This window comes from Equus quagga, chromosome 11, assembly GCF_021613505.1.
Source record: "Equus quagga isolate Etosha38 chromosome 11, UCLA_HA_Equagga_1.0, whole genome shotgun sequence".
NCBI lineage: Eukaryota > Metazoa > Chordata > Mammalia > Perissodactyla > Equidae > Equus > Equus quagga.
In genome coordinates this window covers 78,801,688-78,871,963 of record NC_060277.1, presented here as the reverse complement: position 1 = coordinate 78,871,963, position 70,276 = coordinate 78,801,688, and the positions used below count along the sequence as shown (strand labels likewise).

Below are 70,276 nucleotides of genomic sequence, written 5' to 3'. Positions count from 1 at the left end.
CTCCCGTGCACAACTAGCTGGCCTGGGGGAGCTGAGAGCCCCGCTCAGTACTGTGGAGGGATTCAAGGGCTTTAGAGGGAAGATGGGTGAGGTGCCACAGTTCTGCTGGGGACTGGGTTCAGGGCCTGCACTGCGAGACTTCTGTGCTTACTCTTGGCGGGGGGTGGGGTGTGGGGTGGTGCAGTCACACTGTACGGTGATCGAATGTTTGTCTATCTGCCCTTTGGGTCATCAGCTCCTCCCAGGGCGGAGCCTAGGTACTGGCCTCAGGAGGTGCTTGCTAGCTGTTGTCAAACCAAAGACTGACAAAGGAGTACAAAAGGGAAAAGGGTCCTTAGGTGGGAGGACAGTCACCAAGCCAGTGCCCTCTCCCCATCCTGCCTGGCTGGCCCTGCTCTCTCCCGGTGCACAAACTCACACTGCTGCACTCCCACACCCAGACTGGGCTTTCTCCCCTTTAATGTAATTTGTGACTTGGGACCAACAGCTGGGTGGGTCCCTGCAGCCTCTCTTGGCTAGGCTGGGCTGTTCTATTGCCTGCCTGCTGGCACAGCTCTCCTTCCTCTCTGCTCGCTGGCTGGCGGCCTCTGCAAGGCAACAAGAAGGCACCGGGTGGAGCAGTGGCACTGCTGGCCCTGCCCGTGACGGAGGAGCAGCTGCAGGTGGGGAGGGGATTTGGCCATTAGTCCCGAAAACACCTTTCTTCATCTCAAAGTTCATGTGCGGAGGGTTGGGAACGTGAGGCCCTGGGCCAAAGCAGCCCCTGGTGCCTGCCATTCTTGCCCTCACCTTTGTTTGGCATGGGGTCTCATCAGGAGCCTTCCGCTTCTCCCCCGTTTTCATGGGAGAAGACTCTGTGACCAGCTTCTGTCCCCCTTTCACAGGGGATGGCTTTGCAGTGGGCTTGCTGCCTACAGGAGAGAGCTCAGGATCAGAACTAAGAAGAGGGTAAGGGGAGCTGATAATGGTCCCTGAATTCAGGGCAGCAAAGAGAAGGACCAGGCCCGTCCTCTGCTGTGAGCATGGGTGAGATGGGAGGGAAGAACTGCAAGCTAAGCCCCTGAGCTCAGAGGTGGCTTGTCCTCGGATCAGTTGGCTCTCCCAGGTGCTGTCATTTACTGAGCAGATGGAGGGTGCCCAGCAGAAGGGCTTCTGGCCCATGGCTGGACACACAGTAGGAATGCAGTGAGCGTCAGCTGCGGTGGACAGAACCACATATCTCAGAGCTGGAGAGGGAGACTGGGCCCCTGTCCTTCCCTCTCTGCCCTCACACCACCCTCTCCATCACCCCAGCCCCTCCTTTCTCCTTACCGCCTTTGCTGTTGGGGCTACTCAGCTTCCCTCCCGCCTTCTTGGCACTAGTGGAGGGCTGCTTGGGGGAGGCTCTGGGGGCCTTGCACGACACAGCAGGCCCCGAGGTGCCCTCATTCTCTCCGTTGCTGCCCCCTGTGGTGGAGCTCCCCTCATCTCCGGCCACTACAGTGAAGTCCGCCTTCTCCTTGGACAGCTGGTACAGTTCCTGAGGGGGAGGGAGAAGGGCGGGTGGTATCATTCCAGCCCTTGGCCTCAGAGGTGCTCTGTGTGGTGTGTTTCAGCACGTGGCTGGGGAACAAAGGGGAGAAACACAAACAGCAGGGAAAAGCAGCTGGCTTCCTTGGTGCTTTTCTAAACTTTGGCCCTGTTTCTTGAGTAATTAGTGCAAATCACTGTTCTCCGTGCTCCAGTTCTTATCAGCAACACAGAGACTACAGCCTGGGGCCAGGCCCTCAGCAGTGCCCAGGCTGCTCCGTGGGCCTGATAAAGGCAGGGCTCTCGACTTGGCACTGTGGGCGGAGGCCTAGTGCTGCTGCCCCTGGCCCTCCAACAGTTTGGTCTCCCTTCCTGCCTTGCCCTGTCTCGGTGGAATGGGAGAAAGAAGACACAGGAGGTGAGAAGAGGCCAGACGCTCAAGGTTCCAAGGCTGGGACCGTGGGGTAGAGGATACACATGCCACCTAAGAGCCAGCACCTTGAGCTGGGGGAGGTTAGTGGCAGATTTCCAGTCCTTATCTTCACGGATTCGGGTGCAGCGAGGGAATCGGATGGAGATCCCATCGGCGGTGTGAGCCTCAGATTTGGAGAACTCGGCCCCTGTGATCTCCCACACGGCAGCTTTCTGTCAGGAGTAAGTCAGGCCACTCACTGGTTGAGAAGAAAAAAACACCTTCCAACCAGCTAGAGGCAATACAGAGCACTTAAAACCACAAAAGCACTGGCTCACAGGTGGAGACGGGTTCTAGTCCCACTGTTGCTGCTGAGGCTGTGTGACTTTAGGGAAGTCCTGTCTCTTCTCTGGGCCTCGCTTTCTCTGTCAGTGCAAGAAGGGACTAGGCCTTCTTGGTCACTTCTAGAGCAGGCTCTCTGTGACTAGGGGATGGGTAATCTCTGCCTCTCGCTATTGAGGATGATTTCTCAGTGTTGACTGGCCACCCCCGCACCTGTCATCACTTGGCTGAACAGTCCAGAACCCCATCCCTGGGTGGACTGTCAGTTAGGCTGAGAAGGCATCTCTGTATCACTAGAGAATGTGCACGCTCATTCTGTGGGCTGGAGGACCCAGGCCACAGGGCTGATACCTTTGGGTCTGGGACAATGAAGTCAGGATAGTAGATCTTATTGATTTTCAGCCAGCTGGGTATCTTGCTGGGATCCTGGAGGAGAGAAGATGTTATCCTGGACTGTTCCCAAGCCAAAACAAGACTTACACCCCCTCTTGGTCACGGGCTTGTGGGAAGAGGTGACTTATCACAAAAGGCTGACCCTCACCCGATGGGAGCCTCCCTGCCCAGACAGGGTGTGGCCTAGAGGGCACGCAGGCCAGTTTCCACAAGGTGGGGACTTAGAGACTTTGAAGGCCTAACACTGCTCCCATGGCCAAGCAGCGGCTCGCCTTTCTGTGGAGACAGACAAACGATACCTGCAGTCCCCAGTGCAGCCCCTCAGTAGCGATGGCCGGTCCAGAGGCCGGGGCCAGCTGGGACCCTTCCTCACCTTGCTGATCTTCACCATGTCCAGTTCCTTCTGCAGGCGGGCAAGCGTTGCATCATCATGGCCTCCTGAACACTTGGTGACTGTGCACCACTTCTGGCTGCTTGGGTCGTAGCAGCCCATGAGGAAGATGGACATCATGCCACCTAGGAGGGGGGAAGGGCTAAGTTGTGGGTGGAGGGAGCCATCTCTGCCAGCCCCACAGGCCCAGGGAGAGGCAACCTGCTGGAGAGGGAAGGGCCGGGGCCTTGGCATCAGAGCGCCAGGTCACCTCTGGGATGTACCTCTTCCTAGCTATACAAGTTTCACATGTAAGAGCCCCAGTTTCCTCCTCAGTAAACTAGGCATAATCAAACATAACTTGCTGGGCTCTGGTGAGAAGTAAAAGGAACTGGAATTGAATAGTGCCCGGCATGTAGCAGACTGCCCGACAGTTCTGGTTCCTCAGACCCCAGCTTCCCCTCCAGTCAGGAAATTCTGAGGTTCCCTGAGGAGAAAGCTGCCAGACCCCGGAGAAATACTTGGAGGTGAACTTCTTGGTGCCAGGCTAGAAGAGGGTATTCTTGCCTGACCTCTCCCTGCCCGAGTCTGTATCTCTCAGATGTCCCTGCCTGAGGTGACATGGGCCAGGTTGGGGCCCCTGAACCCAGAACTCTGGAAGTCATGACTGGCCATGCTGGCAGATCAAGCCAATAAAAAGGCCAGCCTGTACCTTGAGTGGAGCCTCTCAAAGAAAGACCATTCCAGGGGCCAGAGGCCTCCCTGACCTTTGCTCCCTTGCCCATAGAAGGCCCCAAGGACCACCAGGTCAGCTGTGTCAGCCATGGCCCCCTCGTTCAAATAGTCTTTCTTCACTTTCAGCCAATGCCGCTTTCCAGGCTCATATGTACCCTAAGGGGAAACAAGAGAGACGACGAACTAGAATGGAGACTCCATGAGGGTGGGAGTTACCTCTTAGCTGACACGCCAGTTCTGTTGCAGTGCCCCGCCCGCTCTGGGGAAGAGCCCTTGGACCCCAGGCACTAAGGGGCTAGACACGGACCCATCCTCTGGATCCAGAACAGACCTGTCCGAACCCCAGACAGGCACCCCTCAGCACCCACCCCAACCACCTTAGGCCGCCACTGCCATCTCCTGGCCAGGGCTGGAAAGGCTTGGGGAGAGCTTAGAGCTGGCAGGCGAAAGCCAAAGATGTGACTGTTTACCTTCACGTCCTTCAGCACCAGCCCTTCCAACCCCTCTCGGATCACCCGGTTTATCATGTCGGCCAAGTCTGCAGCTTTCTGAGGGGTAACAGGAGAGATGTCGAGGTTGGTGTGAGACTAGAGAGTGTGCTGTGGGAGTGAGGTATGGGTTGTTTCTTTTGGCACACTAGTTAAGTACTCACTTGAATATAAGGAACAAAAGGCTTGCAAAACAGGGACCCTCCCAACCAGAGAGCCACTGTGGCTTTGAGACACAGGGAGCCACCCAGGAAGCTGTTTCACACCCCGCCCTCCTAGGTGGAGGTAGTGGGCCACCTACGCACATCAGCAGACTCATTCTCCCAGTCACACCTGGCCCAAGGGGTTGTCTGCCCTGCTTTCAGACCACCAGGATGCTGCCCAGGCGGGTGGGGTCTTTGCTCACCGTGACTCTCTTCATTTCTGAGAACATGATCCGGTTGGGAATTTCAACCATGTTATCATGAAGAAACTTCCGCCGCTCACACAGAGGCCTGGGGGACAGGACAGGAGAGCTGAGGTCAGGCCAGGATGCCCCCCTCATTAGAAGTTCTGAGGAGGGAAGAGACCCAATGATAAACTGCTGCTTCCTGAGGGTCTGCCGTGGTTTAAAGGCCTCGTGTCCTGCCAAGGGCTCCAAGGGCTGCACTGTGACCAAGGATGGACAACTGTGAGCTGTGGCGTAGAGCTACTTCATTGTTGTACTTCCTGTTTCTACTTCACCGAGCCCAGGAGAACTGGCCTCTGGCCCAAACAGACTGTATAAACTCTGGTCCCACTTGAAAAATGACTCTGAGTCTCTTGTTCATCCCCTGCACCCCTGCCTCACCCCAGGCCCAAGGTTGGCTGGTTCTTGGGTCAGCGGGCTGACAGGCTTCAGGACCTGAAGCCCAGATCCCAACTCCAACCCACAGCCATTCTTTCTCTCTTCTACTTCCTAACCCTTGCACACTCGAGGAGGAGGGCTGCTGTGGGAGGCGTGGGGGCAGAGACACATTTCTAAGCACGGAGGGGCCAATACTGGTTCCTCGGGCCTCTGAATTTGGATGCAGCTGAGTCAAGACGCTAGTTCTCCCTAAAACAGTCCCACCCACAGTGCCCCTCCAATCATGAGTTTCCTGTTGTCGGCCTCTTCCGAAAGCAAAAGCTCTCAGCTGAAAACCATCTGCCCGCCTCCTTGCGGGGACTGTTGGAGAAATCAACTGAAACCTTACTTTGCTCACAGTCTATTTCTCGTCAACAGTCCATTTTGCTGTAGCAGAGAAACTCCCCCGGGGGTTTGGGTTCTCTCTGAGGCCGAGGCTCTCAGGGATGGGATCTAGTCCACACGTCAGCTCCTCTTAACACAGAACAGAGACTTAACTGCGTAGCAAGTACGCTACGTCTCAGCTCCCTCCGCCGCTGCCCAGCTCCCTGGCACCAAGAGGCATATGCTCCAGCCCCTTCCCCCCTCCTTTCCAATGTAAACCCCCCACCTTCCCAACCAAGAACCGAAAAGGGATTCCTCACCTGTCCATCAAGCTGACCTCATTGAAGTAAATACAATCAAAAACAAACAGGCAGACATTAGCATCCTGGAAGGCAGCTTTCTGGAAGGGAAAATGAGGCAGTAGGTAGATGAGGGACAAAAATAAGAGGGCACGAAAAATGGGGAGTACCAGTCCACCTCTGGAGACCCTCTGAAGCACCTGAAAGAAAAGTCCTATTTGTGCTTTGAAGCCCCTGGGCCGTAAGGGCACTTAGCAGATGGTCCTGAATGAAACCGACCCAATTATAAGTTAGTTCCCAAGACTAGCTCCTTTTTATGCAAGAAAACAAAAACAAAACACATCTAAACTCAGGACTAAGTTCAGAAACAGTTCAGAAATGAAAAATAAGCCCAACCCAAAGTAAGTGATACATTCCTCCCCATTCAGGCCGCTAGCACATACACACACATGCACACGACACGCACAGTCATCCTTGCACATTTGGCCCTGAGTCAGTACCTTGTGCACTCCCAGAGTCCCAAAGGGCAGTGGTTTGCCTGTCTTGTTGTCAATCAGGAGCACCTCAGAGTCCAAGATCATGCTGTGGCCTCCAGGGAACGCCTGGGGGATGTAGTCCTTAAAGTGGGCCACCTGGAGACAGAAGGGCCACTCAGGTGAGGAAGGACCTAAAGCAGGGCCACCGACAGCAAAACCCAGGCCCCAGAAAGAACAGAGAACACCAATGTGTGGAAGCCCAGATCATGTGCAAAACATAGACCTTGTCAACTACCTAGACAAGAGGAACAGGGTAAGTTTCAGGACCTCTGTCCAGACCCAGGTAGCGGGTGGCTCATGCTGTGTCACTTTCTATGCGCTGCAGAGAAGGAGAGTTTGGAGGAAAAAGGAAGAAAGAGGCAGAGAATCTGTAGGGGAGGAGGTGGAGCAGACAAACATGGAAGGGAGGGAGGAAAGGCAGGCAGGCAGAGATCTGTGGGGGAGCACAGACTGGTGGGATAAAATGTGGAAAGGAAAAAATGAACCCCCTCAGGAGCAGCAAGGAAACATGAGTCTTCTCTGAGTGGGAGCTCTGAACCCACAGCCATCTTCAGAATGAGTAAGAAAGGAGGTTTGGAACTGGATTTTTTCCTGATAAAGGCAGAGCCCTCGTCTGCAAGTTCCAGACAAGGAGAGGTCCCACTGTAACCCATGGCAGCCCCGGCCAAGTGATGCCAGCAGTGAGGTCCAGAGAGCATGACTGGGGTCCAAGCCCTGGGCAGGCACACAGCCCACCATCACCTGTGATGCTTGCAGTGGGACAGGAAAGGGCTGCACATCCATCCCACTCGACCGAACCAAAAGCACCAGGGAGACCAGGATGAACGAACCTCTGGGAAGGGAGGGCAGCAAAAGGGCTCTAATTCTGGAAAGCTGTGCTCAAACTTCTTCCTGGTAACAGGAGAGCTTCCCCAGCAGTTTTACTGTGCCCCACAGAGCAAGCGAGCCTGCACTAGTGCTCCAGGGGGTGGCCCTGCTTAGCTCTCCTCTGGAACCCTGGAAATAAAGGGCCTGACTGCACCATGCTCCAGCAGTAAGGCAAGGCTGAGGTAAGGATGGGAGCCATATACTACCTGCCCGGCCCCACTGGGGCCATCAGAGATGGAGTCTGAGCTGGGACAGAAGCAGCTGCAAGCACAGGAAGTCCATTGCCTCACAAGCTACCCAGGCCAGATGTTCCAGCTGCTGTTCCCTGAAGACCCCCCCAAAGGCTCGCAGAGGCCCTGGAGCTGAGAAGGGCTGCGGAGGGAGGTTCTTGATGTTGCCTGATGAAGGGCAGGAGTCTGGGTTCCCAGATGTCTCCAAGGGATTTTGTTTACGTCAGAACGTAAGCTTCCAGAGGGCCAGAATTTTTGTCCATTTTGTTTACTGCTGTCCATCCACTACCCAGAACAGTGCCTAGTACAGACTATGCACTTGATAAATATTTGCTGAACAAATTCATGAGGGACAGCCCAACGGTTCTTTGCACAGGAGCTGTAATTTAGCTCAGGGAGGTACACACAGGACATGGAAACACAAAAGACAAGTGCTGGAGAACACTCATCAGCTGAGCTCACTGTCCTGCTGCCGCCACGGGCCAGGGAAGCATCACTGCCCTTGGGGCTCCGTGCTGACTATCCCGAGTCTGGGCTCTTGGGCTGTCCCTACTGGGCAGCTCCTCATTATTAGAAGGCTCCAAAAATGAATAAATGAATTCATTCAACAAATACAGAACAAACCCTATTGTGTACCAGGGCTGGAATGGCTATGGAACTCTGGCCCTGAGATTCTTAGAGGCAGGAAAGGAAAGACAGTCCCAGTAGAAAGGCAAGGCCACATACCTTGTGAGGCAGGACAGGCTTGAGACTGCGGCTGAAGTAGCTGAAGTGGTCCCCGTTCTTATGCACCTGGACTCGCTCCCCATCGTACTTGATCTCAGAGAACATGCCATTAGGACACTTCTTCATCGCATACTCGATGGACTTGCAGGCCTCCGCCTTGGGGTGGGGAAAGAAAAGCCAGAGACTTACAGGGTGCTCTTCCAACGAGGGGCTCTCAGCAGAGACAGCCCCAGGACCCAGGGCCCAGGGCCCAGGGACTGATTGCCAGAGCACACCCTCAGGGCAGGCCAGTGCAAAGGTGATGGGAACGGACAAGGCCGGCCAGTATCACATGCTGACTATAATGCATCAGTGGAGTCGACGTAAGAACTTGCATTTTGAGAAATATAAGTGCAATTCATTGTAGAGCAAATAAGATTTCACAGAAACAGCATTTCATTTTTGGGTCCATAATTTAGGGTCTTGCAGGGCCTCTGTCTCATTATTAAACATATCACTTATCTCAGCACAGGAGGTGTGCAGAGGTAAGACTGGAGAGTGCAGGTGACAGTAAGGCTGCAGAGGGCAGTGATCAAGGCTCCCTAGGACAGGACACGACACAGGAGTGCCGACTCACATACCTGTGCCATCCTGACTCACACAGCAATGGCTACCATTTTGGGGGTATTTATGTGTCAGATTATATCCTTCAGTTCTTTTCCTCCTCGATGTGATAGCTTATGTGATAGATATTGTTGTTTTCATTTTATGGATGAGAAAGCTCAAGTTCAAAGAGATTAAGTACTTACTTACAGTTACATAGCTAGTAAATGGAGGAATGAGGTTTGAATCCAGGCCCAACTCCAAAGCCTGTGTGGTTAGCCACTACACTACATGACTGCCACTCTTCAAATGACAGGCTGTGGAAGAGACTCCAGAAGGAATTCTTAGAAAAGTCAGAAAGGTCACGACTGCAGGTGACCAGGGTCCTGTCCTGGGCACGGAGAGCTCACTATTTTGGTGCTGGCTGTCCTACATTCCCAGGAGGGAGAGAACACTTCCCTACCCCAAACACAGAACCCTAAACCAAGGCTTTGATGTAGCACACAAGACAATTTCATAGAATGCACTGCACACCACTGGAACAGCCCAAAGGGTCTCACAGGAGGCACGCCAACATACGTGGAGAGTCTTGTTGTACAGGAAAACCAATGACAGGAAGGAAGTCCCATTTCTCAGGAAAGGGGATTCATGAGCAGAGGCCCAAGATGATCTCTGTCAGGGCTGGTCTTCATTCCTTAAGATTCCTCTTTCCAGAAGAAAAGGAAGCCCAAGTCACCCTGTCGTAGGAAGCCTGGCTCTGCCACTCTCACAGCTATTTTGGGGCTGATCACAGAACCTCAGGAGTTACAGAATATACCCACCTGTCTTCAGGAAAGATGAAACCACTAAACCACTGTAGGTAGATGCTTCCGAGGGTTTCATACGTCATTCACACAAGGAAACTAAAGACCCAGAGAGGCTAAGTAACTTACCCAAGATTCTAGAGCATGCTGGTGGCAGAGCTGGGCCTGGAGTTCAGGTATTCCACTAGATCATGCCGTCTTCTCCTTTGCCTTCACTTCCCCACTGAGAATACCCCTCTGCCTCGCCACTCTTCCTTCCCTAAACTCCGCGAGGCAACTTTCAAGGGCTGGCACCCTCATACCCTTCTAGATCTTACACGGAACAGCATACTTGGCGAGGAAGAGAGCAGGGCCAGAGCAGCATCCTTACCAGCATGGGCTGCACTGGGGTCATGAGCGAGGCCTGGACACTCAGAGCCCGTCTCTGGCCGGGCTCCTTCTCCACCTCCTGCTCGTTGCGGAGGACCCGCTCCACCACGTCTTGCAGGTTGCGTGAGGCTTTGAAGGCTTCATAGGCATTGGGGTCAAGGGCATCTAACCTGCCAAGGGGGACAGGAGCAAGGAAACAAAAACCAGTGCCTTTGACCTTATTGATTAGGATAGCAGTCTGTCTTCTAGAGAAGAGGGAGCCTAACATATGGGGGAGTGGTTATGTTTTATTGTCTAAAGACTTTCAAAGAAAAAAAAGCTCTCAGAAAACTCAGCTCTTTGGTGATGCTGTGCCTACAGGATGCTGCCTTAGCAAAGAGGGGGCTGGAGTGGACAAGAAACTCACATTACACTTATTGAACATATTCCATACTTTCAATTGTAACAACGCTGTGAGAAAGGTACTGTTACCTCCACTTTACTTATGAGAAAATGGAGGCTGAGCTAGGTCAAGTGATGGATCCTAGAGGAAGGAAGAAGGTAGAATCAGGATTCAAATCCAGATTGGGACTCTGAAGTCCTGACAGCAGCAGGCAACAAAGGGAACTGGCAGCTTAGGCTGTCAGAGGGCCTGGTACTTACACGTGTTTTGCACCTGAGTTCATCTTCAGATCATGTTTGATCAACCTGATGATGCACTTAAGGTCATTGGCTGTACACCTAGGAGGATAAGGCACATTCGACTTGGTGTCTGAAGAGCTCTGGACCCCTAAACCTTCCTTACCTGGCGATTCCACCTCCCCAGGCCCATCCCCACTGGGCAGCTCCCCTACCTGGAGGCGATGTCCTGCAGGGCCTGTTGCTGCTCATCCTCCTTGGTGAGCTTGGAGAGCTGCAGGAGGAATTCGTCCACCTCCTGGATAGTAAGGAGGCTCTTGGCAGCTGGGGGGAAAGACTCGCTCTGCTCAAAGAAGACTCTGATTGTCTCTGACACGTCACCCTGTCTCCAAAAACCAAAATGCCACTGCTGCAACCCGACTGGCCAAGTGTATACCCCAAGCTCCCAGGACTGAAGGTGAATCAGAGATTTCAATCATCATTCCTGTCCTCAACTCACACATATTGACCTCACTTCTTAGAGAATCTGCCCCACCCACAGCTCCTGGAAAGGGGACCTCCATCCACCACAGGATCTGGTCACGTGGCTTAGCTGAGAAATGGCCCAAGAACTAATCCAGGGCTGAGCCAATGTGATTCCTGTTGGATCGATCTCTCATGGCTTAGCAATAGGATTTCAGTCCTCAGAACCTTGTGAAACTAACAGCTGTAGCCTCGCCTATCAGCTCCCCTCAGAAAAGAAGCTTGCTCAAACGGGTTTCAGTTTCCTAATCCAGTATGTGCCCTAACCAGAAAAAAGAGGTTACAAGTGCTTGGCTTGGCAGAACCCCACTTGGAACGTCGCCTCCCCTCCCCGTCCTCTGACCTGCTCTAGGTCTCGTGCCATGTCATCTGGGTTGCAGTTAAAAATGCGGCTGAAAAGCTTCACAATCTGCTTATCATTCAAGTTGTAAACACTTTTAATAACACCCGGCAGCAGCAGCTTCACTGTTAGGTACACGTCACCATGGAAACCATCTGGAGACAGAAGAAAGGAACCCTTCTTGAGAAATGGAGCTTAAATAAACAAATACATAAACTCAAGGAAGCAAAAGATGCCTACATTGCTGCCTGTGCTGCCACCGTACCCTGTACATTTCACTATAGTAGTAGACGCCACAGCGTTTGGCGGCTGGCAGTTTACGTGTCTGCCTCCCCTTTAGTCCCGGGATGAACTCCTGCAGGGCAGAGCCATGACTTTCACTTCAGTGTCCCCAGTGAGGAGCACATTACAGATGCCAATGATGATTTGTTAGATGAACGAAAGAAACAAGAGTTGGAAGATTCTATTCCAAGCTGTGCATGTGGTTCACAAAAACCTAATCAAACATGCAGGACAGTGAATTTTCCTCTTGGTCAAATGGGATAGGTTCTTCTGGTTATTCTGGGGCAGAATAAGGGCAGAAAAAGAAAGACGCCAATACGCTCTGAGCAGAACTGGCTACTTTGCAGGGCCCAGCACAAAATGAAAATGCAGGGCTCTTTGTTCAAAATTAAGAATTTCAAGATGGCAACAGAAAAGCATCAAACCAAGCATGGGACCCTGTGCAACTGTACAGCTCACATGCCCACGAAGCCGGCTGGCCACGGCTCTGAACTCCTCAGAGGAAAAGCCCATCGAGGCTCCTCTAGGCCCCACCTCCTGCCGAGCCTTTCCGAAGGAAGTCCTGGATGATCTGGGTCTTTGTGTTGTAGCTGGGATTTTCAGCCACCATGGCACACAACTTCCGAAACTCACGCAGCAGACAGTCCTTATGCTTGGGGTCACACTTGCTTGAGGACAGACTTCTCTTAGGGGTAGGTCTTGAGTGGGCTTCCCCAGAGTTGTTGGGCTTGGCTGTTGGACAGAGAAAAAGGGAGAGAGAAATAGCAGAGATGATACATTTTGCCTTGCTGAGAAGGAAGAAAGGGAAATTCACAGACACTCTGCTGGTCCTCTATAGGTAGCTTCACTTAATCTCTCAAAACAGCCCTTTGGAGTAGATATCATTATACCCATCTTACAGGGATACAGGTAAAGAAATGGAGGTCAAGTAATTTCCCCAAATCTCACAGCAATTAGTGGTAAAGAAACAGTGGCCTCACACCAAAGCAGGAAATCAGCTGATGTGCATCCCTTTACATGAGTGCTTCGGAGAAGAACAAAGGCTGCCTTCATGCCGAGAGCGGTCAGCAGGATCTCAGGGCAACTGTAAGGCTGACCCCAGAAAAGTCGGATTGAGGAAGGGAGAAGAAATCGAAGGACATGTTAAGTCAATGTGAAATCACAGCTATCGCAGACTGTCAGGGCTGGAAGAAGCCTTCAGGATTATATTGTCCAACCTCTTCTTACTGAGGAGGAGATGACGGCCTGAGAAAAGAAGACATGCCCAGCCGCTCACCACTCCCACCCACCGCCATCACCACTCTTTTCTTTCTTACTGTCAAAATAAAAGGTAGCCAGCGAGCAGGGCTTCCCTCCAGACACTCCACAATGACCGTACAACTCTTGAGAGACCCATCTTCCCTCCTTGTGACCATTTACAAAGCAAATTTCACTCTGCAAGCTTGCAGCAGAGCCATTAGCAAGCAGGCTGCTGACGTAAGCTTCTTGCCTGGGCTTCCTACAGTATAAATCCATCCTCACCTCCGACCTGGAGTCTACAGAGGATTGCAGGGGACAAAATCTCCCAAATGGCAATGTTCAGGAGAGTACAACAACAAGAACACCCCATTTCTCTCCCAAATTCCCTCCCCAGGACCAGGGCTCTTCCAGAAACATGCTGTCCTTATCATCACTTGCACTCTTCTGTATTTTTATCTTTGGCCTACCATTAAACAAAAAACTTCAGAGTTTTAAAATAATAAAAATCCCATAAAGTCAGACACCATTTCTTTGACTTTATCTCCTTTAGTCCTCGTGGGAACACTGTGGGGTAAACGGGCAGGTGTTGCCATTCCCACCTCCCAGATGAGACCACAGAGGCGAAGGGACTTGCTTCCCTAAGCTGTCAGGTGACAGTGCTGGAACCAGGACGCGGGTCTTTTGACTCAAGCCTAGGCTTCTTTCACTCACATAAAGCAAACTCCTCAAACAACTTCTGAGTCCATGTGTTTTGGCTTTAATTTTTTTTACCTGAGTCAATCACAAGAATGCCTCCAAATAAAAGAGGCAACAGGGTGAGGGGTAGAAGAGCACAGCTGTCGCAGTTATTAGAGTTCAGGGTAAATGCTAACTCCATAAGGGAGCTGCACATCGGCTCTCTCACTCATGAGACGGGCCTAGTAAAACACTTCCTAAGGGTAACTGAAGAACGAATGGAACTGAATACGTAAAAGCCGCAGCTCGATGCTGTCTGCTCCATTAGGCCACGCGTGACATCTCCTTTCTTCCACCTTTCACCTCCAGTTTGGGCAAGTTTAGGGAAGCTATTCCTCAAAATTCTTTCATTACCAAAAAACAAGGAAGCAAGGTTATAATAAGCTCTGTCTGACCCCGGTAACTACTTCAAGGGGAAAAAGTCTTGACAAAACAAACATCTTTTTGCCGCAATAGAGACTAAAGCACACAAAGAAATGCCATACAAGTGGAGCGTTGAGAATTAGCCACACCCATCTCTGTTCACATGGAAGCAGAGTATTAATGAGACTAGACAGCACAGACCCTTCACTCTTAGCCAGAGTCCCAAATAGGATAGCAAATTAAAAGGAAGACGGTAACAGCTAATGTAGCCCTAACCTATCTTACCTGAAAAGCCAGAAAATTTCCGGGGATTCGTATTGGTGACAAACGAGGCACCTTTCACTGGAGATGTCACCTGGCCAGTGGCCGTCAGCTTAGCCTGGACAACAGCTTTCTTCTTTGGTGTGCTTGCTGCCTTAGAAGACAGATCTGTAGGACCCCAAAAGAAGGGAATGCATCCTTCAGTGAAAGACTCTGAGAAAGCTTCCAAAGAATCTATCGACCACTCTTACAGCCTTGCTTGGCAAGTTACTACCATGGCATTACCCCCAAGGCTGGCTGCTGGCTGGCCAGGCTTTTTGAGTGCAGGTAGCAGGTAATCAAATATTGGGAGGTAGGCTGTTCTGGGGACAAAAAACCCAGTTACCCTTTTCTTCTATTAGTAACTGAAATTTTCATTTATCTCTCCACCTCTCATCCCACATATAATAATTGCCAGATCATCCGGAGGAAATCAGAAATCATACCTCGACAGATACAACTGGGGGACTTCAGCTCCATGGAACTAGCCCCAATTTACAGATGTACAAGAAAGGAAAATGCAGATGGATAACAGTGCACGTCAGCCTGGCACAGGCAGGGGGCCTTCCAGCTGCTGAGTCAGTGGACAGTGTAACTCTACCGCGTACTTCTCCTCCTTGAATGAGACAGGTCAAGAAGGACCAGAGGCGGAGCCCAGGGGCTCGGGCCGGGCAGGGCGGGATGGGGAGCTCGAGAAAGGAATACACGAGTAGTTTTCTCTCCTGGAAGTCTTTGCTCTCAAAGAACAAGGATAAGGCCCCATTTCAGAACCACTGTTCGAGTCCTCCTACAGGGACCAGACCACACCTAATCAAAGACGCAAATATTACTTTCAAGATGAGGACACTGAAGGTCATAAAGGACTAACTGGATTTGAAAGCATCAGCGTAAGATTTCTAACATGCATACACATGGATATGCATGTATGTGCACACATATATGTATCTGTCATCTGTTTTTAGTTCTGTCTGCTGAAAGGGCTTAATAGTAAAGACACCTCATGGCAACAAGGAAACGTAGCATCCAGATTTTGGTCTCTCATGCCTTCCTCCACTAATGGGAACCAGGCCTCCTCAGAGACACGGCTCATTCTAGGGCGACGGCAGGGTGCATACAAGTTGAGCGTAAGAGCAGCCTGCTACGCAGAAATGAAGGAAGTACTTTAACACATTTTTAAAAAATGATGAGGGCATCCAGGACACATAAACCAGTTTAAAAGGGGTCCCAACTGGCTAAATATGGGACAGTTTAGTACCAAATTAATAAAGTACAGTAAAATTATAAGCCACCAGGAAAAACTAGTACTCTATGAGTCCATACAGATAATAAGTTGACAGATAAAAGGGGGTGGTGGTGGTACGGTACCCTAGTCTTCAAAAATGTCACTGTCATAAAAGAAAAAGACTATGGAAATGTTCCAGATCAAAGGGGGCCAAAGAGATATGACAACGAAATGCAATAGCTGATTCTAGATTGGGCTTCTATAGTGGAGCGGGAAAAAGCTGTAAAACATATTATTGGATCAATTGACAAAAGTGGAATACAGATGGTAGATTAAAGTATTATATCAAGGATACATTTACTAAAATTGATACCTGTATTATGGTCATGTTAGAGAATATTCCTATTCTTTTTTTTGAGGAAGATTAGCCCTGAGCTAACTACTGCCAGTCCTCCTCTTTTTTGCTGAGGAATCCTGGCCCTGAGCTAAAATCCATGCCCATCTTCCTCTACTTTATATGTGGGACGCCTGCCACAGCATGGCTTGCCAAGCGGTGCCATGGCCGCACCCGGGATCCGAACCAGCGAACCCTGGGCCTCCGAGAAGCAGAACGTGGGCCAGCCCCAAGTATTCTTATTCTTGAGATATACACATTGAAGTATTTAACGGCAAAGCACTATGATGAATGCAACCTACTCTCAAACAGTTCAGGAAAGAAAACTGTGTGTGGAAGGAGAGAATAATTGAGCGCACATTGGGGGCTGGCCCGTGGCACAGTGGTTAAGTTTGCATGCTCTGCTTTGGCAGCCTGGGGTTTCACTGGTTCTGATCCGGAGCACAGACCTACACACCACTTAGCAAGCCATGCTGTGGCAGGCGTCCCAAGTATAAAACAGTGCAAGATGGGCACGGATGTTAGCTCAGGGCCAGTCTTCCTCAGCAAAAAAGAGGAGGATTGGTGGCTAACGTTAGCTCAGAGCTAATCTTCCTCAAAAAAAAAAAAAAAAAAGAGTGCACATGAATACAAAAGACAAAATGTTAACAATAGGTAAATCTGGGTAAAGGGAATACAAGCATTCTTTGCATTATTTTTATTCTTCCAACTCTTCTGTGAGTTTGAAATTATTTCCAAATAAAAAGTTAAACAACAACAAAACTGGACTCTACTCTCCTTATCCCCTTTTCTCTCAACACTTAAGAGGAGAAAGTATTCTCTAGCACACCTGCAATGTGCTGGCTTATCTGTTCCTTCTCATTATCTTCCAGCTCTTCCCAGCCTTCCAGCTCCGTGATGTCCTCGATTTTTTTTGTGGTGGCCCGGGCCCGCTCCAGTTTCTCAAACATGCATTTGATGTGGTACCACTCTTTCATATCACCCCCAGACTCCGAGAAGGGATTGGGCACTACTTTGCCGATGCGGCACACCCCCTTCACAATCTTTTCCTTGCATTTTTTGCAGCCAGCTGTGCCACGCTTGGCATAGTCCACACAGAACCGCTGCTCGGCCATCTCACAGGGACCACTGCAGAGTCCCACATGCGACCCTGGCAAGGAAACAAAGCAGGTGGCACACGGTCTTAGACTGCCTTCCTGGAATGACAGAAATGGCTTTCTTCTGTGGAGGAGGCAGCGCCCATGAAGCAGGTCTGTTTCTGACCACTGGCTTAACTGTCTTGTGTCAGGCCAGTGATGTTCTCGGAACAGGCACGGTTCTCTTCGGCTGAGGGCACGGAAGACTGGTGGGAAGAGGATCTTGAAAGCCAGAGTCATACAGCTGCATGAAAGGGTGAGAGTCAGAAAAAGTGACATGTAAACAAGGAGCTGGGCTCCCAGTCTTCTCAAAGACCGAAGTCCTAATACAGCCCATGCTGACTAACCAAACGCTTACCAAAGTATTAAAGATTTCTTGCCTACAGGAGGGAGAAGAGTTCCTATATAGGGAAATTCAGTTTGCAAAGGAGTGTTCAAGGATCTAAGGTACACGTGTATATCTAGTAAATCACAATCAAGAGAATCCAAATAACATAAAAGCTGTTCTCAGGCCATCAGCAATATTGAAAATCATAATGGGTGACGATCCTTAGGTATTACAAGATCCTGAAGTTTCTTTTTAATCACCAAGAAAAATTACACTACGTTCATGAAGTTTTTAAAGTGAAGTATAACATATACGCCATTGTCAGAAAATTAAGCCACTATATAGATCTGTGATTTAATCAGAAGCCCTATTTTGAGAGGCAATCAAACAGAGCTTAGAACAGACTGCTTGGGTTCAAATCCTAGCTCATTAGCTGTGTGACCTTGGTGGGTTACTTAACTTCTCTGTTTCTCAATTTCTTCGACTGTAAACTGTGGATGCTAACAGTGCCTAACTCAAGGGGTTGTCATGCTAAGAGTAAAGCCCTCAGAACAGAGCTGGGCACACAACAGGAACTCACTAACCATGAGCTCTTATTATCATCGGTGAAGCAGCTATCCTTTAAGCAGAGGCTCCCTATGTGCAATCAGCCTGCCTGCAATTCAGGACCTTGAATCGGGGAATGCTGAAGTCACCAGACCACAAGAATCAAAGAAACATAAATCAACCCAAATGGAAATACGGATTATAGTTGCACGGTATCCCCTCTTCTTCTTAAATTCGTATTTTCCAAACTATCTTCATAATTCTCGCTTTCAATATACTGGAAATTATTTTCAGCCTGCACACCGCTTTGTAGCGAAATTGCTATTGGGCTATAACGAAAAGCAGGCTTTATTTCCTGTAGTGCAACAAGAAGCAAGTGGACGGGGATCAGGGACGGGAGCGCCAGTGTAACCGCACAGTTCAGGGACTATGCTATCCCCTCCGAGTCTCAGTTTTCTTATTTCTAAAACAGAAAATAATCCCGACCTCACGGGATGGTTGGGAAAACTAAAACGAGTCCACGGATGGGCTGGGACCGGGGGGGAGGGGAAGGGCTCTGAACTTCCCGAAAACGTATACAAGACGTGCATATTCATAAATGTACATTTTGGGGGGAGGAGGTCCATGATTTTCATGTAATTCACAAAGGGCTCTGCAACAAGCACAAGTTATAGAACCACAGGGGTGCGGTGGGTGAAAGCACGGCAGGCGCCCCGTAAGAGGAGCTCCGAAGAGATCGGGTCTCCACGCCTCCCTGCCCCCGGGGAGCGATCAGAGGAGCGCCGCCCCCCTCAGGGCCGCCAGCAGGCACGAGGCTGCTTTGAGGAAACCGTCTGCCCCGCCGCCCCAGCGGCTGCGGTCTGCACTTCCTCAAAGGGGGCCCGAGTGAGCTCTAGGAACCGCCGCGCCGGCCGCCCCGGCCGGGAAGCGCAGCCCGCGGCCGCCGTGCCTGGAGCGCCTGCCCGCGACGCTTTGGGGACAACGGGCCGGGGACTGGCCACTGGGGAGGCGGCGGGCAGGCGCGTCCCTCGGCTCCGGCCGGCCGGGGACAGGGACCCAGCCAGGGGCCGGGACCGCGGCGGGGAGGGGAGGGCTCCCGAGCTCCCCCCAAGGCGCCCCGACTTCACCGGGGCCCACTCCCCGCGCGCACCGTGGGGGTCCCGGCAGCGGCGAGCCAACCCCTGTGGGCTCCCGGGGGGCCGCCACGTCACGGAGGGTGTGCCCCGGGCTCCTTGGGCGGGGGAGGAGCGGAGGGGCGGCTCCAGAGCCGCGCCGAGCCCCGGACCCCCGGCCGGCCCCCTCCGCACCGTCCGGGCCCGCCGCGCAGCCCCTCACCTGCCTTCCGGGCTCCGGCGCGGACCACGGGCCTCCGACCAGGCGCCCCCAGGCCGCGCGCCGCCACGACGGTTGTAGCGCCTGTCTCTTTAAATCCGGGTCCTTGAGCTGGCCGCAGCGCGCAGGCGCAAAGGCCAAGGCCCACGGTACGCCGCGGGTCTCCCCGCCCCTCACCTGCCACGTGGGCTGTGGTCCGGTTGGACAGAGGGTGGACCTGGGCTCCGTATGGGGGTGTGGGTGTGGTTCCCGATCTGCGGTCGCGGCGGAGGTGCGAGAACGTGGTGGCGCCCAGCGGCGCAGCCAGCCTTGAGCTTCCGAGGGTCCTCTGATTTGCTCAGTGTTAGAGATGATCAAGTCCTTAAACATACTGATTGAGAAACTGTTGTAATAAGCTTGGGGAAGGCAAAGACCGCGTGATTCAATCTATTTTTCTGAATTCCTTCTGTCTTGTGCCCCGCCCAGTGCGTAGCACATAGTAAGTATTCAATAAATAATTTTGAATTGAAAAGCAGCTCTAGATAGATAGATGTAAAGTGTAAAGGAGTGATGAGGAGAGTAACCCCTTGATTGTGGATCATTTAACCTGTATTCTCTCTCTTACACCTCCTGTTAAGTTTTTGAGAGATTAGGATGGCTGTTTTTTTACAGAAGAATAGCAGGCTCAGAGAAGGTAAGTGAACTTGTTCAGGGTCTAGGAACGGCAAGCAATTGGGCATTGTTAGGTAAGCAAAGATCAGATCCTGGAGGGAATTCTGTGCTATGTGAAAAAGAGCTTGACCTTGGTTATGGAGGGGATGGAGAACCGTGAAGGGCCTTATGGAATAGTAACTACTGTTGAAGCTAGGTAGGGGAGAGGCTGAGGCAAGGGATCTTGGTGCTGCCGCAGCAGCACGTACACTAAAATCAGAAAGATACAGAGAGTAGCATGTCTCCTGGGCAAGGATGACTCGCAAATTTCGGAAGCATTCCATATTTTTAAGGAAAAAAAGTGTTTTTCTTTTTGTTCTATCTATATGAGGTGATGGATGCCAACTAAACACTGCAGTAATCATTTTACAGTATATGTAACTCAAACCATCGTGCTGTACATCTTATACTGTATAGTGACTTATGTCACTTAGAGCTCAGGAAAATTGCGGGGGAGAAAAGGTTCTTGTAGCGACCCCTGTAAGAGATGAAAGTAGCCCGAACAAGGTCAGTTTTTGAGGTGGAGAGCAAGGCGCATTTTTTGATAAGTGTTTAGATTTTAAATTATCTTCTAGATAAAGTCCTCATTTACCTAAAGATGAAATGGGATGGCTTGGGTGAGCAAGTACATAATGGTGCTGAACTGAAGTAGAAAATGAGAGGGGAGGAGGAGGTATTTGGGGTGAAAGGATGAGTTATGTTTTGAGTATATTAAGTTTGATTGGTTGAGGCCAACCACAATCCCCCTGTTTGAAGTGGGGAAAGTCTGTCTTGTGCCGCAGAAGGAACAAAGTCTTTGGGATTAGAAGGTCACTGGAGAGTCAGATCCCAACGCTGGCAGTTGAGTGATCCTGAGCACGTCTCTATCACGACATTTATCACATTGTTTTGAAAACCCCCTTGACTGTATCTGTCTTTTTCCCTAGCCCTGTTCGGTCGGCATTAGCTACATGTGGCTTTCGAGCTCTTGAAGTGTGGCTAGTCTGAATTGAGATGTGCTATAGGTGTAAAATACACACCAATTTTTTTTTTTTAAGATTTTATTTTTCCTTTTTCTCCCCAAAGCCCCGCGGGACTTAGTTGTGTATTTTTAGTTGTGGGTCCTTCCAGTTGTGGCATGTGGGATGCTGCCTCAGCATGGCTTGGTGAGTGGTGCCATGTCCACGCCCAGGATTCGAACCGGTGAAACCCTGGGTCGCCGAAGCAGAGCGCGCGAACTTAACCATTCGGCCATGGGGCTGGCCCCTGCTCACCAATTTTGAAGACGTGTTACCAAACAAAGACTGTAAAATATCTCGTTAATCATATACTTAGTTTACATGTTGAAGTGATATTTTGGATATGTTGGGTTTAATAAAAATATATTCTTAAAATTAATTTGAACTGTTTAATTCTTTGAAAATGTGGTGACTAGAAAATATGAAACTGCATCCTTGGCTCACATTGTATTTCTGTGGGACAGCACTGCCCTAGACTTCAAACCTGTTTTTGGAGGGTGGCATCTGTACCTTATGCAGCTTTCTATCCGCCTTGCCTTGAACAGTACCAGGCACATGGTAGGCGCTCAGCAAAGGTTTATGAAGCCCATGAGGGAATGGAATGAATGAATGAAGCTCTGAAAGTGATAAGCTCCCTGACAAGGATGTTCATTACATTGTATCTTTAACAATGTTTGGTGTAAATGTGCAAAAGGACTCAGGCTCTAAATGTTTGGCTTGATTCGAGCTCTGAGGGACCTCTAATGATGTCTTTGACTCGGGCCTCCCGCTGTAAAATGGCACTAGGTGTGAAAGTTGGCAGTTGCGTTTCCTTAGAGAAGTGGGATCTGCTGCCAAGGAGAATGAGGTAACGTGCGGTGGGAATAGCAGGGCTTTGGAATCACATGGACTTAGGTTTGAATTAATGTTCCCCCACTGGCTGTGTAACCTTCGTCTATTTTCCTTACTTCTCTGGCCCTCAGTTTTCATGGTGAAATGGGGATAAAAATACCTCTTAGGATTGTGTGTGACAGTTAAATGAGATGACTTATATTAACTTGCAAACTGCTTGGCACTTAGAGGAATTTCAGTAAGTGTACATTCTCCTCCGCTCCCCAGCCTGGATACATTCTTCCACCTGCAGTTCATCCATTCAGTCAGTCATCAGTCAGTGGAGTATTTATTGAGTGCCTGCTCTGTGTTCGGCACTGTTCCAGGAACTGAATGCAGCAGTGAAACAAAGCAGACAACCCCCTACCCTCGTGGAGCTAACAGGTTAGTGTGGGACACATAATAAACAGGAAGTAAGATACACAGCACATAAGGCGGTGATGGTGCTATGGAGAAAAGGCAGAGGAGGAGGATAGGAGGTGCCAGGCAGGTGGGGTGGGGGTTGCAGTTTTAAGTACAGTGGTCAGGAAGGCCTCACCAACAAAGTGACAACAGTAAAGACTTGAAGGAATGAAAGAGAGCCCCATGGAGTTCCAGGGTAGCCAGAGCAGCAAGCAAAGGCCCAGAGACCCGGATTTGTCTGTCCTGTTGGGAGATCAGCAAGGAGACAGGTGTAGCTAGAGCAGCAGGAGTTAAGGTTGAGAAGAGCTAGAGGTGAGGTCAGCAGGCTATCTGGAGACAGATCCTGTCGGGCCTTGTAAGCCACTGTAAAGATGTTGGCTTTTATTGCAGGTGAAACGGGAAGCTAGTGGATTCTGTTGAGCAGAGAAGTAACATGATTGTGACTTAGATTTTAACAGGATGGCTATCACTGGCTGCTGTGTAGAGGAACTGAGAGATGAGTTAGGTAGCTGCTGTAAAATTACAGGGGAGAAATGAGGGCAGCTTGGGTGGGAACAGTGAAAGTGGTAAGAAGTAACCTGAGGTTCATGGACCCCTAGGGGATGTGTGGATGGACTCAGGGTTCCCTGAAATTTTATATAAATATTTGTGTGTAAGTGCATTTTTGCAGGGAGAGCATTTATTGGAGTCCCAAGGTAGGTCCATGATCCAAATCAAGAACTATCTTGGTGACAAATGAGCAGGCTATCTCCTGCCTGTTCCTAGTTGTTCAAAGTCCCATGATGACCTCTTTCCGTCAGACCTTGACCCTAAGTCCTCCAGCCACTGATGTGTTTGTGAGCCTCTCGGAACTTCTGCCACCCCCTTTAAGACTGTAGCATCCTTGACTTCCAGTTTAGACTCATCAGGATTGTTAAGAAGAAAAAATCACAGGGAAATGGGTAGATTCTGTTCCTATTTTATGCAACTTGCTATGGAAGCTTGGCGGCCACAGGCAGGAACAGAGAAAATGCTTCACACCTTCCTAGAGATGGTGCAGGGCACTCATGAGGCTAGTTTGAGCTCATGGATTCCTTTTTTAATAAGCGCTGGTCTTTGAATCACATAAATCTCAGCACTGAGAGCTGATTTTATGGTTTGGTTTGCTTAATAGTCACACAATTAAAGTATGTTGTAAAAAACGGTACTGGTGTTTGCCAGGATAAATATTTAAAAGGGAACAGCTGTAGGAAGATGTCATAATTCAAATCAGCTCATGGCTCTTCATTCTCAGTAAAGCTGTACAGATTGGTTCTTTTTTTTTTTTTCTTCTTCTTCTCCCCAAAGCCCCCCAGTACATAGTTCTATTTTCTAGTTGCAGGTCCTTCTGGTTGTGCTATGTGGGACACTGCCTCAGCATGGCTTGATGAGCGGTGCCATGTCTGCTCCCAGGATCTGAACTGGCAAAACCCTGGGCCACCGAAGCACACTCGGCCACGGGCCGGTCCCTGGTGATTAGTTCTTAACCAGAGGGGTGTTTTGGCCTCTCCTTTGAATATCTGTGTGCTGCAGCTCTCAGCTTGGGGTAGGAGAGAGCCAAGAGAAGTTGAGTCCAATGTGCCTCTGGGAATAGCTGACCCTTGGCATAGAGACAGGGACTTCGGGAGCAGGGTTGAGGTCACAAATAATGGAGTGAGGGAGCCTCCAGTCTTCCCTAAACTTCTAGGTTGGGTTTTCTAGTGTGGAGTCTTGGTGGTCATGTTTTTTAGGAGGCAAGTTAATCATTTTCAAAGGGGAAATTTATTTTACAAAGCCATGAGCCTATTTGGGAAGCAAACTTAAGTTCTGACTCCTCCACTGGACTCTGGGCTGGTTGGTAGGCAGCACTGATGACAGTCAGTTTTCCAGCTCTGGTGTGGTGGCAGAGGTTGAAGACAGGGTTAAATACTTCCTTCTTCTCTTGTCCCTCATGCCATTTTCTTTATGCCAGGAGAGCCCCTCTTCCTCTTTTCTCCTCTGAGAGCTTCCACACAAACCCTCTTACTGAAGCCTTCCAACCATGCAGCCCACTGTGCTCTCTGTCTCCTGCCTTCAGCTCCTCTCCTGGTCTTGGTGATTGTAAAGGAAAAAACTGTATTGTTTCCATTTACATTACATGTAATACTCTCTGAATATTACTTAACTTTTGACACCAGACGTGTGGGTTTTCCACATCAAGCAATTCTGTGACACCTGCTGGGTGTCCTACAATTTAATTCAATTCGGACACTATCTACCTGAAGTTAGTGTCAGATCCCACAGGTTAAGGGCTCAGTCCCACAAGACTGCCCCCCTCACTACTTCACACACCAATCGCAAGTCCAGGTTGTTACCTGTGCTTCTGACTGACCAACTATAGATCAGAGCTTCCTATGACCCCCTCCTTGGGTTCAATCAATTTGCTAGAGCAGCAACAGAACTCAGGAAACAGTTTACTTACTAGATTGCTGGTTTATTATAAAAGGATGTTAACTCAGGAACAACCAGATGGAAGAGATGTGTAAGGCAGGGTATGGGTGCGAGCTTCCACGCCCTCTCCAGGCCTGCCACCCTCCCAGCACCTCCACATGTTCATCAACCTGGAAGCTCTTGAACCTCATCCTTTTGTTTTTTATGGAGACTTCATCACATAGCCATGATTGATTAAATCATTGGCCATTAGTGATTGAGCTCAAGCTCAAGCCTCGTCCCCTCCCTGGAGGGGGTGGGTGGAGCTGAAAGTTCTAACCCTCTAATCACATGGTTGGTTCCCCTGGCAACCAGCACTCATCCTTAAGGGGTTACCGACAGTCACCTTATTAACGTAAACTCTGGTGTGGTTGTGAATTACAAAGGACAACTTTATCACTCTTATAGCTCTAATCACTTAGGAAATTCCAAGGGTTTTAGGAGCTCTGTGCCAGAAGCTGGAGGAAGGTCAAAATACGAATTTCTTATTTTAAACCACACTATCACAGTGATAGATGTAGGTGGGAGGGTCCTTAGGGAGTACCCAGACAGTGTAATACCTAGAGAGGGTAAAACTAAGGCGTGGGGAATAAACTGACTAGGAGGATACCACATAGCTAGTGAGTGGGGGAAGTCAAGCCCTAGACTTTTTTTTTGGAAGCTTTTAATTTTCCCTTTTCTCCCCAAAGCCCCCTGGGTACATAGTTGTGTATTTTTAGTTGTGGGTCGCTCCAGCTGTGGCATGTGGGATGCTGCCTCAGCATGGTTTGATGAGCGGTGCCACGTCCTCACCCAGGATTTGAACCGGTGAGACCCTGGGCCACCAAAGCGGAGTGCACAAACTTAACCACTCGGTCACCGGGCTGGCCCCAACACTTCCCTAATCTTAACGCTTGCTATTTTGGGGCATCCTCTCCCATTTCCCACATGTCATTCTTAAATACTAGAGAGAATATTGGGACTGGGAATCAAGTTACATCTATTCTTACTTTAGCAATGAACTTGAGTGATCTCGGGCAAGTCATTAGACATCTAAAATGGAGGTGAGAATAGTTGTTTTACTTCTCTCGGGGGTGCTGAGGCTTGAAGAAAACTGATCTGAAGGTTGGTGAGTAAACAGTACTCTCACTGTGCAAATAGAAGGTCATGTTAATAATGGTGCAGGGGAAGAGTAGTGAGTTTGGGATTATTGCCTAGAGCAAGTTCCTTCACTTCTGAGCCTCCAGTTATTTATTTGCAAAATGAAGATATTATATACCATACAGGGTTGTTGTGAGGGTCAGAGATGGTGTATGTGAAACCCTAGCATAGTGCCAGATACATGGTAGGGATCCAATGAATGGTGGCTATTACTAACAGTAACCCGACAGGCTGGCTTGCTCGATACTCTTATAAACACGTTTGGCAGAACAACAAGCAAACGGAGAACGCACACACGAGAGTTATAGTAACCAGCTCCATCAACTACCCAATCAAGTGTGGTCCTTCGAACTCCCCTAAAGGTGATGGCTGGCTCCCAAGTGCACTTGAAATCCACCAAATGCTGTTTGCAAAGTGGAGGTGCAGCCAGATGGAAGTCCTTTCTTCCTCTGAGAGACTGGGAGAGTCTTCAGTGAAGGACAGCTGAGTGCAAAGGCTCAGTCTGAAATAGATTTGACTGCCAAGTGACAGGAGTGAGCCAAACGAAATGGCGATGGCAGAGAAAGGGACTGAGGGCTGAGAGCAGCTGTGAGGCAATGTGTACTTGCTGACTCTGATCTTACTCTGCTACCAAATCACTTTATTCCTCCTTTTCTCCGCTGAAGAGGCTGCTAGGCAATCTGGGCTCCCGACTAGCTCCTGCTGACATATGGACATCCCTCTTTGCTTGTTTGGTGCCATGAGGAATTCTCAGGGGCTAATGCAAGGTGGCCCACTGCACTCTAGACACTGTTGTGTATGCCTCCTTGCACTGATGTTCAGAGTAGGTAAGGGCTTCATGTGCCAGAGAAGGGAGACTCAGGAAAAGATTTCTTAGCCCTTTGTTTAAGCTGCTGAATTGACTTTTGTTCTGGTTCCAACTTTCATGAGTCAGCTTGGCCTTTTTACCACTTTTCCAAGCAACTTCCCACTATGTGGGTATTATTCATTCGACAGATATTTATTGAATTCTATTATGTGCCTGGCATTATTTTAGGTTGTGAACAAGACGGACAAGCTCCCTGCCCCTGTGGAGTTTACATTCCGGTGGGGAGAGACATACTTAATGTACAAACAAGCTAATGTAAGACAGTGATGTTTCATGAATTCATAGAATAATGTGGGGAGATGGCTGGTCAAGTCATCTGAGAAAGGGACATTAGGGCTGAGAATTGAATGATGAGTAGAAGCCTGCCATGCTATTTGAAGTCAGGTTCCAAGCAGAGGGAACCACAAGGTACAGGTCCTGACATGGCATGGTTGAGGAACAGAAAGTTAGCCAGGGAGAAGTGGGACACAGAGAATAAAGGGGGAGAGTGCAGCAGATAAAGTTAGAAGATAGGACACAAAGTGGGGGCCCATGGGTCACATTCAGCTCACACGGTGTTTTGGACATTTCACTAAACACGAAAGCAATCTTGACTTGCAATTTCTCTTGAAAGTTAAAAAAACTTGGCCATGCCAGGCCACTATTCCTGAGTGATAACCACTGCTTTTAACATACGGCAGTTATACTCTCCTGCATCCTCTCATCCCCCTTTACTGGGCTTGTTGTCATCAGTTCACAGGTAGTAGACATTCAAACTAGCAGAGTGCCATGCAGGCTTGATAAGGGCCTGGATTTTCTTTCTTTCCAAGTGTGATGGAAGCATATAATGGTTTTAAGTGACAGGGTGACTTGACCTAAATTTTTAAAAGATCACTGTGACTACTTTGTTGGTAACAGATTGTGGCTAGTAGCATTGGGAGGGACCAGGCACCAATTAATGCAAGAGATGTTGGGGGCTAGGACCAGTGGAGACAGAAAGGGGACAGATTCTGGGCATGTCTTAGTGGAGGGCTGCCAGGACTTAACTAGTGCATGGGATGTGGGGGATAAGAAGAGGGAATGGAGCACGACCCCCAGGAGGAGGCCAAGGCCGGGGTATAAATTGGGAGTCATCAGTATATGGGTGGTATTTAAACCCATGAGAATGGATGAGATCACTGAGGGAAGAAATGTAGACAGAAAACAGAATGCAGAGTTTAGAATTTTTTTTGGTTCCTGTCCAAATTTAAAGCTTCTAAATTCCTGGTATCATGCAGCCTCCTAGACTCTAGGTATTAAAAAGCCATGTATCCAGCCACCGTTCCTACCCACGTATTTACTCAAATCCCCTTAGACAGCATCTAGCCAAGTAGCTAGCCAACTGGTACAACATTAACGGCAAACAGACTATTTCCCTCAAGACCTTCCATTCTGTGTTTATTACGAAGTCTTTTTTCCTTATATCAAAGTTTTACATAGGTGAGCATATATATCTCCAAAAAGGGATAGGGTTGAGAGGGAAATTACACCAAGACAACTGGGACTATTCTGGGCAAAACCTGTAAGTAAAAGTAACAACGCTCTAGCCATCTCTTTCTCCAGATAGTCAACCAAATGACTTAAAAAAATCTCAAAGATGAGCCGCCACTTATCTCATGGCAAAATTAAGGATTTGGAGTTAAAAGAAATCTCAAGAAAACCATCTGCTCTAATTCCCTCATTTTAAAGAAGAAATTAAAGGGCATTAAATTATGAGCCTAAAATCAAGTTAGCATGTCAGTAGCATGGGGCAGACCAGATACTACTAGTAGAAATACTTTCACCACACTTCAGTTTATAAACCCCTTGCACATGCATGTGTCATATGACCCTCACCACACCCTGTGAGGTATCATCATCTTTTTAGGAGACAGAGCTAAGGTTCAGAGAGGTGACTTGCCCAAGATCACCAGCCATTAACAGGTCAAACGGGATCTCAAACCTGTGTCTTGTTTTCTATCGTCAATCCCCTTGTTCTTTCCATTACTGCATACTAATCAGGTGATTGTTGCTATTAAAGGTTTTAGGCCTAAATTATGTTCTTTTCCCTGCAATTTTAACTCCACAGCCTCTTTTTGTTCCCTGGTGTGTAAAAAGCAGTCATTACTTCATCATTACATGAAATAGGTGTGAAAGCATTTTGTAAATTGTGAGGCACTGGGCAAATGTACATTTGAAGGCTAGTTAGGAGATCAGCATTTTTTTTTTTTTTACCAAGTTAGGGGGACCATATTAAATTGGTAAGTGAAGTGGGTGGGAGGATTACATTTGTAGCATTTACAATAATCCTAATATATTGTTGGCTGAATTAGGGGGTTCTCTAAAAAGAGAACAAGTGACCGGACGAAACCCTTGGGACTAATTCTTACAGTTTGGGAACACTGATGGTATTCACAGTCTAATATCAAAATCTATTTGACCCAACTCAGAGGTATAAAGGAGCTCTCCAATACGTGGAGGATCAGGAAGGATCCAGTAACCCCTGTAGCTATTTAACAGATCCCAGATCCAACAAGGATTCACTTGATTTTGGTCAGGACCCCACCACTCATGCTCTGTATCCCAGAGCATTGGGAACAGATTTTGAGACCTTTCTGGCCCTCCTAAAAACCCGATGGGGTTTAGATTTAGTAACACATATCTGGCACTCCTTAAGCTCTCCTTTACCTGTGTTACAATTAAGAACTCAACAACCTCAAGGATACTTGTTAACTTAAAGTTCCAACTCCTCAGAGTAAGGCATTCAAGACCCTCCACAAAGTTTCACAAGCTACCTTTCCAATCATAACTTCCCCTGTTGTCAGGAATGATCACTCTGCCTAGGTAAATTGGTCTGCTCCCTACTTCCTGAGCATGTTTTATTTTTCCACCTCATCCCTTTCTCTTTAAATCTGCACTATTTATGGTGGCCGTTAGTCACACATGGCTGGTGAGTACCTGAAATGTGGCCAATCCAAACTGAGATATGCTGTTAGATACATCGATTTAAAAGATGTACGACCCCTAAAATGTAAAATATTTCATTAAGAACTGGGCCCACCTTTCAAGCCCATCTTTGTACTTTCTCATATTCTGAAATAATAAAGCAGCAAATGATACAAAACTGAATAAATGTGGTGTCATACATTTGAGGCAGGTAATGCCCTCGTCATCAAACTGAAATGACTATCACCTATCAGCTGACACCTCAAGAAAGCAGACTTCTTGCCAAAGGCAGCATAATTAATATGCTCAATAAGTGTTAGATAACTTTTAGGCACCCACAGTAAAAACCCCCAAAATCCTTGAATTCCATCTTTATCCCTGTTTTTCTTCTACTTCTAGTTACTAAAATGTTAGCTCTTCCTGTGAAATTCTTTCAACCCTATTCCTTTTTTCTCAATCCATACCTAATCAGAGTATTGGTCACCTCGCTTTAAAATCTAGTTTACAAGTAGTCTCTCAGCTTCCTTTTCCCCTACCATGTTCATTACATCCTATATACTGCAACTGAAATAATCTTCCATGACATTTTTTTGCACATATAATTCTTCGCTCAAAAACCTCCACTTTTCCCACATTGCCTACAGGAAGAATTTCTTGTCTAGCATTCAAAATTTTTTCATACCCTATCTCTTGGTCCTCTCCTTCATAAAACCTGGGCTTTAGGGAAACTAGGCTGAGTTTATGTAGAGCACTTAGAACCTTGCCTGGTCTATTCTGTAAGAACTACATAAATCTCAGCTGTTTTATTACTGCTCACTTTTATTTGCATAGGCTATATCCATTTCTCTTTTTTTTGGTGAGGAAGATTGGCCCTGAGCTAACATCTATTGCCAATATTCCTCTTTTTTTTTTCTCTCTCCCCCAAAGCCCCAGTACCTAGTTATAGGTCATTCTAGTTCTCCTATGTGGGATGCTGCCAGAGCATGGCTTGACGAACAGTGCGTAGGTCTGCACCCAGGATCTGAACTGGCAAACCCCAGGCCACGAAAGCAGAGCATGAGAACTTAACCACTTGGCCACAGAGCTGGCCCCGCAGCATGCATTTCTGTGCCCCGGAACACTGCTAATTCCTTTTTCCTATTTAAATACCTCTATCTCCAAAGGGAGGAGTGATTTAAACTATCAATGACAATCACAAGCCGATTGCCACTCCTGGAGAAAACAACTTCTATATCCTTCCTTCAATAGACAGAAGCTGTTAACTCTGAACTCTAATTTACAACAAAATGTAATAACATTTAAGATTGGATGGAATATAAATAAAATGTAACATTTTTTTTTAAAGATTGGCACCTACCAACTGTGGCCAATCTTTTTTCTGCTTTATCTCCCCAAATCCCCCCTGGTACATAGTTGTATATCTTAGTTGCAGGTCCTTCTAGTTGTGGCATATGGGACGCTGCCTCAATGTGACCTGACGAGTGGTGCTATGTCCGCGCCCAAGATCCGAACCCTGGGCCTCCGCAGCAGAGTGCGCGAACTTAACCACTTGGCCACGGGGCCAGCCCCTAGCATTTCTTTCATACAGTAGATAGTAAAGTTGTGGAAGGCATTATTTAAAGAAAAAACAAAGCCTGAAAAGATAAATATGACTTCTGGATTTAGGGCAGTGGCTCTCCAACTTTGGTGTATGTTAGAATAACCTGGAAATCTTTCAAAACTAATACAGATGCCTGAGCCCCACTCCAGATTTACTGACTCTCTTCAATGGTAGGGCTCGGGCACATAAATTCCTTAAAAGCTTCATAGGTGATTCATGTGCATCTTTTTAAAGCTTCATAGGTTATCTTCAGGTGCACCTACATCTGGGAATCACTGGTTTAATCAAGAGAAACTTGGGGTTAAGGAGGCTGCTCATGTTTGCCACGTATTTTACACCACATTCTCCTTGAGCATGTTTATGAAACAGAAACAGAATACTCAGAGAACGAATTAGCCCCGAATGACTTACGTGTTTATGAGTAGTGTTCTTAAAAACAAAAATGCAAAAACAAAACAACCCTCTCCCCCCCCAACCCTCTTGAGTTTGATTTAGGGGATCAGAAAAGACAAAGCCATATACAACCCAAATACCACACTTGGTTTTCATCTAAAAGCTTGTCTGTTGGTCTGATTTCTATTAATTTGTAAGTTTCAAAACAGAATTACTTAAGTAAATATATATTTAACTATGTACAATATTTACAGTTTACAGGTTTTACAACGGAAAAGTGTACATTTAAATCCGTAGGTGTGTGAAAAAGCTGGCATTTTAGTATAATACTTGAAAAATTTCAAAAAAACTTTTACCTCAAAAATATTTTACACTGGTTTCCCAAAGTACTATCTTCACATGCTCATTGTCTCTTAACAACCCAGTTAGGTTACCAAATCTCCAAGCATGGCGGAACCGATATCACATCGAGAGACGCACTTTTTACACAATCACAGAGGATGCAGAAGTCTTGGAAACCCTATAACAAAGCCCCTTTCACCCTCCAATCCTGAGACAACAAATCCTGTAGCTCTCCCTCATCATCGCTGTCAACGTTCTCCTCTTCCTTTTTCTGCAGTTCTTTTATGGTCAAAACCTCTTTCAGCTTATTCTTTATTTCATCCTGGCGATTCCGCAGCTTTTCCACCCGACGGTAACACTCTATCTGCTCATCGATCTCCCCAATCTGCCGGTCCAACCGTCCCTCCTCATCCTCTTCAGCAACGATGGCTTCGGAAATCGTGTTGACCTGCCTCATGGCTTTTTGAAATTCGTCCCACTCTTTGTCCATCTGATCCTTGGGGGCATCAACCTTTCGTACCCTCGCATCTATCTCGGGGTCGTCGAAAAAACCTTCCGGTAACGCTTCCGCGGTGTTTTCTCTCCTTTCCACTACTTTTTCATGTATTTCCGCTTTCTCAATAGACCCTGAATGAGGAATTAAAGGGGCCTTGGGAGGATTTGTGTCCGCGAAATCCCTTGGCAGCCTGCTACTTGTTGCCTCCCGCGAGGAGGAAAGCGAGTATTCCCTGCCCCGTGCGTCGGAAGGCTGCTTGCTGGCGTCCCCTCTTTTTCCTTCTCCTCCTCCTCCCTCCTCCTCCTCCTCGTCTTCATCTTCATAATCAGGGAGTAAACCGAGTCCCGAAGCCTTACTGAGGGCAGCTCTAGCAGACTCCTTTCCTGCTTTGTCAAATTTGGTGGGCAAGGCGGACGTGGAGGGCTGTACCTGAGGCACGGCGGAGGCCTTCGCTCTTTTGGCGTCTTGGCTCTCCGCATCCGGCGCCCTCCTCTTGGCCGGCTGAGGCCCTGCGCTGGCGGACGGGCCCTGGGCGGCTTCCCTCGCGCCTTTCACCTCGGCCACCTTCTCTCGGTGCTGCTTTCCCAGGACGTGAGTCTGCCACAGGAGCTCGCTCTTCACCGGGGTGTTACACAGGGCGCAGCTCAGCTGCCCCAAACGGTTGTACTTCGCGAATGGAGATTCTATGCGTTTCCGGTTGGTGCTCAGACGCTGCTTCTCCTTCATCAACCGCCGTAGTTCATCCTGATTCACCACTCGCTTCCCTGCCGAGGTCCTACCGGAGGCGGAGGAGGACGCCATCTTTGCGCCCTGGCCCAAGGCGAGCCTGGCTTCCGTCCCGGCGATGCCTGATAACGTCACTTCCTCTCCGGGCGGGGATTGGCTGAGGCTCGGGAGCGTGAGGCGGCGCGCGACTTTGCATCTGAGTCGCGGCTGCGGCGGCTGCGGCGGCTGCTGGTGGCTCGCTGGCTCTCTCAGCGCTCCGGCCATGGCTGCAATAAAGGCGCTCAACTCCAGGGCGGAGGTGGCGCGGGCCCAGGCGGCCTTGGCCGTCAACATAAGCGCCGCCCGAGGGCTGCAGGACGTGCTGCGGACCAACTTGGGTCCCAAGGGCACCATGAAAATGTGAGGCGGCGGTTGGAGCGGCGGTTAGGGCGCCGGGCTTTGCTGGGGGTCGGGGCCCGCCCCGAGGCCCACGTTCCTTGGAGAGGGCGGCGCGGTGTGGACGCACCTGTGGGCCTGGTTCCCCGCAGCCTCACTCCGGCCCTGCGGTCATCCCTGGCTTGGTGGCGGAGCAGGAGAAACGCCTCCCCGAGGAAAGGGCCCCACGAGGAGGGCTGTGTCCCCCGCCCCACCCCCATTCGAGATGGTTCATCTGCAGTTAGTTCATTCAGTGTCTCTCATGAAACAGAGGCCATCCAAGTCCCCTGCTCTTTGAGACTACATGCACTTAGTTTTGGTTTTGTATAGCGGTGTGTTGTAGTGGAGAGGGAACGGGCTTTGGAGCCTGGCAGGCTTGGGTTCAAATACAAGTTCCCCTTCCAGTTATGAGTCCTGAGACAAGTCACTTGAACACTCTGTGCCTGCAGGTCTTCATGTCTAGTCATCCTTTCAGCATATGTTTATTTAGCACCGTTATTTTCTTTAGAAGAGACTGAGGGAGACTAGTGAGGGCAAAAAGGTGTAAGAGGAGAGAGAGGCTCAGAGGAATGAGCTAAATAATTTTAACAGTAAAAGAGGACACTTAGGTAGTAACTGGGATGCTGGGAATACAGATGACAAGATACGGTTTCTGTTCTTAAGGAGATCTGGTAAAGACGAATGTGCTAAATATATATTTAGATAGATATATGATTATTCTGAGGGAAGGGCCTAATTACTGATGGGAGAAGGAGAAAGGAGAAGCGTCTCAACTTTTTTTGTGGACTCTTATTCAGAGCCTCATTTACTATATATTTTTTTGAAAACTCCAGCTGAAATTGACATAAGGTTGAAGAAATTCACGTGAACAGTTCGGTGGCATTTAGTACTTTCACGCTTATGAAATCACCACCTCCTTTACCTTTAACCACAATCACCTGACTGACTACAGCCTGTCATCCTTTCAAAAAATGCTGTCTTTTAGAAAAAGTATTTTATTGAGGTCATATTGGTTTATAATATTGTGCAATTTCAGGTGTACATTATTATTATATATCAGTTTCTGCACAGACTACATCTTGCTCACCCCTCAGAGTCTAGTTTTTATCTGTCACCATACTTCCCCCTGCCACCACCACTAATCTGTTCTCCTTATTCGTGTGTTTATCTTCCACATATGAGTGAAGTCATGCTGTGTGTGTCTTTCTCTGCCTGGGTTATTTCTCTTAACGTAATACCCTTAAGGTCCATCCATGTTGTTGCAAATGGGACGATTTTGTCTTTTTTTATGGCTGAGTAGTATTCCGTTGTATATATATACCACATCTTCTTTATCCATTCATCAGTTGTTGGACACTTTTGATAAGAGTCTTGAAAAATAAGTTAGAGTGCACCAGTTGGAGAAGGGAGTAAAGGCCTTCTAGATAGAGTAACTTTAGGAACAAGATAGCACCGTGGTATAAATCCAGCAGAAACAAAACCGAATGATGTATTTGAGGGAACCACGAGATTTGCCCACAAGATTTCACTTAGTAGATGAGGCAGAAGAAATAGATATTACCCATATTGGGAAAGGTCAACTATGCCATTGTTAAATATTTTGGATTTTACCTCAGAGCTGTTGGATAACATGAAAATCATTGAAAGATTTTTGATCAGGCAACTGATTGAGTCATATTACCTTTTAGAAAGATATGTGCAGTGTAGTGGGTAGATTCAAATTCAGAGATATCAGGATTCTAAGTAGGCCAGACTACAGATGATGATGTCTGGAAATGGAGAGGACGGGGTAGATTCAAGAGACATTTAGGTTGTAGAATTTATAGAGCTTGATGATCTAATAAATGTAAGGGATGAGGGAAGAAACTAAGTTGAGAGAATGAATGGTAACATTTCACCAAAATAAGAAACCTGCAGGAACTTTACAAATTTGTAGTGTGTAGAGTTCCAAGTACTCTTCTTTGACCAAACCGCGGTTCACAACTCTTCAATTGCTCTTATCCTTCGACTTGAAAATGCTCCATTTGGAATGAAATCGCCATAGCAGTCCATCTGGGAGAAGTGATTCTGTGGGCCGCAAATGGTGGTGCTTGCCGTGGTACCTCCCCACGGCACGATGGGAATTTTCCAAGCCCAGTTCCCTTTAGTGAGGATGGTGGAGTGGCAAACACTGGGAGTGTCTCGCTTGACTCTTGCCACATGAAGTTAATAACATCACTGTTTTGTGAACAGGCTTGTTTCTGGTGCGGGTGACATCAAACTCACCAAAGACGGCAATGTGCTGCTCCATGAGATGGTGAGCTGATGCTGCTGACTTTAATAAGCCTTAATTGAGAATATAGCACAATTTGTATATCTTGAAGCCAAGGCTGTCAGTTAAATACTGCAATTATGAGCTATGCTTGTTAGATTGTTGGATTAAACCTCAATAACAGTTTTTAAGCTGTTTTCAAATCTTTGTTTAGTTCAAGCAATAGCTTAGGGATACTTCCAAATTAGTTACATCTTTTAAAGGCACTGAGTTATGTTCTTTGTAATCATGGAAAAATAAAAAATCCTTTGCAATTTTAGTAAATATATTCGTCTTTGAGATTGAAGGATTTAATCTTATTTTCGAAATGTTGTTGAGTTCTGAAGCAAAGACTCTTATAAAATGTTCAAACCTCATTCGTTCTAAATGTTTAACTTTTGGTCCTGACATTTATTAAGTATTGATGATACAAAACTTGTGAACTTGTAGAATGAATTTTATGTCATTTCTTGATTTTACTGTTGACCCTTAGGTTATCTTGTTTTTGGCGAACTATTCCTTTATCTTATTCTGTCTCTTTTTTAATCTGTTGCTTACTTTTTCCAGCAAATTCAACACCCAACAGCTTCCTTGATAGCAAAAGTAGCAACAGCCCAGGATGACGTTACAGGAGATGGTACTACTTCCAATGTTCTAATTATTGGAGAGTTACTAAAGCAAGCTGATCTTTACATTTCCGAGGTATTAGAATTTCATAGAATTCACATTCATGCGGTACTTTTTTTTTAATGGGAAGTTTTTTTTCTAGTGAAGTGGTTTAATTTTCGAGGGGAAAAGTTAACTTTTATCAAGATATTTTTAGATAATTATAAATGGAAATAAGAACTTTTGTCAAAATAATGCCTTTCATTGGAATTATATACCTCTTTTTAAAATGAAATATTTAAGATACATAAAAAGGTAAAAAGTTAGTCATGTACCCATGACTAATGACCTAAGAAAGAAAACATCACTGATAAAGTTGAAACCAAATTATGCACTTTGTGAAAAATAACTGGAGAAAAATTGTTGAAGGTTGTCCACATTGTGAATTTACCTATTTTCTAGTTTTATTTCCCTTTATAAACCATCTGCTCTTGCCAGACTCCTCCGTTCACCAGCATCTGAAATCACTGTATACATTTCTACCTCTGTGCCTTTGTTCAGTCTCTATTCTTGTCTTAACATTACTCATCTGTCTTCTCTAATTATTTGAAATTTTCCTCTTTTTTGAGGAAGATTAGCCCTGAGGTAACTACTGCAAATCCTCCTCTTTTTGCTGAGGAAGACTGGCCCTGAGCTAACATTCGTGCTAATCTTCCTCCACTTTGTATGTGGGATGCCTACCACAGCATGGCTTTTTCCAAGCAGTGCCTTGTCCACACCCGGAATCTGAACCGGTGAACCCTGGGCCGCCGAAAAGCGGAACGTGTGAACTTAACCGCTGTGCCACTGGGCCGGCCCCGTGAAATTTTCCTCTCTTTTAAGTTCTATTTCAGCAAAGCATAACCTGGTCAAAGAGCTAAAATTATTACTTCTTTGTGTTTCACTGTTATTGGGAATTCTCTGTTAATTCAGTACCTGCAACTTAACTCAGGATGCTTTTGGCTATAAACAGCAGAAACTTGACTAAAATCACTTAAACAATAAAGAAATTATCTCCTGTAACAGAATATAGATAAGGCAGGCTTCCAGGGTTGGTTGATTAAAAAATTCAGTCACTCATCAAATACCCAGGTCCTTTCTGTCTCTTAGCTCTTCCACTTAGAGTGTGTTTCATCATAAAGGTTATGTCCATTCTGAATATAAGACTGTCAGAGGAAATCAGGGCGACCTGCTTCCCTTAGCAACCCTCAGCAGGAGAGGGCGAGAAAAACTGTTCACCCAAATATGGAATATAAGTTCTTCCTTTATATGATTGGGCCAACTTTGGTTATATGTCCATCCCAGACCAATAACGGTTTTTAGGGGAATTGACTTAATCTAATCAGGATCCAGCCCTTGAGCTAGGGATAGGGTCAGCCTCCTCTGAAGCACTGGAGGAAGAGAGATACCTAATCAAAATTAGGGTTGGGATAGGAAGAAGGAAGTTAGACAAGGGGCAGATGCTGACAGACATTGACATAATTATGAAACTGTGTGGCAGTACAGTGATAGGGCTAGGCACAGGATGTGATGGAAACACTGGGGAGGGAGGGATGTCCTAAACTCGCCTGAGGTAGTCAGGAAGCACTTTCTGGAGGAAATAAGGCCTGGGCTAAATCTTCAGGATGAGAGGAGTGAGCCAGACTAAGGAGAGAGGAGTAGGGAGGGAGCCTGGTGAAAGAGTGAGGGGTAGGGAGAAGGGCATTCCAGGCAGCAGGAACAGCAGGAGCAAAGGCACAGAGAAGAGAAGCAATGTGGTATGTGTGGGGAGCTACAAGCAGTTTGGTGTTGGTGGAGGGGACAGTGACGTGGACAGTAGTGAACAGGCTGGGGAAGAAGGTGGGAGCCAGATCACGGAGGGCCTGTAGTATACCAGCCACGAAGGAGCATGTTCATACTAACATATTCATGAGTGATAGGGTCAGATTGGCATTTAAATATTTGGGGGACAGTTTTAAGGGAGTCGAGACTGGAGGTTTTCATAGTAGTCCAGTGAGAACTTGTGAGGTCCTAGACCCGGGAAATATTTTGAAAATGGTTAATGACACAGGCTGTGGAGTCAGGCCTTGTGGGTTTAAGTCCTGGCTCCGCCTCTTACTAGCCTGGTAATCTAAGGCAAATTACATTACCCCTTTAAGCCTCAGTTTCCTCATCTGTGCAACAAGAATAATACCACCCACTTCATAGTGTTGAGAGGAATAATTAAATAATATATGTAAAGCCCTTTAGAATAGTGCCTGGCAGAAATGCTCAATAAATGTCAACTTTTAAAAATTATTATAGGACTGATGTAAAGGAATGGAGGCAGGGAATAAATTAGACCTAGTTCTAGCCTCAATAAGTTTTATGTATTATTTTTCAGGGTAAACAATAGTGTTTTTTAAGAAAAAATGTTTTTGTTATAATGTCAGAGCTACAGAACAGTATAAGAATATTCCAAAGAATAATATTTCTCTCTCTTTCAAATGTATATGTAGTAATGTACATATTTTTTTCTGAATGGTATAAGAATAAGTTGCAGACAAGATGATCTAAATATTTGTGTATATTTCTAAGCCAGGGAATTCTCTTATATAACACAGTATAGTGATCAAAACCAGGAAATTAGTATTAACATTCACACACTGATACAGTACTCTTATCTAATCTGCAGATTTTATTCAAGTTTCATCACTTGTCCCGATAGTGTCCTTTATAGCAGAAGAAAATCTAGGTTCGTTCATCGGATTGGTTGTCATGTCCCTTTCGTCTCCTTTAAGCTGGAGTAGTTCCCGAGCCATCTTTTGTGTTTCATGACATTGCTACTTTTAGAATACAGGCCAGTTATTTTGTAGAAAGTCCCTCAATTTGGATTTGTCTGTTTTCTCGTAATTAGACTCGGGTCATGAACTTTTGGCAGGAATGCCGTAGAAGTGCGGTAGTGTTCTAATGCAGCATATCAGGAGGCACGTGATGTCTATTTGTCCCATTACTGTGGTGTTAAGACTGAACATCAGCGAAGGTGGTATCTGTCTGCCACTCTTCAAATAAGTGCTGGGTTTTTGCATTAAAAGGAGTCTTGTCTTTTGTGCCCATTCAGAAGGGCACCACATGACAACGTGTCATAATTTTCAGAAATAGAAAGGACTTTTGTAGTTTTTTGCAGTGGACTTAGAATTTTTCTGTAAGCTTGAGATTGTTTCAAATATGAAGCACTGAAACATTACTTTTATAAATTAACATGCATGTACTTATAATTAGTGGCATTGATGTGGGTAACATTACTTTTTTTGGACATACCTATTAATGGGAGAGGATGGTTGCTTTTACACTGGATGACTTATATATTTGATAATTTATAGTTTTATGTTGATGTAATAGGGCCTGCACCCTAGAATAATAGCTGAAGGATTTGAAGCTGCGAAGATAAAAGCACTTGAAGTTTTGGAACAAGTTAAAGTTAAAAAAGAGATGAAAAGAGAAATGCTCTTAGATGTGGCTAGAACATCTCTACGAACTAAAGTTCATGCTGACCTGGCTGATGTCTTAACAGAGGTATGTGATTGAGCTTTTGCATTCAGCACGAGTATAGCCAAACACATGGTGATAGTTTTCTTTTTTCTATAAGATAATCAGCTATTGCATGTGGCTCTTTTGGAAGTAAAATAAAATATGGAAGACAAACATTGCTGGTCTTACTTACAGACTAGATCTGATTGGTGAGCACAGTGTGAGCTCTCATGTGAAGCCTTCTCTTAAGTTAACTTGAAAGGTGGAAGGGGCTTGGCTGCCTATGGATCATCCTGCGTGGAAGCCATTCCACGGCTGTGGGGTGATGGACTGGTCTCTGAAACCCAGAGGTCCACACTTATTATGTGAGGTGACACATGGGGAAGCTGGTTTGGTAGCATGCCTTGTAGTTAAGGCTACCACCTTAATGAAGCATGATTGACCTGATAATATTCACATCTGGGAAACGCATATTTGTTTTGTTTATTTCTAACTGTAGAATGTGTGTAATATAAGGACAAGATTGGGTATTTTGGGAAGGCTTTTATCAGGTGGCTATAGTTTGATGATGTCATCATTGTTCCTCAGCTTTGCAGTTTCTTTTTTTTTTTTAAAGATTGGCCCTGAGTTAACATCTGTTACCAATCTTCCTCTCTTTTTTTCCTCCACAAAGCCCCCCAGTATATAGTTGTATACTCTAGTTGTAGGTCCTTATAGTTGTGCTGTGTGGGACGCCGCCTCAGTCTGGCCTGATGAGCGGTACTAGGTCCGCACTCAGGATCTGAACCCGCAAAACCCTGGGCCGCCAAATCGGAGCGCGCGAACTTAACCACTCAGCTACGGGACTGACCCCTGCAGTTTCTGAAACTTGAATTTATTAGTTTATCAGGAATGATGAGGTTATAACAACCAAATTCACAAGTCATCGACATATGAATCAGAACGCTATCCTACTAATTTGCTTTGAGAAATATAAATACCAAATGGACTGGAACACCTGAATTGTTTCTGGTCAATTCTCTTTATCAGTAGGAAACCTACTTGGGAAATCAAATTAAGATTAGAGAGTTTCTTGCTGAGCAGAGTCCAAATAAAGACTCTGCTGGATTTTCTGCTATTGCAGTACATATGTCAAGTGGCCCAGCCTCTTTGTGCTCTCTGGTTAGGGCCCATTCTCTTCTGGAGTTACAGAAACACTGATACTTTCACCATGATTCCCTAGGCACCAAACCCAAATATCATGTTACCTCAGGCCGACTTTCCTAAAATACAGTTTTTTTGCTTTATTTATATTGTGGAATGGTTATACTGTAGCTCTTAATTTCTGTAGTCAGTTATTTTCATGTTACTTTCTGAGCTAAGCAATAGGCTGTGTTGTACTATGCTTCTCAAATTGCATGTCCCTGGGGATATTTGGCAGACTAGATGAGACATGTCTTTCTGGAGTGTTAATTTTACTTTATGATTTTGGGGAAAAGCATTATTTTCACATTAAAACAAACCTGTATATTATGGTTTGATATGGAAACTTTTCATGATAAAACACAAAACTTAAAAATTTTTTGTTGTTGGGGGCCAGCCCCTTGGCCAAGTGGTTAAGTTCGCACACATGCTCTGCTTTGGTGGCCCAGGGTTTCACCAGTTCGAATCCTGGGCACGGACATGGCACTGCTCATCAGGCCATGCTGAGGCGGCGTCCCACGTGCCACAACTAGAAGGACCCACAACTAAAAATACACAACTATGTATCTGGCGGCTTTGGGAGAAAAAGGAAAAATAAAAAATTTTTTGTTGTTATAACCAGCAAAAAAGCTCTTCCCTTAGATTACATTTCCTTCTTTTCATGTGTCCTTTTCTTTTAAGGTGTCCTTTGGTGGAAAAGTGTGAGTAGTGTTAGTGTAGTAGGAAGAGCAAGGGCTGGCAGTTAAAGATGCCTGAATTCTAGTCCTGGCTCTGCTGCTGCCTGTTGGACCTTGCTTTAAGACTGTAGTTTCTTAAAGGCTTATCTTAGTTTCCTTATCTGTAAAATAAAGGGTTTGTACCTGATGATCTCTGAAGTTCCTTTAGGCTCTAAGGTATCCATTGCCATTGGTTATTTTTAGTGTCCACGACAAAGTGGTGCTTTTTGGCCTTGCCCTGTATTTTGGACCCTGAAGCCCTTTACCTGCTTAGTCTGGCGATAGATTACTTGAGCCAGTGTTTTCTTTTAGAAGACCAAATAATTTACTGTTCTCATTCACTTCTCTTTCAGGCTGTGGTGGATTCTGTTTTGACCATTAGAAGACCGGGTTATCCTATTGATCTCTTCATGGTGGAAATCATGGAGATGAAGCATAAATCAGAAACAGATACAAAGTAAATTACATAAACTTTGACAATACATAGATTCTAGAATATTTGGTTATCTTCAGCTATTTTTTCATTAATTTCATTGGTTACTTTTATGCAGCATCAATCTATTCATTCAACATACATTAATTGGGTACTTACCACGAGCTGGTCACTGTTTTAGGTGTTAGGAGTGAAGAGTAAGCAAAACAGAATTTCTTTCTCTAAGAAGCTTGCATTACTAGTTGAAGGAGATAGTAAACAAACGAGTGATAATAAATGCTATGAAGAGGCTGGAGTAACAGTGTGTGTGAGCATGTGTGTGATTTTAGAGTGGTCAGGGAAGGTCATTGTGATGAAAAGCTAAACTAGAGAGCTAAGGAGGTCTCTGAAGAAATAAGGGAGCTAGCCATGTGAATGTCTGGAAGAGGAGTGTTCTAAGCAGAGGGAATAACAGTTGAAAAGGCCCTGAGGCAGAAGCGAGCTGGGGTGTTCCAGTGTGCTGACTCAGAGTAAGAGGAAAAAGCAGTAGGAGATGAGGTCAGAGAGGTAGGAGGGGCCAGACAATTAACACTGTCTGAGTAGGTGTGGACTCAGAGGATGTAGCATCCTGTTGATTTTGGACTTAACTCATTTTAAACTTTCTATTATATAAAATTCTAAACATATATAAAAGTAGAATAGTGAACTCACACATGCCTTTCACTTTGTCAATTTTCAGTGTATGGCCAATCTTATTTCCCCTTATATTCCTCTTATATACTCCTCTTTCCTTGCCCCTGCCCCAAACCTGGATTATTTTGAAGCCAATCCAGGTATCATTTCATCTGTAAATACTTTCTTATTTATTTTTAATATATGTGTGTGCGTCTTGATTTATTTGTAGAAGTTCTATTTGGTTCTTTCTTAAATCTGCCATGTCACTTTTTATGGTGTCCTATTTCCTGTAGATCTTTCCAAACTTGCCTTTTATTTTTTTAAACATATAGTTCATGTCTGATAATTGCAGTATTTAAGGTTTTGGCTTATCTATTTCTCATGTTTGTCATATTTTGCTGGTTCTCACTCACTGTGCTTTGTTTCTATATGTGCCCTTCATTGTGTTTGAAAAAAGGATTTATAGAAATAATTTGAGACCTAGGAGCAGGTGTCTTTCTGCCTAGAGAATTTGAATTTGCTGCTGCAAGGGACCCAGGGACAAGTTTAAATTAAATCCACAGCTTGAGAATATCCAGTTGTTGTGAATTCTAACTGCAAGTCCATGTGAGGGCTGCTGACTTCTAGTTCATCCATCTGGCTTATACCCTGAGATGTAGCCCTTTGGGGTTCCAGCTTAATGTAAAGAAAGTCTTCTGTTAGACTCTCTACCCTGGATGATCCCTGAGTTTTTAATTCTGCTCCCCTCTCACAGTGAGGCCATTGAAACCAAAGTTCAGATTTGCTCAAATTGTCAGATGACTTTAGGATGAGTGCCTGCACCTCTCTGCATGCCTCTTGGAGTTCCTGTTTTGTTTTCAGTTTGGAAAGGAAACTCTTTTGAAGCTCTTTAGTATTTTATGACCATCCAAAGTTTTTAAGGTTTTCTTTTTTTAACCCAGCATTTTTAGTTGTTTTGGTAGCCAGATTGGTCAAAATGAGCCTAGCATTGCTGAGGACAACAGGTTCTTGATTTATGTTTTAGAAACATCTCTATGGTTGTTGTGTGGAGGATACAGTGTGGAGCAGCGTGCGAGGTGCAAGGACAGAAGTAGGAGACCAGTTAGGAATCTGTTGTAATACAGGGAGAGATGGAATTGGTTTAGATCGGGGTATGCTTAGAAAGAAGGAGCAATAGGATTTGTTGATGGTTTGACATAGGATGTGACGGAAACAGAGGAGTCAAGGATGTCTCTTGGGTTTTTGCATGAGCAGCTGGAAAAATAGAGGCACCATTTCTTGGGATGGAAAAGACTGGGAGGAGCAGGTGTGGGGAAACAAATGATTGGGCATGTTATGTTTTAGACGCATATCAGGCATCCATGTAGAGATGCTGAGTAGGGAGTCAGATTTGTCGAGTTCAGAATAGAGATCTCGACTGGAAATACATATTTGAGAGTCATCGGTGTATTGATGACTTAAAGCTGTGAGAGTTCATGAGATCATCTGGGAAGTGAATGTAGATGGAGAAAAGAGCAAGTTCCTGGATTGAGCCCTGGAAACTCCAGTGTTTAGAAATTGAGAAGTTGAGGAGGACTCAGCAAAGGAGACTGAGAAGGGGTAGTCTGAGAAAAGAGTAGTGTTCCAGAAGCTGAGAGAAGAAAGTGTGTCAAGAAGGAGAGCATAATCAGCTATGTCAGATGCTGCTGGAAGTCTGAGTAAGTGTTTTTGAACTGAGAATTGACCATTAGATTTGGAAAACATTTAGTTTTTTGGTGGCTTCAATGAAAGCTGATTCAGTAAAGGGATGGCTATGAAAGTCACATTGAAGGTGGGCTCAAGAGAGAACGGTTAGGGGAGAAGTGAGGATGCAGAGGTAGACAACTCAGAGAGGTTTAGCCATAAAGGGGGGCAGAGAAGTGGGGCAGTAGCTAGTTGGGAATATGGGAATGGGATGGAAGAGGAAGACTTCTTTGTTTTGAAGATGGGAATGATTATGGAATGTCTGTATCCTGAGGAGAATGCTCCTGTAGGCATGAAGAATTGATGTGGGAGAAGGGGGGACAGTGCGGGAGCAGAGAGGGGAAAATGGAATATAGTACACAACTGGAGGGGTTAACCGTGGAGAGGGACGTGGACGTTTCATTCGTAGGAATAGGAGGTTCAGGTTCAAGTACAGGTGGATTGCTAGAGGTAGTGACGGGACAGGGTTTCTATTTCCTCAAAGAAGCAAGGTCATTTGCTGAGAGTGAGGACGGGGGAAGAGTGAAGGAGACTTGAAGAGTGAAGAAAGTTGAACATGTAGTTAGTTTGTTTCTTCCTAAATACAATATCTTCGTATTCAGTTAGGAGATGGAGTAATCTAGTTAGATTAAAATTTTGAAGACTTCCTTGTAATTATGTTTATTTAAAAACTATTTCTTTAATGTATAACAAATATTGGTTATAAAAGATTCATAAGTAGAAATGCCATTCCCTAATTGGGTATAAATGAATTTTAAAAAGTTATAAAATGATTTACTCTTGGAAGAACATTTGAAAAACAGGAAAAAAAAAAAAGCCTCCCCTCAAATTATCTGTATTCCTACCACCCAAGAATAACCCTACTCTTAGTTTCCTTCCATTTTTCCTTTTCAATGCCAAGGTGCTTATTATTTCAAAGAATAGTAATAATTATGCCTTGTATACAATTTGTCATTCTCTGCTTATCAGCTACCCCTGTAAATATTTTTCCATATTTTTGCATAGTTTTCATGACCATCAAATAGTTACATCATTATTTGCTGAACAATACCCTATTTTGGACATTTAAATTAACAATTTTTAGTTGATCCATATAATTATTTTCTTTTTAACTTTTTTTTTTTTGAGGAAGATTAGCCCTGAGCTAACTACTGCCAGTCCTCCTCTTTTTTTGCTGAGGAAGCCTGGCCCTGAGCTCACATCCATGCCCATCTTCCTCTACTTTATATGTGGGACACCTGCCACAGCATGGCGTGCCAAGCGTTGCCATGCCCGCACCCGGGATCTGAACCAGCGAACCCCGGGCCACCAAGAAGCAGAACATGTGAACTTAACCGCTGCACCACCGGGCCAACCCCCCATATAATTATTTTCAACAATTGTTCCTAAGCAACTCATTATGTGCTTACCTTTCATTGCTTGATCAGCTGTGTCGTTTGTTTGAGCCACATAATTTAGAGAATAATGCTGGGTTGGCATTTCATTGTGACTTCACAGTCACGCTGTCTTAAACTAGATTCTTTTTCCTAATTTTACTCGTTGAGTGTTAGGCTTAAAGTTAGTGCAAAGAAGCAATGTGTGCCCTGGCAGTTCTGTTACAACTTTAAGAGTAAAATTCTAATTTTATGCCAAATTTTAGAGTGGATATTCAAAATAAGAAACATTACATATTTTTAATAGGTTGATCAGAGGATTAATTTTGGACCATGGCGCCCGTCATCCAGATATGAAGAAGCGAGTAGAAGATGCGTTTATCCTTATTTGCAATGTATCGCTAGAATATGAAAAAACGTATGTGTGTCAGTTACTCTTTATAACTTTTAAAACTGTTTTTTGTAAAAGAGTTTTTAATCTCTTTCTTGCCTCCTAAAAGTTTGGTGTGAACTCCTTCTGCCTTTTCCTCTTATTTCTCCCCTGCCTTTACTAGCTTGTTTTTTTTATTCTTTTAGAGAGGTGAGCTCTGGTTTCTTTTATAAGACTGCAGAAGACAAAGAGAAATTGGTAAAAGCTGAAAGAAAATTTATTGAAGATAGAGTACAAAAAATAATAGACCTGAAAGACAAAGTCTGTGCTCAGTCCAATAACGGATTTGTTGTCATTAATCAAAAGGTAAGAAAGAAACTTTAGATTTTAACTGTTTGTAAATGTTCTTCGGGATTTCTCAAAGTGTGGTGTCTGGACCCCTAGGAATCCCTAAGACCATTTCAGGGGGTCTCTGAGGTCAAAACTATTTTTATAATATTAAGATAATGCCTTTTATGTGTGTTGACATTTGCAGTGATGATGCAAAAGCAATAGATAAGACTGCTGGCACCTTGGTACAAATCAGAGCAGGAGCACCAAACTGTGCTATGAGTCATCAGATTCTTTATTGCCATACCATCTCATACTTGCAGATTAAAAAAAGGCAGTTTTGGGGCCGGCCCAGTGGCGCAGCAGTTAAGTTCGCACGTTCTGCTTCGCAGTGGCCTGAGGTTTGCTGGTTTGGATCCCTGGTGTGGACATGGCAGTGCTTGGCATGTCATGCTGTGGTAGGCGTCCCACATATAAAGTAGAGGAAGATGGGCACGATGTTAGCTCAGGGCCAGGCTTCCTCAGCAAAAAGAGGAGGACTGGTGGTAGTTAGCTCAGGGCTAATCTTCCTCAAAAAAAAAAAAAAGGCAGTTTCATTTAGGAATGTTTGATGAAGTGGTAAAACATTAATTTTATTAAATTTGATCCTTACATATGCATCATTTTATAATTCCATGTGACAAAATGTGAAGTATGTGCAAAACATTTCTAGCACATGTCAAAAAATAAGGTTGTCTTGAAGGAGAGCTCTTGTATAATTGAGTTGCAAGCTAAACTAGCCACTTTTTTCATGGAATGCCATTTTTACTTGAAAGAATGACTATCAGCCAAGCTGTGGTTCTTTAGACGAGAGTATTTGTAGGTTTTTCTCAAAAATGAATGAAGTGATTTTGTCAATTCAAGGAAAACAATGGACAGTGTTTGTTGCCAGTGATAACATTTGAGCTTTCAAACAAAAATTAGGATTTTTGAAACTTGTATCTGCCACTGTGAGCTTGACAGCTTTCCAGTACATAAATGACTTTTCTGATAGTATTAGTAAATGTGATATTTTTGCTATTGTATAACCATGAAATGTGTCAAAATTTGGAAGCTCTAACTTAGTGAAGCAATATTTTCTAAATAACCGAAAAATACCTGATTTAACAAAACCATGCATGGATAAATAATCCATTCAAAGTGCAAGATAGACAAAGGGGTTGTAATGTGAGGGAGTATGACAAGGTCATTGATATGGTTCCATATTCCACATTGAAACTAACCTTTAAGAGACTATCACTTGTTGAGTTTTGATATAGTGTCAAAGAAGAATATCCACATTTGTCTGATAAGGCTATTAAAATAGTCTTCCCTTTTCCAATACATATCTGTGTGAGGCCAGTTTTCTTCATATACTTTAATCAGAACAGCATATCACCTGACATTGAATGCAGAAGCAGATGTGAGAATCCAGCTGTTTTCTTTTAAGACAGACATTAAAAAGATTTGCAAAAAAGTAAAAACAGTGCCACTGCTCTCACTATACGTATTTTTTTCTTTAGGAAAGTATGGTAAGTTTTCATTAAAACTCTTATGTTAACATGAAATGAGTTTATTATTATTTTAAATGGGTTAATCAATATTTTTAAATTTCCCAATTTTAATTTATAATATAAATATTATAGATGCCACTCACATAAACAAAAGCTCTTTGGGCTCTTAATAATTTTTAAGAGTGTGAAGCTGAGACAAAAAAGTTTGAGAACTACTGGCTTAAAATACGCTTGTAAATTTTGTGCTAATTTGATTACAGGGAATTGATCCATTTTCTTTAGATGCTCTTGCAAGACATGGCATAGTGGCTCTTCGCAGAGCAAAAAGAAGAAATATGGAAAGGTAAGCTTGCAGATAGTTATGTATCCTAAGTTTTTTAACAGATTAAATTGAAATGATCCCATGTGTATTCCTTTTATCCTATACGTACATGTTGTTGAGCAAAATAGTGTACAAATTCCAAATTTTGTTCTTAATTTCAGTAAGTGATGGAACTGTCAAAAATCAAGATTGTGGGGCTGGCCCCGTGGCCGCGCGGTTAAGTTCGCACGTTCGGCAGCCCAGGGTTTTGCCGGTTCGCATCCTGGGAGGGGACATGGCACTGCTCGTCAGGCCATACTGAGGCGGCATCCCACATGCCACAACTAGAAGGACCCACAAGTAAAAATATACAGCTATGTACCAGGGGGCTTTGGGGAGAAAAAGGAAAAATGAAATCTTTAAAAAAAAAAATCAAGATTGTTAACCTATCTCAGAACTTTGTTGAAGTACAAGGAAGGTTTTTATTTTCTTAAAACATGTTTTAAAAACAATACAGTACAATGATAATGCAGTCTTCTGTGTTATATATCTTCTCACCTTTAAGAAATTAGTTTGAGGCCGGCCCCGTGGCCGAATGGTTAAGTTCTCGAGCTCTGCTTCACTGGCCCAGGGTTTCGCCAGTTCGGATCCTGGGCACAGACATGGCACCGCTCATTAGGCCATGTTGAGGCGGCATCCCACATGCCACAACTAGGACCCACAACTAAAAATACACAACTATGTACTGGGGGGATTTGGGGAAAAAAAGCAGGAAAAAAAAAAAGATTGGCAACAGTTGTTAGCTCAGGTGCCAATCTTTAAAAAAGAACTTAGTGTTTATGTTTTCCATAACCAAAACTATGGTGGCATTTATGTAATTTCAGACTCTCTCTGGCTTGTGGTGGAATGGCTGTGAATTCTCTTGAAGACCTCAATGTGGATTGCCTGGGACATGCTGGTCTTGTTTATGAGTATATGCTAGTGAGTATTTCTGTGGGCAGTGGTCCTAAAGTGAACAGTAAACTTTTTTTTTGATTCAGGTTTTACATTTTAAGGTCTGAATAATCCACAGGACAGATTTTATGGTTTATTTGTTAAGAGTTCAAATATAACTTAACTGCTTTTAACACATTTTTAGTTATGCTAGATAAGGAAAATTCACATGAAGATTGCATTCTAACATTATAAATATGGTCTCAATTTCATAATGACATTATATGTTAAATTATATATTCTTGTATTATCCTTTAGGGTGAAGAAAAGTTTACTTTTATTGAGGACTGTGTTAACCCTCGCTCAGTCACCTTGTTGGTTAAAGGACCAAATAAGCATACTCTCACTCAAATCAAGGATGCTGTAAGGGATGGACTTCGTGCTGTCAAAAATGCCATTGAAGATGGTAAGCTCTTTTTTGTGATGGATATGAACCTCATGTTTTTTTAAAGTAATAATAAATCTATCATGATATATATAGTATTTTAAAAGATATGAATGATTACTATTCTCTCATTTCACTTTGGACAATTTGTAGTTTAGATTGTGAAGATTTTTTCCTTTGAAATAGTCTGCTCTTTTAATTAACTTCTGTTTATGAAATGAAAAAAATGCTTAATGCTGTAGTATCATTTTTAATTTTTAGAAATTTATTTTTAAAACAATGAAAAAACTTTTACAGCTTAGAACTCATTCCATTACCTCAGGTGCAATGTAATTTTAAGAAAGATTAAGAAAGAATATTAACATTTATTATTTATTGATGCTTTATTACCAACTTCCTTCTAAAAGGAGTTAGGGTAGATAATTCAATAAAAACACACATGTTTAAAATAGAATAATCAGCATATGAAAAGATGCTCAACATCATTAGTCATTAGGGAAGTGAAATCAAAACCACAAAGAGATACCATCTCATAATCATTAGAGATACCATTTCATAACCATTAGACAAAAATAAGTGTTAGCAAAGATGTGGAGAAATTGGAACCCTCATATGTTGCTCATGGGAACTGTTGGAAAACATTTAGGCAATTCCTCAAAAAGTTAAACCTAGAGTTACTATATGACCCAGCAAATCAACTCTTAGGTATTACACAAGAGAGTTGAAAACATGTCCACACAAAAAACTTGTACACAAATGTTCATAGCAGCATTATTCATAGTAGCCAAACAGTGAAAACAATCCAAATATCCATTAGCTGATGAATGGGTAAACAAAATGTGGTATATCCATGCAATGGAGTATTACTTGACCATAAAAAAGAGTGAATACTGATATGTGCTACAACATGGATGACATTGGAAACATGCTATTTAAAAGAGTCTAGACACAAATGGCTATGTATTATATGATTCCATTTGTGTGAAATATCCAGGAGAGGCAAAGCCATGCAGACAAAAAGTAGATTAGTGGATGCCAGAGGTTGGGGCAGGGGAAATAGAGGATAATTGCTGATGGGTGCAGGGTTTTTTTTGAAAATGTTCTGGAATTAGATAGTGGTGATGGTTGCACAACCTTGTGAATATACTAAAAACTACTGAAAAGCACACTTTAAAAGGCTGAATTTTATGGTATGTGAATTATATGTCAAAAAATAGAGTAATGAACTTTATAAACAATAGATCAGATTTGTCTGATAAGCAAGAACATAGATGTGAAGTAATGGTAAAATGAAAGCTGAAATGGAAAATTGGAACCAAGGGAAAAAGAATGTAATATATAGCAAATACAATAATCACTATAAATATTTAAACTGCTAGAATATAAAGAGATACAATCAGTTATATAGGTTTCATTAAGAAAAAGGAGAAAACAATCAATTCCTAAGTTGTAAAAATATGGGGCTTTATATAAGGGTCACTTCCTCTTTTTGTGGTCACTTTTGATAAAAGCTGGGAGCACTTTTTCAAGAAGATAAACATATGTGATTCAGGCATGAAGCCTTTGGTAGTTCAACCTGATTCTTAGAATTTAGAATAATAGAAAAGTGAATGGACTACTATTTTTTTAATCACTTCAACTACTTGCTTTTTTAAAAAAATAATTTTACTGAGTTATAATTGACATATAATGAACTACACATATTTACAGTACACCCATGAAACTGTCCCCTCAATCAAGATAATCAACATATCAGTCACCCAGGAGTTACCTCGTTGCCCCTTGGTAAGCCTTCCCTCCTGCCTCTCCCTCGGTTCCCCCCATCCTCAGGCAACCATCAGTCTGTTTTCTGTGGCTATAGATTAGTTTGCATTTTCTAGAATTTTATATGAATGGAATAATACAATATGTATTCTTTTTTTGTTTGGCTTCTTTTACTCAGATAATTATTTTTAAGTTAATTGATGTTTATTTATCAGTAGTTTATTCCATTTTATTGCTAAATAGTATTCTATTGTGTGAATATACTACAATTTATTTATCCATTCACCTGTTGATGGGCATTTGGTTATTTACAGTTCTTGGCTGTTACAAACAAAGCTGCTTATGAACATTTATGTAGAAGTCTTTGCATGGACATATGCTTTCATTTCTCTTGGGTAAATACCTAGGAATGTGGTGGCTATGGAAGGTATATGTTTAACTTTTTAGAAACTGTCTGTTTTTCCAAGTCCATTTTACATCCTTACCAGCAGTATATGAGCATTCCGGTTGTTCTGCATCTTCCCCGATACTCGATGTGGTTGGTTGGTTTTTTTTTTTCAGGAAGATTAGCCCTGAGCTAACATCTGCTGCCAATTCTCTGTTGCTTTTTTTTTTTTTTTTTTTTTTGCTGAGGAAGACTGGCCCTGAGCTAACGTCCATGCCCATCTTCCTCTACTTTATATGTGGGATGCCTACCACAGCATGGCTTGCCAAGTGGTGCCATGTCCACACCCGGGATCCGAACTGGTGAAACGGAATGTGTGAGCAGTGCCATGTCTGTGCCCAGGATCGGAACCGGCGAAACCCTGGGCCACTGAAGTGGAGCACACGAACTTAACCACTCGGCCACAGGGCCAGCCCCCATAGTTGGTTGTTTTAATTTTAGCCATTCTAAAATTTAAAAAACCAAACTATGGTTTTAATTTGCATTTTCCTAATGATCATTGATGTTGAGCATCTTTTCATGTGCTCATTTGCTATCCACACATCTTTTGTGAAGTTTCTGTTCAAATTTTTTACCCTTTTAAAAAATTAGGGGGCCAGCCCGGTGGTGTAGTGGTTAAGTTCACATGCTTTGCTTTGGTCGCCTGGGGTTCACCAGTTTGGATCCCAAGCGTGGACCTAGGACCACTCATCAAGCCATGCTGTGGCAGCATCCACATACAAAATGAAAGAAGATTGGCACAGATGTTAGCTCAGTGACAGTCTTCCTTAAGTGAAAAAGAAGATGATTGGCAGTGGATGGCAGCTCAGGGCTAGACTTCCTCACCAAAAAAAATAAGATAAAATAAAAAATTTTTAAAAAGGGGCCGGCTCCTGGGGTTCAAGCGTTCAGATCCCAGGTGTGGACCTACTCCACTCATCAGCCATGCTGTGGAGGCATCCCACATACAAAGTAGAGGAAGGTTGGCACAGATGTTAGCTCAGGGAGAATCTTCCTCACAAACAAAAACATGGGATTGTTTGTTTTCTTATTGTTAAGTTTGAGAGTTCTTTGTATATTCTAGAGACAAATACTTTTTCGTATATATGGTCTGCAAATATTTTCTCCTTCTCTGTGGCTTGTTCTGTTATTCTCTTAACAGTATCTTTCAAAGAGAAATTCTTAATTTTGATGAAGTCTGATTTATCAATTTTTTCTTTCATGGATTATGCTTTTGGTGTGGTATTTAAGAAATCTTTACCTAACACAGGGTCACAAAGATTTTCTTCTGTGTTTTCTTTTAGAAGTATCATAGTCTAAAATGTTTTACATTTAGGTCTATGGTTCATTTTAAGTTAATTTTTATATATATGGTGCAAACTGTGGATCTCAGTCCATTTTTTTTGCACGTAGATATCAAATTGTTCCAGCTCCATTTGTTGAAAAGACTATCATTTCACCACTGAGTTGCCTTTGCATCTTTGTTGAAAATTAGTTGTCCATATTTGTGTGGTTCTATTTCTGGGTTCTTTATTCTGTTTTATTGATCTCTTTGTCTATCTCAATGTTAATATCATACTATCTTGATTACTGTAAATTTTTAACAAGTCTTTAAATCACTTTTGTTCTTTGTCAAGTTATTTCAGTTATTTTAAATCCTTTGCATTTCTGTATGAATTTTAGAATCAGCTGTCAAAATTTCTACCAAAAAGTGCTGGGATTTTGATTAGAATTTCAATGAATATATAGATAAGTTTGGGAATAATTGATATCATAACAATATTGAGTCAAAGTGTATCTCTTTTTATTTGGGCCTTCTTGAGTCTATCTCAGCAATTTTTGTAGTTTTTAATGTATGAATTTTGCACATCTTTTTTTTTCAGATTTATCCCTATGTATTTCGATCCTATCGTACATGGTATTTTTTAAATTTCAATTTCTGATTGTTAGTTGTTAATGTATAAAAATACAGTTGATTTTTGTATATTGATCTTGAATTCTGCAACTTTGCTAAACTCACTTTATTTATTCTAGTAACTTTCTTATGGATTTCATTGAATTAGCTATATAAATGATCATGTTTTCTGCTAATAAAGATAGTTTTACCTTTTCCTTTCCAATCTGGATATCTTTTGTTTCTTTTTTCCTCTTGTTTCATTGCCTAGAAGCTTCCACACAATATTGAATAGACATGGTGAGACTGGACATCCTTTCCTCATTCCTGATCTTAGGGGGAAAACATTCATTCTTTCTCCAATATGTATATTAGCTATAGGTTTTTCAAAGAAGCTCTCTGTCAGATTGAGGAAATTCTCTTCTATTGCTGAGAGTTATAATCAAGAATAGATGTTGGGTTTTGTCAAATGCTTTTTCTGCATCTATTGAGACGATCATATGGTTTTTCTCTTTTGGTTTCTTAATGTAGTAAATTATATTGATTTTAAAATGTTCATCAACCTTACATTCTTGAGATAAGCCCTACTTAATTATGATGTATTATCTTTTTAAAAGTGGATTACAGTTTTTAAAATTGTGGATACATATACATATATAAAGCTTGTCATTTTAACCGTTAAGTGTACAGTTCAGTGGCAATAAGTATATTCACATTGTTATGTGACCATCACCACCATCCATTCACAGAGCATTTTTCGTCTTGCAGAACTGAAACTCTTTACCCATTAAACAATAACTCTCCATTCCCTCTGCCCCACCCTGTCCCTGAAAACCACCACTGTACTTTCTGTCTCTGAATTTGACTATTCTGTGTACCTCATATGAGTGGAATATAGTATTTGTACTTTTTATTTCACTTAGCATAGTGTCTTCAAGGTTTGTCCGTGTTCTAGCATGAGTCAGAATTTCCTTTCTTTTTAAGGCTGAGTAATATTCCGTTGTTTGTATATACCACATTTTATTTATCCCTTTATCCATTGTTGGCAACTTGGGTTGCTTCACCTTTTGACTATTTGAATAATGTTGCTATGTGTATTATCCTTTTTATATGTTGTTTGGCTCAACTTTCTAAAATTCTGTTAATTTTTGAATCTATATTCATAAGGGGTGTTAGTCTGTATATGTTTTTCTTGTAATGCTTTTATCTTTTTTGCTGTTAGAATAATGCTGGTCTCATAGAATGAGTTGGAAAGTGTTATCTCCTCTCTAGTATTCTGAAAGTGTTGAATTCTTGTGTAGAATTGGTATTAGTTCTTCAAGTGTTGAATTCTTGTGTAGAATTGGTATTATTTCTTCCTTAAATGTTTGGTAGAATTCACCAGTGTAGCCATCTGGGACTGGAGTTTTCTTCATGGGAAGATTTTGAATTACCATCTCTTTAATACATAGAGGGCTATTCAGGTTATCTATTTTTATTGAGTGGGCTTTAGTAGTTTGTGTCTTTCGAGAAATTTGTACACTTCATTTAAGTTAAGATCATCAAACTAGTGCCTATGAACTAAATCTGATTTGCTGCCTGTTTTTGGTAAATCAAGTTTTATTGGAACACAGCTGCACCCATTCATTTATGTATTGTCTGTGGCTATTTTTGTGCTATGGTGGCAGAGTTGAATACTTGCAAAAGAGATAGTATGGCCCACAGAGCCTAAAATATTTATTATCTGGCCCTTTGCAGAAAGTTTGCCAATCCTGATCTAAGTTTTCAAATTTATTGGCTTAAATTTGTTCATAATAATCTTTTATTAGTCTTTTAATATCTGTAGACTCTGCAGTGACATTACCACTTTCATTTCTGACATTGGTAATTTTTATTTCATTGATTTCTACTCTGGTCTTTACTATTTTCTTTCTTTTGCTTACATTAGGTTTCATTTGCTTTTCATTTTCTAATTTCTTAAGGTGGAAGCTGAGGTCATTGGTTTGAGACCTTTCTTCTTTTCTAATATAGGTGTTTAGTGATATAAATTTCTCTTTAGGTACTGCTTTAGTTGTGTCCCACAAATTTTGATATGTTGTGTTTTCACAGGAGAATGGGATCTGGGAGGTTTTCAAAGCTACTGGTGATGTTCTGTTTCTTAAGCTAGGTGGTAGGTACATGGGCACCTTTATTTGTGCATTTATTCTTTATACCTTATACATATATTCTTTTGTGTTCAGTTCGTAACAAGGAACTTTGAAAAAGTGTAAATGGGAGGTGAGGATGTAATCACCTTGTGGGTAGACAACTCTTTTGAGCAGTTATGTTTACAGTGAAGCAGAGCAAGGGGGTAGTAATTTAAAAATGATGTGGGATAAAAGGAGAAATTCTTTTTTGGTGTTTTGTTTTAAAGATGAGTGATTCCAAAGCAAGTTTGCTGATTCAAAGAAATGTCATAACTTTTTAAAACCATACAAGCAGGTATAAAAGTCGTATCCTGATGTGAAAATTGATGTGTTTAACCACAGAGCTTTTGCCTTAGAAAAAGAAGAACACTTAAATTTTTTTCTCAGGTAGCAGTTTGGTTCTGTTCCAGCACGGAAATCAAATACTTCATTGAGTCCCAAGAGTTCCATACCAGAAACTGTGGTCAGATTATCTTGGCGTAAAGTTTTTTCAAATCAGATATTACAATTAGTTATTTGCCACTATAAATTTAAAATAGCTACCTTTTAAATGTTTTCATAAAGGAGTAAGATGAAGGTGGGAGAAATGCCTACTCTTATAAACAATGAAATAAGCTGTTTGTAGCCAGTTGTCTGTTCCATGCTTAATTATTTAATGGTGTATAACCTCAAGGTGTTTCATTAGACATCTGAATAATCACTGAGCTGTGCGTCTTATTTTATTTCTGTATATATTTAAATACATTTTAGATGTAGGCAAGATAATAGAATACGTTGAATAGCTACTTGCTTTTTTCTCTGGTTTTTCTCTATGGCATGTCTTGCCAGTCATTTTCTGTCCTCCAATAGGTTGTGTGGTTCCAGGAGCAGGTGCAGTTGAAGTGGCAATAGCTGCAGCTCTGGTTAGGTACAAGCACAGTGTGAAAGGGAGAGCTCTTCTCGGAGTCCAAGCCTTTGCTGATGCCTTACTCATTATTCCTAAGGTACAACTACCCTAATGGCCAAGGAACACCCGGTTCAACATAAACTGTTTAGTTATAAATTGCCCATATTATCTAACAGTTAGCAGAGTGGAAAGACAGGTATTTATTTACATTTCCCCACACAGTTTATCTAAGATATTTTACAGCTAGAGCAGGAAAACTTTGAGATGACAGCTCAGAATCCTTATAGGCGTTTCATCAAATAGCTAAATTACTCCCTTGCTTCCATCTCTGAGCTCCAAAAGTTGAACTAACTCCAAAAATTTCCTTTAAAAATGGTTCATGATTAATCATAATGAAACAGTTTCAAGCTTGAAATTTAATTAGATTTTAGAGTAGACCTTTATTTCGTTGGTGGTATCCAAAGTGTTAGCACTTTAAATTGTGGGAAGTGAGAACTTCAGGCTATTTACCACCCCCAAGTACTGGCTTGTGTTTGTCATTTTCTGTATAATTCCTAGAAAAGGACTGAAACTAGATTTTTTGCATGTCTCAACAGAAGGACTGAGAACTACCTTTGCCTTAATCTAGTTGTGAACCACTTAAAACACAGAAAAATGACTTCAGATACGCTGTTGCCATGAGTTAAAACATTATTAACGATGCTAGCGAAGTCTCTTTGATAATTGCTTAAAATTATTCGTAATTTGTGGAATCTTATGAATCAGATATCAATTTTTTTCTTTCCCCAAAGCAGCAGAATCAGTAAGTACTGATCCTGTAGTTGACCCAAATTGGTAAACCTGGTATATTCTTTGGTGGTACCTCTTTACTCATCAGCTGGTTTGGGACCATTTGGAAATAAAGCTGGTTTGGAGTGCAGGTATCTCCATCCCTGTTGCCACAGGTCATGACTCTCCTCGTGTTGATGAGGGGCGCAAAGATGCTACAGGGTTCCTTTAGCAGGGTGCCAGGAAAAACTGGAAAACGTGTGGCCAGGGGGACTAGAGGAAACAAGAATATCATTCTATTCCTTCCATTCTTTTTTAAAAAATCTTTTGCAAGGAAGGAAATTAATATGGTGGGATGGTGGTGGGAGAACTCTAATGTCCTCCTCAGAATTTAGTGTGATGTACATAAGGAAAATGTTTAAGTAAATATAAAAACTACTAGATACACAAAATAATTTTATTTAGATTAAGAATGGAATTCTTCAAAAGGAGATGATGATTATGGATATGTTTTCATGAGACTAGAGAGCAGTGCCTTATTTTTTATGTTTGATACTCAAATATATATATATGAAGGTATTCCACACATATATTTATTTTTCTTTTTATTCCCAAAGGTTCTGGCTCAGAATGCTGGTTATGACCTGCAGGAAACACTAGTAAAAGTTCAGGCTGAGCATTCAGAATCAAGACAACTTGTTGGCATAGATTTGAATACCGGTAAGACGGTGAAGAAAAATCTGCTGCTTCATAAAGAAAGAGGTTATACTACAGTGACCCAGAACTTATAGTAAGGGGGTAGAGGTTTAGGTGACTTTAATATTTAAATTTTGGGTGCCTTTAGTTTGCTTTTGAACTTCTTAAGAGAAAACATTCATTTAAGAGACAGTTACTGAGCGCTTGTTATTGGACTCTTGGGACAGACAAAAAGCCCTGCCCTTGTGAGCTTAGGTTGTAGCGGGGCAAGATAGGAAGTAAATAATAGCCTTAATAAGTTCCTTAGCATTTTTAAAAGTAATAGATTATATGGAAAAAATAGCAGTATAAGGATGATTGTGAATGCTAGGACAGGAAGGGGGGTCAATTTAAAGAGGATGGTCAGGGTAGGCCTCATTGAGATATGTCTATTGAAAAAGATCAAAGGAGGTGGGGAAGTTAGCCCTGTGGGGTACTGAGGAAAGAGTGTCACAGGCAGAGGGAACAACTAGTGGAATAGCCAGTGTCTGATGTTTTTGAGGAAGAGGAATGAGATGGGAGAAGTAATAGGTCAGATCATGTAAGGGCCTGTGGGCCAGTCTAAGGACTTTGACTTTGACTGGAGTGAAATAGCAGTTTTGAGCAGAGGTGTGACATGGTCTAATCCTGTTTAAAAGGATCACTCTGTCTACCCTGTGGAGAGGAGTCCACTGAACAGCTGCAGTTTGGAATTTCCACTCACTGCATTGGAGAAGGCTGTGGTAGAGCTGGTTGTGGTCTGGGGAGATCAGCATTGAGTTTTGGCAAAGTTCAGTTTGAAGTCTGTAGACTTTCAAGTAAAATAGACAGTTGGGTATATGAATCTGGAATTCAAGAAGGAGGTCTGGGTTAGAGATAAAAACTTAAGAGTCGTCAGAGTGTATCTGGTTTAAATCCAGAAGACTAGATGAGGTCACCTAGGGAGTGAGTGTAGACGAGAAATCCAGGACTGAGCCTTTGGGTATTCTAACATCAAGAGCTCAGGGAGGAAGAGGAAGAATAAGCAAAATAGGCAGAAAAGGAGCCACTAGTGCAAAAGAAAAAAATCAGACAAGAGCGGTGTTCTGGAAGACAAGTGAAGAAGAGTAGTCAGGAGGGTGTGATCAACTGTGTAAGTGCTGCCGATCCATGAGGCCTGAGAATCGACCATTGGATTTGACAACATGGAGGTCACCGGTGACCTTGACAATAGTAGTGTTGGTGGTATATTAAATATTGTTAAAATATACAGCCAATATTAACAGAATATATCAAGATTGTAGTATTGAAATAGTTTGTTTTTACTCTGCAGGTGAGCCAATGGTAGCAGCAGATGCAGGAGTTTGGGATAATTATTGTGTGAAAAAACAACTTCTTCACTCATGGTGAGTTTGTATTAATAAAAAGAGAAAGACTTAGGGACATAATTGATAACATTGAAATTTTTCTATGATTTTTGCCACCCTACAGTAGAAAAATGGTTAGGTGTGTGAAAAGGCGTGGTATCCAGTTTTTAAGACTAGTTTTTCATTTTATAGTCCCTTTTACATTTTAGTTCTAGCTGTGTAAGTTATAGGAAATGGTAATCTTCCTGTTTGTTTGAAGGGGAAAAGAAAGAAGGAAGTTTACTGAAGTAGTACCACGTGCATAGTGGGAAAAATCAAATGATATGCTAAAACTGAGCTCAGTTTTGCTGGAGTATAAAATCAGGCTTCCACTTTTATCAGCAAAGGAGTTGAAATTATAATACAAGGGGTGGTGTTTGTATTTATAATAGCTGTGTCTCATAAAATCTCACACCAACATCATTGAAGAACAAAGTACCCTTAGTAGCTGAAGATGGCTAGGGGGAAAGGTAAGAGTGGGTTGGCAGGCTTTACTCACCCTGTCATGTTTTTCCTCAGCACAGTGATTGCCACCAACATTCTCTTGGTTGATGAAATTATGCGAGCTGGTATGTCTTCTCTCAAAGGGTGATTGAGTTCAAAATCAACCTTCTAGAAGCTGAGATTTAGCACATCTTACATGCACCTACCATTATATGGTCTGAACCATCCTTAATTTTTACACAATAAATGCGGTTTATATTTGTTGGTCTTAGCAGTCTTAAATATATTTCATCAAGGTGTAAAGAACGCAAGAAATATTTTCACAATAAAGGAATAATAATGGAAATCTTTTTCCCTAAGAGTTATAATGTCCTCCCCTTTATTGTAGGTGTGATAGTATGCTATAATAAGAAATATATTTATGGTCTTCATCCCCAGTTCCTGTCACAAGAGCTTCTAAAATCTTTGTAATTTCCTAAGTAATAGAGGTAATAGGAGCATTTTTTGTTATGATATTTGGTCTTAGTCCCCAGTTCCTGACATAAGAGCTTCTAAGACCCTTGGAATCGCTGGAATTAATGAGTGGCTTTTTTATGCTAATGAGGTGACTTGATGGACCCCTAGATAGCTTCAGGATGGGGGCTGGTTGCCAGAGGAACTAATCGTGTGATTACAGGGTTAGAACTTTCAGCTTCCGCACCTCCCCTCATCTCCAGGCAAGGGAGAGGGGTGGAGAGTGAGTTACTAATCAATCATGCCTACGTGATGAAGCCTCCATAAAAATCTCCAAACCAGGGGTTCAGAGAGCTTCCAGGTTGGTGAACACGTCCATGTGACAAGAAGATGGAGCACTCCAACTCCATGGGGGGGATAGAAGTTCCTGCCCTCAGGACCCTTTTGGACCTTGCCCTACGTACCTCTGCATCTGGCTGTTCATCTCTATTCTTTATAATAAACTGGTAAATGTAAGTAAGTGTTTCCCCGAGTTCGGTGAGCTGTTATAGCAAATTACTGAACATGAAGAGGGGGCATGGGAACCCCTGATTTGTAGCCAAGTTGGACACAAGTCGGGGTAACATGGGGATCCACTACTTGTGATTGGCGTCTGAAGTGGGAGGCGGTCTTGTGGGACTGAGCCCTTAACCTGCGGGATCTGCCATAACTCCAGGTAGTTAGTGTCAGAATGGAATTGTAGGATGCCCAGTTAGTGTCTGGAGCATTGGAGACTTGGTTGGTGTGGGAAAATCCCCACACATTTGGTGTCAGAAGTTGGGTGAGTAGAGGAGACAGTTTCCCTTTAGTATGCTATTGCAGTTTTCATAAAATAGAATCTGTTAGGATTCTTAGACCTTTTGGACAACTTTTAATCAAGAAAATATACAGCACAGGTTTTAGAGCAGCCAAGTCAGTTTCCAAATTATCAAAGGGTATAAATGTAACAGGACAAAATGTTTTAATTTTCTCTCAAAATTCCTTCAGTAACTTCCTACTGTCCCTCCTTCCTCTTATAGACATGACATCACTTTGCGAGTATAGCTTTGGGTTTCATTGATACCTGACAGTTCATTTTGTATACAGTTTATTATATCTTCCCTGGCTCTTTGGTACATATGAGCAGCAACTTACGCTCCTGTGCCAGCTCTGGGAGCTCTGACTGATGGTTAGAACAGGTCTCTTCTGCAAAGGTGGGGATTCTTGGCACCAACACTGGGAAGTAATTGGTTTGCGGTTTGAACGCAGCTCTTCTGTATCAGTATTATAGCAATATCTTTCTTGTTTGAAACACTAAAATTAATCTATTAAACTTTTTATTATTATTAGGCACACTTCTTTCAAGGGATGCAAGTTGATAAGAGATTAAACTATGGCAGATGCATTAATGGAACTTTGGCCTATTAGTGCATATAGGAGAAGATTCGTTTAACCATTTAATGCCTTAGTTGAAAACCTGTAATTTTATAGCCTTTTTCCCCATTCAACATGTTGTCTTTATTAACATCTTTCCGAGTTAATAACCACACTATAATTTTTCAATGACATTTCATTGCATGGCTATTCTGCAATTTATTTAACTAATTCTATTTTCAATTTTTTCCCCGTTATAAACAGACATCTGCTTTTTTAGCCTCTATCCTTATTTTACAGGATAGGCCTTTTAAAACTGGCATATCATGCATATTGCTAGACTTTTTCTATGTAAAATGTTTAAATTATGAACTATTTTAAATATACTGAAAGGACAGAAAAAATATAAACACCTTTGTACCCTCTAACTGGCTTTAACAAATACTAACATTTTGTCATGTTTGCTTCAGATTTTCTTTGAAGAAATAAAAAAGTACAGATGTTGTTAAATTGCCACCCTCCCTTAACCACTTGCCATCATATACTTTTCCCACCCTTTCTGGAAAGACTATCTAGAGGTATATATTTGATATATATCATCCCTATGCATTTTAAAAAACCCTTTTAGTATATATGTCTATGCCTGTAACAATGTGAAATTTATTCTTTTGGGTTTTTAAGATGTGTAAGAAGTATATGCTTTTGCTGGTTTTATTTCCTACTTAACGTATGGTTTTGAGATTTATCCATTCATTCATTTTAGCTGTTTTCGAGCATTCCAGTGGATTTCTGTACTATAACGTATTTATCCATTGATGGACATTTTGGTTGTTTCTAACTTTACGCCATATTAAACACCACAGCAGTGAGTTTCTGCACACGTGTCTCCTTGGGCACGTGTATGAGAGTGTTTCTAGGGATTGTACCTGGAAATGGAATTCCTGGGGTTTAGGGCTCTTCATCTGTATATTTACTTAGTGACTATTACAGTTTACATTCTCCCTTGCAATGTATAATGGTTCCGTGTACCTACAGTTTTGCCAAGTCTCGGTTTTTTTTTTTTTTTTTTGAGGAAGATTAGCCCTGAGCTAACATCTGCAGCCAATCCTCCTCTTTTTGCTGAGGAAGACTGGCCCTGAGCTAACATCCATGCCCATCTTCCTCTACTTTACATGTGGGACGCCTACCACAGCATGGCTTGCTGAGCGGTGCCATGTCCACATCTGGGCTCCAAACCTGCGAACCCCGGGCCGCCAAAGCGGAACGTGTGCACTTAACCGCTGCGCCATCGGGCCGGCCCCTGTCTTGGTATTTTTAAACTTTTAATTTTTGCTAGTCTAAAGGGTATAAAATTATATCTCATCTTAATAACAATTGGTTTGATTACTAGTGAAATTGAACGTATTTTCATAAATCTATTAGCCATTTTTGGTTCTATAAAATTGCCTATTCATATTGTTGCCCATGTTTTTCATTAGATATATTTTTCTGATTGATAAAAGATATCTATCTATATTTCACAGTATTTTCTCCCAGATTGAGGCTTTTTCACTTTGAAAACTATGCAGAAGAATTTGATACATGTATTTTTATACACTGAAATTTATCATTTTTTTCTTTTCTTTCTTTTTTTTTTTGAGGAAGATTGGCCCTGAGCTAGCATCTGTTGCCAGTCTTCCTCTTTTTCTTTTTGTCTCCCCAAAACCCCAACACATAGTTGTATGTCCTAGTTGTAAGTCATTCTAGTTCTGTGCGGGATGCCACCACAGCATGGCTTGATGAGCGATGTGTAGGTCGTGCCCAGGATCTGAACCCTCGAACCCCAGGCCACTGAAGCAGAGCACGCAAACTTAATCACTAGGCCACTGGGCCAGCCCCTTCATTTTTTCTTTTTATTTTGTGTTTTCTGTGCTTCTGCAAGAAATTCTTCCCTACTTCAATGATAAAGATATTTTCCTGTATTTTATGAGTTTTAAAATTTTGTTTATCACCTTTAGGCCTTTAAATCATCTGGAATTTGTTTTTGTGTATGGTATGTGTTGTGGATCTAATGTTTTTTCCCATACTGCTAACCAATTGTTCTCATGCTGATTTGTGATATCACCTCTATCATATACCAAGGTCTATTGCTTGTTGAGTTACATGTTTTGATTAGAATTGCAATTTATAGATTGTTTCAGGTAGAAATGTGTGTGTATATATATATATTCCTCCCACTCATAAATAGTTTATATCACTTCATTTGTGTCTTAGTGCTTTAGTTTTTTTTATTAGTAAATGTTTTGTTTTCAGTAAAGCTTTAAATATTTTCTATAAAAATGCCTTACATCTTTGGTTAGATTTATTCCTATGTATCTTGTTTTGGAAGCTATCATGAATAGGATCGTTTATAAAAATTATATTTTTAATTGTCCATTGCTGTACTGTAGGCCCTTTATGGAGTTTTATGGATTGGCTTTGTCTCCCACAACCTTGCTGAACTCTCTTAGGAGTGTGATAGTTTGTAGATGATTTTGGATTATCTGGATTGATAGTAACGGTTTAGTTCTTTTTTCTTTTCCAGTCCTTGTGCTACCTCTACTATCTTCCTCTTTTATTGCGCTGGCTAAGACCTCTAGTATAAAATTGAATAGAAGCAATGATGGCAGTCACCTTTACTCTGTTCTTGCCTTTAAAGGAGAGGTTTCCAGTATTTGACTGTTTTGTTTTGTTTTGTTTTTGCTGTGAAATTTTGACGGGTAGCTATACATGAGATTGTCTGTTTCTTTCTATTTCTGTTTTGTTAAGAGGTTTTTTAAAAAAGTTATGATTGTTGAATTTTATCAACTGCTTTTCTGCATGCATTGAGATTTTTTTCTCTAATCTGTGAATGTGGTGACCTACTTTAATAGATTTTCTAATTTTAAGCTATTCTTATATTCCTGAGATAATACCTGTTTGATCGTGATATACCATATTTGTTGATTCTGAGGTGCAGATTTTTCACATTTCTGTAATCAGTGTATGTTTTATGGTCAGTGGCATCTTGTAGTTTCTCTTACTTGAACTTGGTCACCTGTAATTCCTTAGTGTTTTAGTCAACAACCATTGAAGGACCATTTGAGGAAGAAACAGGAATCATGATTCTTGCCTGAAAACTGTCTTTTGTTATCTTCTAGTAAGTTAAAGAAGATTTCAGCATCAGAACTTTCAGAATTTTGTCAGTGGCTTAGAAGAAAATACTGGGGAGAATGGTGGAGACTCTTTTATGAAATGTTGCGCTACCGCCTCTTGATGACAAGAACGAACATCAAAGACTCTGAGCTGAAAAGTGATTTAGAAGACTTAGACTCTGAATATGAAGATCTTGCTTTGTTTATTTTGCCTATGTTTTCCTTGTTATGCATACATAAGAATGATAGATGATGAAAGTCTGTGTAAATAAGTCTAAAAAAGCTTCTTCAGTAAGTAAAAAATAAAATGTATGAGTGATAGGAAAGCATTATGTTATGGTTGAAATGACAGCATTTTTCTTTCTTATTTTGTAAAGTAATGGTGTATCTTACAATCAGTGACATTTTCGATTCGATGAAATATCGTATTAACTTTTTATATATTGCTGGACTTGATGCTAATATTTATTTAGGTTTTTGCTTGTATTCATAAGCCAGATTGGACTATAATTTACTTGTTCACTATCCTTGTCTAATTTTGGTATCAATGACATAGCCTCATGAAATGAGTTGGGGAATTACTCCTTTTTCTCTTTTCTTTGGAACAGTTTGAGTCAGTAAGAGGGTTCTCTCTTGACAGCTTGGTCTTGGCCTACTGGTTTTTTAAATGCGAGGGATAGATTTTTGACTACTGATTCAATTTTTCTTCATTGTTTTAGGTCTAGAGTTTTCTGTTTCCTTTGGGTCTGTTTTGATAATTTATATTTTTATAGAAACTCAGTACAATGATGTTTTTTCCCTTAAAGTCTTATCTTATTTTGTATTACTCTAGCAATGCTGGCTCTTTTTGGTGCAGTGGGTAGGTGCAGTGGGGGTTGAAAGAGGATATTTTTCTAGTTTATCTTTTCCCATTCTTTTACTTTCTTTGTTTTTAGGTTTTAAGTATGTCTCTAAAAACAGCTTATAGCTAGATTTTTATTATTTTTTAAAATCCACTCTGACACTATCTTTTAACTGGCAAGTTGAGTTAATTTTTTTGATTACTGACGTAGTGGATTTATTTCTACTGTGTGATTTTGATACTTTCTGTTTATCCCTCTTTTTTATGTTTTTTCTCCTTTTACTGCCTTCTATTGGATTGATCCAATTTCTACATTTAGTTTATTCCCCCTCTTTTCCCTCTACTACTTTGGAAATTATATGTCTTGTTGTTACTTTTAAAGTTTTAACTTGCATACTTGATATAGTTAATGACTGTGCTGCTCCTCCCTAGCAAGCAATGCAAGGTCCTTAAAACATTTTTTTTTTAAAGATTTTATTTTTCCTTTTTCTCCCAAAAGCCCCCTGGTACATAGTTGTGTATTTTTCGTCGTGGGTCCTTCTAGTTGTGGCATGTGGGATGCTGCCTTAGTATAGCGTGACAAGCCGTGCCATGTCCGTGCCCAGGATCCGAACCGGTGAAACCCTGGGCCGCCAGAGCGGAGTGCACAAACTTAACCACTCAGGCACGGGGCCGGCTCCTTAAAACATTTTAAATGTAGTCATCTCCTCTTGTTTGGCATGTGTTCTTAGTCAATATTTTAGTTCCATCTTGCTTTTTAGATCCCCTAAATTAGTCATAATAATAATTATTGTTGTTTTAGCTAGACAGTTCCTCTTTAGATTTTCCATATGCTTACTCCTTTCTTTGTTCACCATTCTTTCTTGAAACTGTCTTCTCCCATCTGGGGTCACTTTCTTTCCTACTGATGTATATCCTTAGTCCTTCTAGTGTGGGCCTGGTAGTAATTTCTCAGTTTTACTTCCCTCAAAAGGTCTTTATTGCCCCCTACTATTGAGTGGTAATTTAGCTGGGTGGAGAATTCTAAGTTAATTGTTATTTTCTCTCAGCACTCTGAAAATATTATCCCATTGTTTTCTGCTGTTTTATATGCTTTGTAATTTCAACAAATATTGCCACATTTCCGTGCATAGAGGTTATTCCAATTTGTACTTCCCACAACAATTTACAGAGCATGGGACCCATTTTTCCTTTTTTTTTTTCACTCTGGTAGTATAAATTCTTCATCTGCACCTGAGCATGGTGCAGACCTTGGCTTCAGTTTTTTGTAGGAACCCCGAGCAGAACAGGTTTCCTTACTGCTCACTGGGCAGGTGGGTAGAGTTTGTCTAGCGTTATGGAGAGGAGGTTTTTCCAAGGCTCCTGTTTCATTTAGGGGCCTTAGTTTCAACTCCTTCCTTCAAGTGTGGCCCTGCTTCTCTGTGGGCATTAAAAGCTTGACACCTAGACTAGCTGTTGCATCTAGTTTCTTATTTTCCAAGGTTTCTACAGTTCACCTTTAGAGTTTATCACTCTGTTTTGGTTTCCTCTTGAAGAAAATCTCCCCTTCTCTAAGTTCAGCCATACAGCTTTTTTATCTTTTGCTACTTATTTATTTTTACCTTTTACCCATTTTAAGTGTACAGTTCAGTGGCATTAAGTACATTGACATTGGTCAATGCAGTGGTGCAACCATTACCACCATCCTTCTCTGGAACTTTTTTATTTCAAAACTGAAACTTTTTACCCATTAAATAATAGCTCCTCCTTCTCCTCTCTCCCCAACCCCTGGCAACTGCCATTCTACTTTCTGCTTCTATCAGTTTGACTACTCTAAATGCCTCATATGAGTAGAATCATTCAGTATTTGTCCATTTGTGACTGGCTTATTTCACTTAGCAAAACGACTTCAGGGTTCATTTATGTTGTGGCAAGTGTTAGAATTTCTTCCTTTTGAAGACTCACTAATATCCCATTGTATGTCTGTGCCACATTTCGTTGACCTATTCATCTGCCAATGGGAACTTGAATTGCCTCTATCTTTTGGCTGTTGTGAATAATGCTGCTGTGAACACATGCATATAAATATCTGTTCACGTCTCTGCTTTCAGTTTTTTTGAGTGTATTCCCAGAAGTGGAATTTTTGGATCATACAGTAATCTGTGTTTAATTTTTTGAGGAGCATCATACATTTTGAGGAACACCATACATTTTACATACCTACCAACAGTGCACAAAGGTTCCAGTTTCTCTGCGACCTTGCCAACACTTGTTATTTTCTGCTTTCTATTTTTTGGATAATATCCATCCTAATGAGTGTGAAGTGGTGTCTTACTGTGAGCCATATAGTTTCAAATATGCTGCATTTTATCTGGCATTTCTGTTGTAAATTGAGGGCGAGGTGGGGGGTTGTCCACATTAGCTAAATCAGCCCTGTGCTACAACTGCCAGAACTATCTATTTTTAATGCAAATTGTTTCACTAATTTTTCTTTTTTTTGGAGAGTAGCCAACTTTTAAGCACATAAAAAATTCATGACAGTTCCCTTAAAAATCCTAAGATTGTTTCATAAATCTCTGTTTCAGTTAAATTATCATGAGCCAGGAATCGTCATCCCCCTGTCTGCCATTCTCCTAACAGTTTGTTTCTTAGCTATCTTTTTTTACAGTCCTTTCCATAACACTAACTGTTTCTTTGAGATCCCTTTATTGGTGCCATCATTATTGCTTTATGTTTTGATCCTGTCTGATAGTCATATGTTACTTCCCTCCCAACTTCCCATAATACCACTGACATCTCAGGGTTTTGGCTGTTGAACATAATTCAGTTTAATTTCTCTAAGTATTAAGGCCTTGTAACAAACCATTCACTCTTTCTTTATAGCTGCCTATATAATTGTCAAAGAGACCTAGGTGAACAAGGATACAGTCATTAAGGACATCCCCAGTGACTCTGTAAATAGTCTTGCTTTCCTTAGCCTATTCTACATTGAGGCCTTTAAGCTTATCAGCTAGGAACTCAGGTGTCTCACCCATTAGATTGAATCTTCAGTCATACTTTTCCTGGCCAGATGTTTAGGCTATATAGGAAAGGGATGGAGATCGGAAACTGGAAGATCAGTGATTTAGTGCTTTAGTGAAAAACGTGCTGTTCAGCTGTTTATAAAGGTTCCCTTGCAATAGAGACTTGGTTGTGGATTCTTGACTATACTGCTCTTTAGTTATTTTGTAAATATTAGCCTTTCTTTAAAAAGGAGACGTGGGGACCTGAGTTGGAGCCTTTACTGAGGGGCATTATGTTTGAGGACAGAGAGAGAAGTAATGGGGTGCTGGTATTTGCCCAGAGCCCACAGACAGTAAGAATGGTTTTTCCATGACCTGACTTGCCATCTTCTTCATGCTCAGCAGAGTCCTTGACAGTATAGAAATGAGCTGTTGACAGTCACAATGAGCAATGACCGCAGTCTCCTTCCTTCTGAGACTTTATGAACATTTCTCAATTGCTTAGTCCAAGAATCAGCTGGCATAGCTCTATGTCTGTTCATTGCCTGGGCCAGGATGAAGCCAAGTATCTTGTTGGACAAATAGCCTGTGGGCGTGAATTTGGCTCCTGCCCATGCCTTGGAGATAAATCTAGGTGTGGAGGTTGAGGAACAGGTTTGGGCCATATGCTTGCCCGGCAGGTGCTTCACAAAAGCTCACGATGCATAAGGTAAGGCTTCGAAAGCAGAGAGCTTAAAAGGATCTTTCCTACTGCCTCTTTCATCTGTAGCCCTGGAGCTGTAATCAAGGGCCAGTTTGTTATGCAGTGTTTGTTAGTGGGGGTGCTGTTGACATATGGAAGGCACCATTTATTATGTTGACTCTTCTATCCATCGTAGGATGTTTCACATTCCTGGCACACTGAGCACTAAAGGCCAGGACACCCCCATTCCTTGTGACAGCCAAGAATGCCCCTGCATTTCCAGATGTCCTCTGGAAGATGTGCCACTGAAGGAAACTTTAACTGTTCAGGAATCTACCCACTTGTATACTGTTGTTTGTAT

The 70,276-nt window shown here is 43.0% G+C and overlaps 3 protein-coding genes and 1 non-coding gene across 8 annotated transcripts in view; 2 read left to right on the top strand and 2 right to left on the bottom strand.

Annotated features, from left to right (window-relative positions):
* Positions 1-19,339, bottom strand: part of LIG3 (DNA ligase 3) — a 20,245-nt gene extending 906 nt beyond the window's left edge. Inside the window, exons 1-20 of one of the 3 annotated variants that reach the window (XM_046675366.1) lie at positions 19,211-19,339; positions 16,695-17,245; positions 14,235-14,378; positions 12,147-12,344; positions 11,334-11,485; positions 10,684-10,850; positions 10,493-10,570; positions 9,852-10,020; positions 8,097-8,252; positions 6,238-6,369; positions 5,759-5,838; positions 4,656-4,743; positions 4,232-4,309; positions 3,794-3,917; positions 3,030-3,172; positions 2,615-2,689; positions 2,008-2,154; positions 1,312-1,519; positions 790-911; positions 1-656 (exon numbers count right to left, since the gene is read on the bottom strand). The exon at positions 1-656 is cut by the window's left edge and continues 256 nt beyond it. In XM_046675366.1, coding sequence (XP_046531322.1) covers positions 531-656; positions 790-911; positions 1,312-1,519; positions 2,008-2,154; positions 2,615-2,689; positions 3,030-3,172; positions 3,794-3,917; positions 4,232-4,309; positions 4,656-4,743; positions 5,759-5,838; positions 6,238-6,369; positions 8,097-8,252; positions 9,852-10,020; positions 10,493-10,570; positions 10,684-10,850; positions 11,334-11,485; positions 12,147-12,344; positions 14,235-14,378; positions 16,695-17,241 — 2,934 coding nt within the window. In that variant the 5' untranslated portion in view covers positions 17,242-17,245; positions 19,211-19,339 and the 3' untranslated portion in view covers positions 1-530. The remainder of the gene's footprint in view (positions 657-789; positions 912-1,311; positions 1,520-2,007; positions 2,155-2,614; positions 2,690-3,029; positions 3,173-3,793; positions 3,918-4,231; positions 4,310-4,655; positions 4,744-5,758; positions 5,839-6,237; positions 6,370-8,096; positions 8,253-9,851; positions 10,021-10,492; positions 10,571-10,683; positions 10,851-11,333; positions 11,486-12,146; positions 12,345-14,234; positions 14,379-16,694; positions 17,246-19,210) is intronic. The other 2 variants (XM_046675367.1, XM_046675365.1) reach the window with 2 other exon arrangements.
* A 745-nt stretch (positions 19,340-20,084) lies between these two features.
* LOC124248044 (U6 spliceosomal RNA) lies at positions 20,085-20,187 on the top strand. The gene has a single exon (XR_006890926.1). It is a non-coding gene; the product is annotated as a U6 spliceosomal RNA (small nuclear RNA).
* An 11,389-nt stretch (positions 20,188-31,576) lies between these two features.
* ZNF830 (zinc finger protein 830) lies at positions 31,577-33,231 on the bottom strand. Its single transcript, XM_046677479.1, has one exon. It carries the CDS (start codon positions 33,214-33,216, stop codon positions 32,098-32,100), a length of 1,119 nt encoding a protein of 372 aa, XP_046533435.1. The 5' UTR covers positions 33,217-33,231; the 3' UTR covers positions 31,577-32,097.
* Positions 33,232-33,367: 136 nt separating this feature from the next.
* CCT6B (chaperonin containing TCP1 subunit 6B) lies at positions 33,368-65,457 on the top strand. Of its 3 annotated transcripts, XM_046677477.1 has the most exons (15): positions 33,368-33,540; positions 35,788-35,851; positions 36,413-36,547; positions 39,851-40,024; positions 42,231-42,334; positions 46,367-46,477; positions 46,636-46,795; positions 48,552-48,634; positions 49,477-49,573; positions 49,844-49,991; positions 57,067-57,200; positions 58,489-58,591; positions 59,898-59,970; positions 60,490-60,539; positions 65,418-65,457. In XM_046677477.1, the coding sequence occupies exons 1-15, from the start codon at positions 33,404-33,406 to the stop codon at positions 65,423-65,425; spliced, it is 1,581 nt and encodes a 526-aa protein (XP_046533433.1). In that variant the 5' UTR covers positions 33,368-33,403; the 3' UTR covers positions 65,426-65,457. The 3 variants fall into 3 exon arrangements, with proteins under 3 accessions (XP_046533433.1, XP_046533432.1, XP_046533434.1); XM_046677476.1 differs by lacking the exon at positions 65,418-65,457 and having other exon boundaries at positions 60,490-60,691; XM_046677478.1 differs by lacking the exons at positions 57,067-57,200; positions 58,489-58,591; positions 65,418-65,457 and having other exon boundaries at positions 60,490-60,691.
* Positions 65,458-70,276: the final 4,819 nt, after the last annotated feature.

Excerpts from the sequence above, each read along its gene's own strand:
- ZNF830 (XM_046677479.1), bottom strand. The coding sequence starts at position 33,216 with ATGGCGTCCTCCTCCGCCTCCGGTAGGACCTCGGCAGGGAAGCGAGTG.
- CCT6B (XM_046677476.1), top strand. The coding sequence starts at position 33,404 with ATGGCTGCAATAAAGGCGCTCAACTCCAGGGCGGAGGTGGCGCGGGCC. Across the intron at positions 36,548-39,850 it reads CTGATCTTTACATTTCCGAG|GGCCTGCACCCTAGAATAAT; the intron begins GTATTAGAATTT and ends TTGATGTAATAG. Across the intron at positions 58,592-59,897 it reads TGGCATAGATTTGAATACCG|GTGAGCCAATGGTAGCAGCA; the intron begins GTAAGACGGTGA and ends TTTACTCTGCAG.